The following is a 71,801-nucleotide window of genomic DNA, read 5'->3' as shown; positions in this document are numbered from 1 at the left end:
TTACTACGAAAGCCAGACTCCTTTTTTCCAATTCGCCAATTACTCAAAGGCGAATATCTCAACAACTTCGGCAACTGGGATATCACTCCTGTTTTGTCAGTGAATTTTCTGTTTGTTACGTCTGATAACTTAATTTCTTTGGCCTTACAGGATTATGAGAGGGAATGGACAAGTGGTTGATGGTGATAAAGGGGTTGTGTATACCCACAAGACTCTTCCTCTGCAAGCGTAAATATCTGTGATCTGTGGTAGGTAAAAATCAAATAATTACTGTGACTTCTGGCGTCTAGTATCTTGCACAACTGGGTACTTGACATGGCAGATGTAATCCTTACAGCTCAAAGCTGGCTAGGAAAGCTTTCATTTGATTTCTTTGTAATGTACAAGCAATACAGGCTGATTTTCATGTATGCTTAGAGGAATAACAATGTTGCCGAGAACTAGTTTCAAGTTTTTAGTTTCTGAATAAAATTTTTGTTACATTTTGTTGCAACATTTTTAATAATAACGCGTTATTCTGGACAAAGAAAAACAAAGAGAACCTTCTAAACTCTGGTAACAAAAATCCCTGCATGAGCAAATGCCCAAATTTGCCGGTCCTCCGGCTAACTCAGAAACGGGTTACAGGTACTGGTAAAAATAAGTGCATTCTTCAACTACAGCCATATCAACATTGGATAACTAGGAATAGTGCGACTGTGAAAATGTAATTATTCTGGTACATGCCTGATACAGGCCTAACTGCGAGTCCTTAATGAGAATGAAAAGAAAGCTCACAAACACACTGTTCAAAAATTTCATAAGTTTCCTTCGCCATTGATTCAACAATAAATAGAGATTACATTTGAAAGAAGTCACTGACAATGTAACAACTAACGACATCATGGTTTAGCTTGATGAACCCCTAGAAGATTAAGATCTTTCTTGCTTATGCCGTGAGGGATGTGATCTATGTTGGGTCCATAAAATACAACAGCTTTTAGTGTTCTGTAATTCACCTCGCAGTAATGAGTCGGTAGGTTGATCTTTTTGATACTTCTCTTCCTACTATACTTATAAGGGGATCCAGAGAACTGAGTCGAATTTCTGTACAATTCCGCTAGCCTGCCAAGTGCTTTATTCAAATTAGGACTCCTTGTTCGATTCAAAGTAGGACTTCTTGATCGGACCATACCACCTCGGTTTTTCTCGTTAAATGCTTGCTGCACAGTCCTCTCATCCAAATCCCTTCAACACAGAAGCAATATAAAACAATGTCACAAGACATAGAGAACGCAAAAACATCAATGTTGGTGAAAAACAGGGGACGCAGTACACACCAGAACTATTACAGCAGATATTAGTACATTACTTCTAAAGAATCATTAAGGGACTGGGCGAAAAGGTGAGTGAGGCCAATAAATCCCGTGCCTCAAGGGTATAAAAAAACCGTAGTTGGTGTGTTGGTGATAATTGTATTGCCCTAAAGTAAGTGATTAGAGCCAATCAGCCACAACATTAACAACAAAAGAAAGTTGAAGTCTCAATGGCAACACTAGCACAATATTCATATGTAGACAACCAGGCAACATAATCTAAAGGAAAATAGGACGCAGTTACGGAGCTATTCCACTGAAAATAGAGATAAGATGCACACTGCCATGAGTTTCTGTTCAGAAATGTAGATGACCGACCGACATCATGCTTTTATATGCTACTGCAATATCTGGAGTTGTGCAGTAAAACTGGTATTACATAGAGACAGCCACAAACATTTGCTTGCAAAAGTGTAATTTACTTGATAAGCAACACATCATTCCAAAGTTGAGAATCAAATGTAACTTACTCAATGTCAGGTCTTTCATGAGCACTCTGCTCCAGAGAAGCATTTGGTCCCTCGGCCTACCAAAAAACACACAAAGACATCGCAGATTTTAGCATTTCAATTCTGTTTACCACCAATTTTAATAACATTTTAGTTGAGGACAAAGGTAACCTTCAATCTAATCATAATCAAAATAAACTCATGGCAAGCTAGGGACGATTAAGTGATATAACATTGGCAGTGAGATTTTATCTAACACCGCAAATAGTATATTTAGATATTCTTAGAACTATCCATATGCTACAAATGGCAGTTATGCCAGCAATTTATCGCATAATGTTTTAACGGGACGATGAAGATTAAGTGATATAACACTAGTTGCAGTAAGAAGACATATAAATCGCATTTGCTCAGAGGTTTTGTTTTTGTCTATAAGAAAATAATCTCCTCCATAAAATTCAATTAGTAAGAACGCCCTAATCTCATGTTCTGTATATGTTGTGCCCAAAATGAATAAAAGAATGAATTCTTATTCACCAAATCGAAATTTGGGCATGTAAAATGTGAAACCCTAGAACCTGTGAATTGAGAATCGACAATAACAAAGCATTGAAAGAAAAAGAAAACCCACCTTAAGAGAACCAACCATATTGTGATCACCATCATCAGTACCTTGACCTCCTCCTTCGTTAGAAGACACAGAAGAGAAGAAATGAAGATTTGGAATTAGAACCCTTGGAAACAACACATCACCACCACCATTACTACTGCTGATGTTCTTCAAAGGGGTAGTTGTGAAGACCGCAGAGCTGTAATTTCTTGTTAACGGGGTTATTGGAGGTTGAGCAGCAGCAGCAGCCTTCTTGATGATGATTCTACTCAAAGTCGCCATTTTTGATACAGAACAAAATCTCAGTCTTTTCTTTCCTTCTAGTTTTTTATAATATATAGGGTCCCTTTTCTTTTACTAATAATAACTGGGCTTGTTATTGGACCGGGCCCATATCATATCGGGGAGGTTTACGGAAGTCACACCACCTCCGTTTCAGGAAAAATGATACTTTTCTGATTTCTCATTCAATCATGTGTATTTCCATGAGGTGGAGGGAATATCATAATCAGTCAGATGGTTTTTATGAAAAAATTTGTGCTAACCATTAAAAAAAAGTGAAAGTATCACTTTTTCTGAAACACAGGGAGTAACAATAACAAGTTACCATTCCGATGAAGAAAATACAAAGCTTGAAATCAATTCTACTGACGAGAAATTTTCACGAGCAATATCCTCATCAGATGCATTTGGATTCTTGACTGCCAAATCTTTGATTTTAATTCCTCCATCTGTTAGTTTTCCTTCGTCTGGTACTTCAGCCCTAACCTTGAATTCCAAAGCTGGCTTGAGTTTTTTCGAAACAGTTACAACTCAACTCAACAGTTACGATCTTTGACTGTGACTTTAATCTCCTCGTCCTGATACTTTCTAGTCAATGTTATATATCCCTCCTTTGCATTATCCTCAATCTCGAAAGGAAACTCAGGAATCTCAAGCCCCATGTTTCCCAACTCTACAATCTCTAACGCAGCAACCTATCGAAAAACGCATAAAGACAGTCGTGTTCAATTTATGAAGACAAAGTTAGCTAATCTCGTATGCAAACCACAATTTATAAGTAGACCAATGTCAGAATCATAAACAACCCCATTATAGCTATTCATAAAACAAAGTTGCCAAAACATCAAAATCATGATATTAAGAGAAAACGAAACAAACCTCAACATCATTCATATACATCTCCACCCAATTGATTTCAGACTCAATAACTTTGAGAAGACTGTCATCAGAATCGGGTATCTTCTTAGTTTGAGCAGAGAAGTGATGATGAGTTGGAATCGAAGTTGTCCTAAATACTTTTCCAACTAGATTAGTAGTATTGTTGATACTAGTACTAATGGTGGTAGTGGTCTTCAATGGGGTAGTGAAGATGGAGGAGGTGTAAATTCTACAAGGTGTTTTGTTTGCCAGTGGGATTACTGAACATGCAGCTTTCTTAATCATTCTACTCGCCATGCTTGTTGGAGCTGAAGAAACAAAGGTTTTCTCAGAAATCTTTACTTCCTTGAAGGTTTTTAGGTTCTTAACGTAGCGGAAGCGTGTAAGTTGGATTAAAGATCCGATAAACTTGTGAGAAGTCGATAGATTCGCATAAGCAACAGTAAAACTAGAGAACAATCACTAAGAAAATAACTTTGAAAAATCAAATAAGAGTGTTGGATGTGTTTCTCTACAATACTAGGCCTTCGTATATAGTCTTTAATGATTCCTAAGTCGCATATAGTCTTCAATGAGTCCTAATACTACTAGGACTAGAAAAAAAGGAAATCAACCAGACTAGAAAATAAGCCAAAACTAGGAAGGGAAATCTTAAATTAAGAAACAGATTAGAACAAAAAAAATTGAAAGAAGGGCTTTTTTGATGCATTCTAACCGTGAGCCAGTGGCTCCATCAACCTGCTTTTCCTCCCTACGCTTCAAATTTGCACCATTATTCAATAAAAAATTGACTATCTGAAATTCTAGCTAGGATGATTCGTGTTACACTGCATAGGGAGCCACAGACAACTACAAGAATACGGGCACAGACAATATCGTACAAGTTAACTTTATGTGTTTCATAACTAATGGCATTATTATGCAAATCCATTATAGATATTCATGAAATGAAACAAACTTTCCCAAATATCAAAACCATGAAATTAAATTTTCCCATCCAAAAAAGCACCAGACTTCGAGTGAGAAGAGAACGAACCTCAAGATCATCAAATTCCTCTTCAGCACAACAGATTCTTGACTTAATAACTCCGAGAAGAGTGTCATCGGGATTCAGAATTGGATATCTTCTTACCTAGAGCGGAGAAGTGATGAAACATCAGCTTAATAAGATAGCTCCACCAACCTTATTGAGATCATCAAAATCATCAGCTTTCCCTTCCTATTTGCTGTTGAAGATGCAGATTTATTGATGATTCTACTCAAAATCGCCATTGTTACTCACTACAGAGTACAGAACCAGAACAAGCTTCTCTCCCAAATCTCTCCTCCTCCTTGTTGTTTAGGGCTCTTTACTATCCCCAAAAAGAGATGGGCCCCCAAATCGTTTTACCGGTTAGGGCCCATTCAAAAATTTCAGATAATCGGTCATCTATATCCGACACCTATCCTTCATCTTCAGCTGGTGAGGGGGCATTTAGCTCCTCTCTGCCCTGGACAATCAACGACAGCTTTGTCATAATTTCTCCAAGCCCATGATTTTGCTACATCCCCCGTCGGCCGAGCCGTTCCATGATCGCCAAGTTGTGTTGCAGTTATAAAGTTGTAAAGCTCGCAAGCACATAGCTTCCCCAGTCTAAGGGGTAGTGTTGCAGGTGGATATTTGATGAAGCAGAACTCCTCAGTCTAATAATAAGTCAAAGGATGCCATCATCCGACTCCTTGGACGCACATCCATATCCATTTACATGGAAACCATGGCTTGTGTATAAAATACATCGTAATTTCTGGTTTGTCCCTTCCTAGGCCTCACTAATAAGGCGAAAAGGCAGGGGAAACTACCTTCAACTTTCATTTTCATTTTGACAATTAGTTTTAGTTAAAGAGTTTATTAACAGTTGACAGACAGTCTTTCTTATTTTGCAGTCGAAGAACAATGACAATAACATTGTCTCAACTCACTAAAATGTTGGCTCCAAAGCCAAAAAAAAAAGAAAAAAAATACATCCTGAGCAACATCTAGTTGCTAATGAAATTCTTTAACCACAGTGTGTATTCCATGTGCTCTTTGTTATCCATGTACTTACATAAGAAATCGGTAATGCTGCGTTTAATCCCTCTGTCTTCCAAATATGTCTGGAAATCTTCCTGCACCTCCTCTTCCAGATCCCTTCAACACAAAACGCACAAACTTTTTTTTTTTACAATCTCTACATGCATAACCCAACAACTGATAGCAGCAGTCAGGAAAGTATATAAAATATAAAGCGTGCAACGGATTCGACTTACGAGAAATCAGGTCCTTGATAAGCATCCGAGGCATTTGGATTCTTGAAAGCCAAACTGTTGATTTTAATTCCAGCTGTTGCATCAGCCGTAACATCAAATTCCACCGCTTTTTTTTGTAACACTTACGACCAAATCAACTAACTGCTCAAAACTATAACTAGAGGGATCAACTGCGCGAACTGTGACTTTAATCTGCTCATCCTGACCTGATACTCTCTAGTCAATCTTATACTTCCACGTTCATCTGCATTATCTTCAATCTTGGAAGGAAACTCTCTTGGTGCCTTAGGGACGACCTGTCAAAAAACACATACGGACCCTCAAATTAAAATAACTAATCTCAGTCACAACTGAAGTAACTATTGGCAGAAGTCTGACAAATTAACCCATTATAGCTGTTCATAAAATAAACTTGCCCAATATCAAAATTTAAAAAAAAAAAAAAAAAAAACCCACTAAATGTTAGAGTGAAAAATGAAACAAACCTCATTATTATAAAATTCTCACCCTATAATTTCATTATCAAGTAATGGTTCCTAATCAATAAAAACTCTTTCCCGTTGATACACTATCATCTGATTACTTATGAAAATCATAAGGATGGCTAGTGTTGAATATCCTTGTGTGACTGTCCGATTTCTCATCATTCTCACTTATTTTTGTTGTCATAAACTACTAGTTCTATTATTCGCATCCCTTCACAAACATCATGTATGTTTGTTTCGTTTTATTCTATCTAATTGAAATCACCGGGTTTTCGGATCTATTATGTTTGTTTTGTTGAGTCAGACATGACTCAACTTACTGAAAAATATACGAGTGAGCGACTTGATTTTATGAGTCAGGTTTCCTAACTTAAACGGGTCTGAGTCAAGGATTAGGTTTGAATCAGGTAGCAAGTTATATCTGACTAAAACTAAAAGAAAGAAAAAACGGACTGACATTTGATTCACGTCGAGTCATGATGCATTATCCGATTTTTTCAATATATTATTTGTTTATCAGACAAAGGTCTATAGGATGAGAACTCTCACTCAAAATTAAATAGTTTGATAAAAAATGATTAAATTTGGTGTTATTACGTGTAGTTGATAGGTTAACTTTCACCCAAACTCATTCATACACTCCTTTATGTGAAGGAGTGTGTCATAGTGGAGGCTAAGAGGCTGAAGATTACATGTTTGGAAGAAAAAAAATTTATTGAGAGGTCGATGATAATCGTTCCACGCGTTCATCCAATTTTTTAACAATATTTAGTTACTGCTAATTCGGGACCCAGAAGTTTCTTGGGATTGCTCTCTTCATCAGAACTTGGTTGTGCTTCCGGCACAGGTTGATTGGATTTATTCAGAGGTGGTTTCTATTTCTTTCTCGCATAATATCTTAAAATTGGGACAGTTTATTTGAGAAATTCAGAGAAGTTAAATAAAATTTAGATGAAATTATAGTGGAGAAATATGCAAGGGCATAGTGAGTTTTGCTATGAGTTGAATAGTTAAATGAAGGTGGTAGTTATTGGCGTTAAAATTGTCACCGGGGAATTAGTTTTGTGCATGTAAAATTTCAGAACGATTTCTAAAAGCAAAATCGTCGACTTTTTGTGAAGCAAAATATATGTGCTTCTTCTGTTTATGATATCCAAAAACGGTATAAAACCTATTAGGCCCAAACACAAAATAACTAAAACTTAAAATGACAAATTTTACTACAAAGGTTCACTTCGGTATTTAATACATACACTCACCGATAAACCCCCACACTCCTCTTTGCGTCCCTACATTTTAAATCTCATAGTCGCGACAAAAAATTTTAAGGATTTTTTCTAAGGTTTTTCAATCTCAACTATTTGCGATGGTTTTAGACTGGCGTGGTAGTCGGTATCGAACCACCATTGTGTTAAAACCAACCGTTGGACACACTGCTTAAGGTGTGGGTTGGTCATGCATGTGACAGATATATTTTTTAGAGCTTCTCCAATGGAATGTATGTGGATACACATTTATTTTCACTAAAATTGTTCTCCAACCCCAATTTCTTAATCAATGTGAAGATGATATGGCTTAATTTTTGTTAGACATTGTAAAGGTGAATGTCAAGTTTTAGACATTCACCTTGACAATGTGAGGCTAGCCTAGTAAGCTTTTGCTTACTAAAATTAATTCAAATATATTAAATAACCTTTTTTAGCTCTTACAAAAACTAAAAGTTTCTAAAAATAAAAAATGCAATTAATCCATAAAAAATCACAAACAACACCATTGGAGATGTGTTATTTTTTCCCTCTAAATTTAAGGAGAAAATGGTATGAGGATGTCTTGTTTGTGTTTCCACCAAGGAAACACACACAACCACCATTGGAGAAGCTCTTAACACAAACATTAGTCTTCTCTATTTCACCACCCGTCTACAGATGGTAAGGGTGCTCTGCTTCAATGTACTACCAAGAACAGGAATGCAAAAATTTTCTAACAAAAATCTTGTTCTTATCGCTAATTATAAAACTAAGAAACCTAGGTAGATGTTACGGTCAAGCAAGTGGCGCATAATGATTAGGCGTTACAGAGTTGCAGGCCAAGTCAGTTTGCAGCCAGGATGGCGCGACACTGCGTAGACTGTCAAGTGTTTAGAATGGCACAACCCCGCAGGGCCAATGAAGTGCAAGGGTGGCACTAAATTGTAAATGAATTTGGCTAAGTAATGAAGCTATTGGCCGACAAAATGAAGCTTCATAAGTAGGAGGCAAGACGAAGCCAAAGTTGCAAGATGTAACATGCAACATGCGAGTTGGCATGTTGGCAACTGGCATGTTGGCGTGTCCGTGGAATTCAGTTGGCCCAAACTCAAGGACAATGCAAGCATGTGGAATAGACTAAGTATTAGTCTATCCATTAGTTCAAGGCTGGCCAAAGCTTGAACAATGCAAACAAGTTGGTAATGCAAGAGCTGCATTACTATTGTCAAGCTAATTGGCGAAGTGAAGCATATATGACGCATGAGTAACTAGAGTGAGCTTAAGGATCTGGCCTCGATGTTTGAAGCATAAGGATTGTCCATGCATGATTTTGGAATGATAAACATGCAGGGCCAAGAGAGCTGAACTTTGGTGCAAGACAGAATCCAGTATGGCACAACAAGTGTGCAATACAGTTCAAGTGAAGGTTAGGAGTTGGTTATTGGCTTTGCGAGCATGCCAATGAAGCGAGACAAGATAGAACGGTTATAAAAGAAGTTTATAACCATGTGGAGTGTTCATAACCACCAAGAACATGTATGGCATCTGTTGGCGTGACAACACAAAAGGTGACAATTAGTTGGCGGTTATGGAAACCACTTTTGGGACACATGGATGTTCCATGCAGGTGCAAGCGGTTTCACAGAGTTTTGGACTGATCATTAGCTTGTATAAATAGCTCAGGGATCAATAAGTTTAGTGTTGTTCGTTTGAGAGAAGAACCACTAATGTAGAGAGTGTTTTAGCCATTCACCAAGAGGGTGAATGGCCTGTTTTGGTCCATGAGTTGGACGAGCTTTGTAATCTTCCTTTAGTGCAATAAAATGGGTTTGTTGCAGTAATCTTTGTGTTCATTATGTTGTTTATGTTGTGTGAGAATTGGTTAAGTACATGGAAGAACCTCTTATGCTTATGGGGGCATGAAGAGTTTGAGAGAAAGAAGAAAAGACTTCCGTTGTGCAAGGCATTATGAGTGAAGGCAGATGCGTACTTTGATGCAAGTATGCAAGGCTGAGTGATTGTGGGTGAAGATGATTCACTGAACCACAATCATTGTCGGTCATGTTCCATGAAAATTTTAGGCGATTAAATGGGCATGTGACAGCCGGTATCAGAGATGTGTTAGGGGACACAGCTTGCTGATTTTTCTCTCTTTTACTCAAGTTAATGTCATTTGTTTGTCAAATTCAGTGGTGAATTGTTTGGGTATCGCTAGTATGGAGACTAGAAGAAGTTGGTCTTGTGTGGAAAGATCAATTGGAATGAACTTGAAGCTTGAAGTAGAAGCAGGCCATGAAAGTTTATGACAAAGGTGTCAAAATTCCATCCCAAAGTGTTAGACGAACGTGCAAGAGTCATTGAAAACCGGGTTTTCAAGTGATGGCATGACAAAACTATGGAGTATGCTGACTTCTATGGTGCAAGTCAGGTGTTAAAGTCCATGTTTCTCACAAGTATACGAAGATTATGCATTTGGAATGCATTCTTTTGTAGTGTTATCAGTAGCGAGTACATTACAAGTTGTAATGGGAATTTTGCGAAAATTCCTGAATTCAAAGATGATGTTGGCCTTTGCAGCGGCAAAGTAGATGAAGAACATGTCTATGTGATAGATTGAAGGTGTTTTCATCGTAGCCAGTTGATGGAAGATTATAGTTATCTCTCTCGAATGCATGTACCTTGGTGGTAATGCAAAGTCTGGTTGCGAACCAGCATTTTTGTGGCAATGTGATGTCATAAAGAATAATTGGATGTCCAATTCTTATCTAGCAGAAAGCTTATTGAAAGGCTGAAGAAATAAGCGCAAGCTAGGGGAAAACGGATACACCACGGTCTTGTGTTTGCAAGATTTCTTCGTTGATGCTAGATGATCACAAGGAGTGTGCTTGCACATGGTTTATGAGTGTGATCAGTATGCTTGGACAAGGGTGTCCAAAGACCTGCATTTGATCATAACCACAAGCGGATGTTCTTGTCAACTGCAAATCAACAATTGTTGCTACTGAAGTTGATTTTGGAGAAGGTGAAAGACAAGAGAAACCATTTGTGCATGGAAAGTAAAAATGAGTTTCAAGTTTGAAGAAGAATGCGGCATTCTTGCTTCATGAGACCTAGGCAGTGGCGCCTCATTTGCAAGGGTTGTGCCTTGTTAATATTGTCCAAGATAATTGTCCGCGGAAGTCATTGAGTAATATGACTTTGCTGAGCTCTATGGTGATCCTCAGAATCACCAAGTTAAGTCTGTTCCAGTTGCGCAAAGGCGTACAAGTTTGTGTCAAGATTTGAGTGCTGATTGGCATAACATGTATGCAACAGTAGCATGCGCCAAATGAGATTTGGGCATGGCCAAGATGCATGATGCGGTTGGAGATGCAAGTTAGACGAATCATAGATGCATGCAAAAAGAAGGACAAAGTAGTGGTGATGCATAAGAACGGCATAAGGTCATTATTGAATTGCTAAAGAAATCTTCATGACAGCACGTTGACAGTTGGGAGAGTGCATGTGGCAAAGTGAATTGATACATTGGGGACAGTAGGTGATGTATCGCTTCATTTGTTGCTTAGAAGCGAAGATGAAGTCAGTATTACAAGGCTTGTTAGGTCTTACAAGTTGCAATCAGTTGGCGGGAGTATTTGCTCAAGTTTGAGTTTACTTTCAGTTTGGGTCGAGTGGACCTTGGTGTTGGAATGAAGTCTTTCTATGTAAGGTAGTAGTGAATGAGGGTATTTGAAGTGAAAGATCTTTCCTCTTTTGTTCAAAGTAAAGCTAGTTCACGTGGAAGATGCTACATAGCATATGAAGCCAAAATATGCAATTGATGACGCTGAAAGTGAAAGAAGCAAATAGAGTTGGTGGCATAGTCGAGTTTGCTGTTGAGAGTTATGTGGAAGTGCAATGGCATATGGAAGCGATAGCATGGAGTAATGCAGCAAGAATGAAGATGTAATTCCATCAAGTAAATGAGTTAAGAGTAACTCATTGTTTGGAAGAACATGATGCTGTTTTTCTGCCACATTAAAGCGTAACAGTTTGAAATAGAAATTGATGCTTAAAGTGCTGGTTTCAAAGGCGCGTGAAGAGGATGCCTGATCTTAAAAGACGTCCTGATGTCAGGGGTATCCTAAGTCATGACTATACCAAAGTCATGCATTTCAATCGTGATGTTGCGACAATGCAAGCAAAGAACAGCAAGGTGCAGGTTCTTTGGAATACAAATGATGCAAGTCCAAGAAGGTGAATTTTGCAACATGATTTGGAGGCCAAATCTATTAAAAGTTCTGATGTTAGCAAAGTGCATCAAAGGCTATAGACTGTGGCGCATACCAAGAGTGGTATGAAGTCATAGAGTGTATACCTTAAGGAATGGCATGATTTGGCATAGGTGCATATGATTGAAGAATGAGGCCAAATTTTGTACAAGTCATGTTATGTTGCGTGGTGCAACTAAAGTCAGAGAATGAAGGCATAAGACTATGGAAATGATCATTGTGATCAGTTGGAAGAATCATTGCTTGTGTACACTTAGGCACAAATGATTCATGCGAAGTTCATGCCTAATTCAGGGAATTGGCTAAGGAGAATTTCAGTTTTCACTTGAGTGTTGATATATGATTTGAGATGGAGTTGAAAGCGGTCGCGACGCAACAACAAAGTTCAAGATCAGTAGGATCAATGGAAAGGAAGTATAGCTAAGTGATGGCATAAAGTACTAGGCAAAGAAGTTTTGGAAAGGTTAAAAGCCAAGAAAAGTCTGCTGATTTCTGAGAAGGGCTCAGAAGCGTACAAGGCCAGAGAACAAGTATAAAGAGTACTTTGTTGCGTTCAACGAGGGCGTTGAACTGATTAGGTGGGGGAGGTTTGTTATGGTCATGCGAGTGGCGCATAATGAATACGCGTTACAGAGTTGCAGGCCAAGTCAGTGTGCAACCAGGATGGCGCGACACTGCGTAGACTGTCAAGTGCTTAGAATGGCACAACCCCGCAGGGCCAATGAAATGCAAGGGTGGCACTACATTGTAAATTCATTTGGCTAAGTAATGAAGCTATTGGCCGACACAATGAAGCTTCATTAAGTAGGAGGCAAGACGAAGTCAAAGTTACAAGATGCAACATGCAACATGCGAGTTGGCATGTTGGCATGTCCGTGGAATTGAGTTGGCCCAAACTCAAGGACAATGCAAGCATGTAGAATAGACTAAGGATTAGTTTATGCATTAGTTCAAGGATGTCCAAAGCTTGAACAATGCAAACAAGTTGGTAATGCAAGAGTTGCATTGCTGTTGTCAAGCTAATTGGCGAAGTGAAGCATATATGACGCATGAGTAACTAGAGTGAGCTTAAGGATCTGGCCTCGATGTTTGAAGCATAAGGATTTTCCATGCATGATTTTGGAATGATAAACATGCAGGGCCAAGAGAGCTGAACTTTGGTGCAAGACAGAATCCAGTATGGCACAACAAGTGTGCAATACAGTTCAAGTGACGGTTAGGAGTTGGTTATTGGCTTTGCGAGCATGCCAATGAAGCGAGACAAGATAGAACGGTTATAAAGGAAGTTTATAACCATGTGGAGTGTTCATAACCACCAAGAACAGGTGTGGCATCTGTTGGCGTGACAACACAAAAGGTGACAATTAGTTGGCGGTTATGGAAACCACTTTTGGGACACATGGATGTTCCATGCAGGTGCAAGCGGTTTCACAGAGTTTTGTCCTGATCATTAGCTTGTATAAATAGCTCAGGGATCAATAAGTTTAGTGTTGTTCGTTTGAGAGAAGAACCACTAATGTAGAGAGTGTTTTAGGCATTCACCAAGAGGGTGAATGGCCTGTTTTGGTCCATGAGTTGGACGAGCTTTGTAATCTTCCTTTAGTGCAATAAAATGGGTTTGTTTCAGTAATCTTTGTGTTCATTATGTTGTTCATGTTGTGTGAGAATTGATTAAGTACATGGCAGAACCTCTTATGCTTTTGGGGGCATGAAGAGTTAGAGAGAAAAAAGAAAAGACTTCCGTTGTGGAAGGCCTTATGAGTGAAGGAAGATGCGTACTTTGATTCAAGTATGCAAGACTGAATGATTGTGGGTGAAGATGATTCACTGAACCACAATCATTTCCGGTCATGTCCTAGGAAAATTTTAGGCGATTAAATAGGCATGTGACAGTAGACCATGTAACTCAAAGATATTAGAAAAAATGCTTGTATTTCGCGAGCCTGTCGATTGCAATTAAACATTTTTTCTGTTGATATAGGTAAGGCAACCGTCCTATGAAATCAAAGAGGTTAAAAACATTGTGCTTTTAAGGTGAACCTTTAACCAAAGAGATTAAAAGAACTTATGCTGTCCAACTGCTCAGTTGTTATCAACTACGGTTTCGTGGTGTATTTGGTTATCACGTCAGTCTAACACTCTGAAGGTCTCCAGTTCAAACCTGGGCGAAGCCATAAGATCTCTCTTTTTACGGTTTCGATTATGTACTTGTTGTTACTGGTTTGGTGGTTAATTTAGGGTTTTTTTTCTTCTTTCCTTTTCAATTTTTATGTAAAAATTCTAGGGTTATGCTTACTTTTTGTGTTAGTTTGATTTCAAATTGTTCAGTAAATGGGATTGTTCTGTTTCTGTTACCGTCAGTGACTTGTTTATGATTAGAGGGTGTTAGAGTTTAAGAAGCTTGTATTCTGCTTTCGCTTGGAGTTTTGGTCCAATTTTTTTGATTTTTTTTTTAAAATTTTGTCTGCTTTGGCTTCTTTCCTTGTATTAATCAGTTATTCAATTTAAGCATACGCAGTTTGCTTAATTGGGCTGTTCAGAGGACAAGATTCTTTTGACATGATATGTTTTTCGCTTTCGCATTGTGTTCAAGTATAGCGTAACACAATTATGTTATCTTGGTTCATAAACAGGACCGCGATCGAAGTCTTGGGTAATTGAGAAAGCTATTTGGGAGGGTTGAAATGGTGGGTGTTAATCTGAATTTTTCAATGGAGTGGAACAAGGAAGAGACTGTAAGAGCCAAGGAATTGGCTGAGAAGAGGATGAATAGCAAGGATTATGTGGGAGCACAAACAATGCTCATAAAGGCCCAAAAATTGCACCCAAGTATAGAAAATGTCAGTCAAATGCTAACTGTATGCCAAGTAAACTGTTCCGCTGAGCTCAAAGTTGGATCAGACCTAGACTGGTATGACATCCTTTAGATTGAGCAAACTGCTGACAAAGCATCCATTACTAAACAGTTCAGAAAGCTCGCCCTTCAGCTTCATCCTGATAAAAACAAGTTTCCTGGTGCAGAAGCTTCCTTTAAATTCGTCAACACAGGTTTCTTTCTGACCAGTCAAAACGAGCACAATTTGATATGAAGCATAACACTAAGCAACAGAGGCAGTCTCAAAATCAGCCAAGTATGAATAAGTATCCAAGCAAACCTCCTGTGAGTACCGATCGAGCAGCACTATTCAAGAGCATGAATCCTAACCAGCAAAAACAGCAGCCGAAGACCCAACCGTTGTATGCTGGTGGCAGAGAAACATTTGGGATTAGGTGCCCTTTCTGTAGTATAAGGTACCAATGTTTCATAGAAGTTATGAACAGAGTTATTCGCTGTAAAACCTGCAATGGACCTTTTGTTGCTCATGAGTTTTTGAATAACGAAAGGATGCCTTGTGGAGTTCCCAAAAAGAAAGATGTCCCGAGTCAGGATGGTCAAAAGATTGCCCAAGTAAATGTACAGGGGAATCGTGGCAATGTGGCACCAGCATCACGTCCACCCACAACGTCAGGAAGTGCTTCTTTGGATGGAGCGGCACTGAAACCAAATGCAAAAGAAGACTTCAATGTTAGTGTGGAAGCAGGATTGAAAGAAACATCCATACCTGCAGAACCTAAACCTTCAGGTACCAAGATCGGGAAAAGAGGAAGAAACTCTGACTCAGAAAAGGATACTGGAAGCTTCTGCGACATGGAAGAAGATGGTGATCAAAAAGCTGGACAGAATTCTGGACTCAACAGTGGCAGAAGATCTCGGCAAAAACATGAAGTTGGTTACGAAAAGAACTTGAGTGATGATGAAGATATAGCTAGTGGATCAAGACGAGAGACTACTAATGAGCCAGTGGAGAAAGATAAAAGAAAGGTCCTTGTTGAAGAAAGTACGCCATATGGAATGCCGAAAACTGCAAGACTAATGGAGGCGAAGTAGCCGAAGATGATGGCAACTGTGAAAGACCTGAACCAGTGGTCGTTGAAATTGCCCATCCAGAATTTTATGACTTCGACGTGGATAAGAGTGAAAAATGCTTTGCACCTGACCAGATGTGGGCACTTTTTGACGATTTGGATGGTATGCCCAGATTCTATGCTCGAATCAATAAAGTATATTATTCGCCTTTCAAGGTGGATATCACATGGTTGGAGTTTTGTTGCTGGAGATACGGATCAGACAGCTTGGAAAGGAAGCGGATTGCCCATAGCTTGTGGGAAATTCAAACACGAGATCACTGATACAATTGAAGATAGAGGTACATTCTCCCATAAGATTGTCTGTGAAGGTGTTGGAAACACTTGCAAGATCTATCCCCGAAAAGGGGAAACTTGGGCCCTTTACAAGAAATGGAACACCAGATGGAGCTCTGAACCGAACAACCAGAGAGAGTATGAGTATGAATTTGTTGTGGTCCTGTCGGATTACAACAATGTTTCAGGCATTTTGGTTACCCAATTGGTTAAGCTAAAAGGTTTTGTATGCTTGTTTAACCCAACCGAAACCAATGGCATGTCTTCCTTTCAGATACCGTCGAACGAAATGTTAAAATTCTCTCACCGGGTTCCTTCAGTTAGAACAAATGGTAGAGAAGGAAAAGGTGTCCCTGAAGGTCATTTTGAACTTGATCCTGCTTCCCTGACCAGTAACCTTGAAGGACTTTCTGGTTTGATTGATGCGAAAGCCAAAACTGTTGGTGGTAAAAGGGGTCATTTTGGACTTGATCCTGCTTCCGTGCCCGTAACCTTGAAGAAGTTTCTGATCGGTTTGATGGGAAAGCCGAAACTGTTAGTGGTGAAAGGCACCGTTCCTTAAAATCTATATATGAGGAGAAGCCTCGTGCGTCGAGAATTTAAATGAAGAAACTGCCGAGGAGTCTAAGACCTTCAGTGCTTCAAATGGTGTGACAGAAAAGGCAGAGAGAGTTTCTGAGCAGATTCCTCCGTCACCTTCTTCGTATACAGACCCTTGTGAACTTCCGGAGTCAGTTCTTTATACCTTTGAAGATGACAAAACTGAAGACAAGTTCGTAGTAGGTCAGGTGTGGGCTTTGTATTGTGATTTAGATGGCTTGCCCAAGTACTATGGTCTGATCAAAAAGGTTGAATTAATCCCGGAGTTTAAAGTGAACATACAATGGCTCGAAGCTTGCACCTCATCAAAGGGTATGCTCCATTGGCTTGACAACAAAGTGCCTATATGCTGTGGAGTTTTTTCTGGTGGTAACGAAACAGAGTTTGATGATACTAGTGTTTTCTCTCATCTTTCAAAAGGAGCAGAAGCTTCAAAGGAAAACAAGTATGAGATCTTTCCCAGGAAAGGGGAGGTGTGGGCAGTATACAAGGATTTTTGTTCGGAATGGTCTTCTTCTGACCTCTGGACATGCGAGTACGACATAGGCAAAGTTGTAAAAGTGGACGACAGTACACTGAAGGTGTTGGTTTTGGAGAAGGTGTGCGATTATGAGACAATTTTCAAGGTTAAGAGAAAAGCAGGCCATGAATCAGTAATTGAAATACCACGCCATGAATTGGTTAGATTCTCTCATCAAATTCCTGCAATCCAGTTGACTGATGAAAAATTAAGAATCTTAAAAGTAGGAAGTTTGCGTGGATGTTGGGAGTTGGATCTCAAAGCAGTGCCTGTTTAGTGAAGAGTGTCAGAGCCGTGGTGTAAATTTGATGTACAAGGTCTGTCTTCTTTTTGATCTGCTGTCCAGAATTACTAGTTGATGTGTTGCCGCAGTATGGGGTTCAGCATTTTTATGGTTTCTTATATGGAGTATTCGGAGGACCATCTTTTGTCAGAAGGAGGTATCCATCTGCATCTTCATTTGTTTCACCCACTGAAATTTTATTAGTTTAGTAACATGTAATCATTCTGCATATATAATTGATTAGCTTGAGACCTTCGTTTAACAGTTTGATGACATGACATTAACAGTTGATTGCAGACATTTTATCGCTTCTTATATGAACCGTCATTAACAGTTGATTGCAGACAGTCATTTATATTTTGCAATTATAAATGGGGTAGTGAAATAAGCGGAGGTGTAATTTCCATAAGCTGGAGTTCTTCTGTTAACTAGTGGGATTACTGAAGATGCAGCTTTTTTCATCGTTCTACTCAAAGTCGCCATTTTCGCAGCACAAATAGTTTTCTCAGAAATCTTTCGAGGTTTTGGCGTCAAATGAATCTGACTTTTGGGAAGTAGGGTTTTAGAAGAGAAGATAATGAAAAGTAGTTTTATAGTTTTGGGAATCTAAGTTTTCTTGCTCGACAAGTCTCGGCCCTAATGCCCATATGTACGCATATTGGATATGCCATCCTTGAAAAGTCCGGCCGGATTATTATTCCTTCATACCCATTCACTAATGGTATCATTTATAAGGCAGCTTACTAAAATTTGTTTCAGTTTAAACCACTGCATAACAATACGAAACAATAGGTGTTCTTCCTGCGATGTTTGCAAAATCGACAAATCAAAGAGGTAATAAGTAAATCACTTTTGGACTGCAGTTCGCTTCATAGATAAGTTGTTGCATCAAAGCCCTTAAGTAGTGTTATTGAAAGTAATAGTCTTACAAGTATCATAACCCCGCAGAGAACTGCAAAATTGCTGCAGGGTTTTGGAACTTGCTATAGAGGTTCCACACCAAATGCTCCATCGTTTGTTCTTACACTCTTTAATATTTGGTCATGTCCGAAAGCTTCTTGGGTATATATAACACTGTCATTCTGCAATTCAAATGAATCCTGATAATGTCAAAACTTGTTTTTCCAAGGAAAAAGACCAAGCAAACAAACCAACAAACAAACAAAAAACGTATACCAAGGAAAAAGACCAAGCATCAAATTGATATACGCATCAAGTAACACCTTAATCTTAAGCTCAAGAGACTCGACAATGGAACAATTATCTGGGTGACAAACTGTCATATGTCTGTTATGTATATACAATTATGAAGTCTGCCCTTAGTAATTCTTTGAGATGTACTAGTACTTGTGATAGCTTTGAGTTTAGCCGCTAGGATCATTACACCCGTCGGCTCGCTGTTAGTCGGGTTTAGGTTTGCGGCCAATAAATGTGTAAGAGAGGACACCTGAGGCGGCTAAGTTTTAATGAGTAATAATTTTTAGTCTTCTTCTTCCTTGGGCTGGTTCTTGAACCAGATTTCTTCAATTCTTCGATCCTGTGTGTTAATTTGTTGTGGGAACACAACAATTGGCATCAGAGCCGTTCTAGCCTCACCATGGGTGAAGCTAATCATCCCACCATTAAACAAGTGAATGGGGATCTTCGAAAAATTTTAGAGAAATTTGATAAACAGATCGAAAATCTTTCTTCAAAATACAATGAACTCGCTGCGCAGAATAAAGAAATCAAGGAATCAATGCTATCTAAGGAGAATTTTGTCAAATACATGGAGAGTTTTACATGCAAGAGAGTCGAGGAACAACGATACCCAACAACAGAAGCATCTCATTCAAATTCTTTTCAACAAAACGGTGCTATGTTCAGTTTTCATCAAGGGGGTCGTGATTTAAACAACACTCATCGTATGCCAAAGTTAGATTTCCCAAGGTTTAATGGAGAAAACCCAAAAGGTTGGATCCTAAAGTGCGATCGATACTTCCTACTCAACAACATCAGGGATGAACATCAAAAGGTAACAATGGCATCTATGCACTTGGATGGAAAAGCAGACCGGTGGTTGACCAATCTACATACGACTAGATCGATTACTTCCTGGTTTGAACTATCCGAGCACGCCTGTATTCGATTCGAAAATCCTGCTAATGACAACATCCTTGGCATATTCAGTAAGTTATCTCAGATTACTACAGTTGATGAATACTTTGAGCAATTTGAAAACCTTAAAGCTCTGTTGTTTCGTCAATTTCCTATGCTTAGTGAACATTATTATGTGATGAGTTTTATTGGTGGGTTAAAAGAAGACATTAAACATGTTGTGAGTATGTTCAATCCTACAACATTAATGCAAGCTTTCTCACTTGATAGAATGCAAGAGCAAACTCTCAATGCCCAACAGAAACCTTTGAGAGGAGCAAATAAATTTTTCCAAACCCCAGACCATCCCACCCCTCAACTTTTCCCCCTAAAAATGTAGCCCACCCACCCTTACTACCCTTACCACCAACACCACCACAGTCTTCCCCTGCCACTCCACTTCCTATTGAAGACTCACCCCTGAACAACTGCAAAAAAGAAAATATCAGGGCCTTTGCTGTAATTGTGATGAAGTGTATCACCCAGGACATTTTTGTAAAAAACAACAGTTGTTCCTCATGGTAGCTACTGAAGCTGAAGCTGAATCTCATGAACAAGTTGAGGAGGTCACTGACACTGAAGATACACCAGCAGTGGACAGTGATATGGAGATTTCTCTCAATGCGCTTACAGGTAACAACACTGGAGAAACCATTATAATTCAAGGATTTCTTCATAATCACAAAATCTCTATTCTTATTGACACTGGAAGCACACATAGTTTTCTTGATTCTGATTTGGCCAGAGCTTTGGGTTGTTCCATCCACCCAACTGCTAATTTACTAGTTACAGTAGTTAATGGAGAACAACCAATTAATCCTGGTGTTTTTAAATCCTTACAGTGGAGAATGCAGGATCATCGATTTGTGGGAGATTTAAGGTTACTTGCACTAGCACTAGTCCAGAAAAGGCTATAAATGACGTATGAAATCTGTTATAAAACATAATTTACCACGATTTTCATCTGTTATTAGAACCGTTATTTATTTGGTGTGACTCTTTATAAATGACAAATACAAACCATTATATAAAATCACGGATTTTGTTTGTCAATAAAAATGACAAATAAAATCTGTTATTAAGAATAACAATAATTGTATATTGTTTAAAGTGACGGTACGTTTTTGTCATAAGTCATGTGTTCTAATATTGATTAAATTTACAGCATATTTCTGATTTTTCTAATAAAAATATTTATATTTAATATAAATTGTATTTACCAGAAATTTCTGATTTTTTTTTTTTTTTTTTTTTGGCTGAATTCGAATTTAAAACTGAATCAGCTAAAGCTAAATTTGGAACTTAACGAGCTGAATCTGAAATATATTACATTTAAAATAAGAATTCAGTTCACATTACAACCAAAAAAAAAAAAGAATAAACTCATCCGGCATTTACAACTCAACACACTGAAAAAAACTGAACTGAAACATTCAATCTACTGAAACTGCCACTTAATCTGCATTTTCTTCTGCATTCATACAGAAGTTTTGGCCACCTAAGCATAAGACCTAGTGAAACATCTCCAAAGTATCACGTATACATCACATAACACCCAAATCGGATCCATTATTTCATTAACGAGACAGTTACATTCAGTATTGCTGGTGGCGTAGTAAAATCACCACAAGCACTTGCAACAGCTCCCTTTAGTTCCTCGAAAAGCAGTACGTAAGGGAAGGTCGAGTAATCCAGTATCCTGTGTAAGAAGACGCCAAGTTCGTTTAGAAACACTATCAACAAACATCAAAGCTATAAAATGTTACAGCAGCAAAGGTACATAACCAAAACAGGAGGAAACATTTTTTGGGAGAGACAATGAAGATGTGGAAACAATCTAGGTATGAGCTAGAAAGGGAGACAAACTTATACTCTTCCTTTGTGGGAATAGGCACATAGGAGAATTCAGTTGCTCCAGTAAGAAAAATACTTCCAACTTTTGTGTAATTTGCCTAGTAGAATTATGGCAATTAAAGCCGCTACTTTACGTAACCACTATCTAGTTAATATAATAATTCAAATCAACTGTAATTAGAACTAAACTGAGGCAAGCATATGCAATTGCAAAGCCTTTGCTGAAAATTCAAGCCTTTCCAAATAATACCAAAGAAGAGAAATAATAAAATCATTTTCCGACCTTGAATGGTAGCTTCGTATTCAGTGGATTGGCTCACCAAACTGAAATCAGTATGCATGTAAACCTGGAGAAGGAAAATATTAAACTATATATACCCAAAAAAGCTGAACAAAGCAACAAATAAGTCATACCATACCTCGGAACTTCCTGTAGGTGGATCGGTAGCTAACTGACTATGTTTACATGAAACAATTTCTCCTCCAAAACCAAAAGACACCGCCACTGGGCATTTCTTCATCCAATTTGGAGATTTCCAAGTACTCCAATCACAGTCATTATATAAACATTATCGATCCCTGCTCAAGCATAAAGCATAGACACGGTCAGCAACATAGTAACATTTGCTTTATATTAAAACCTTACACAACAAAAAGCAGTTTATATTAAGACTAAATAAATCGAGGATATGTGCTGGTAAGACAACTCACATTTCCTTCACCAAGTACAAGTCATCCAAGAACTGGAGGATGTGAAGGGCATAAAGACAGCAAAAGATGGGTCTTTGAAGAACTCCAAAAGCCTTGGAAGATTCTTGAAAATGCCTCCACGGTTCATTTCTTTAGTAGGAGTTATAGTGAACCTCTTCTGTAGGTCATTTATAAATTAGTTTCCATCAACGCACTGGCAAGTGATTAGACAAAAGAAAATAAAAATAAGAAATATATATAAGTAATGACAAATTTAAACTTCTTTTCAGCTCCATCACCATCGCATTACCTACAATTAAACATGTGGACAAAATTTAAAATGTTGCACGACTTCAAATGACTTGTCGTGGAACTAGAATACAAACTATCCTGAAATTAGTCGCCAAATGGAAACCAATGGACATCGTCCGCACCATTACCAATAGATTTCGGAAGTGAGATGCAACAAAACAAACCATTGAATGGCTCAAAGTCCAGCTCAAGCATGAGGTTCTTATTGGTCATGCACCACAAAATTACAATTTTAAAGGAAAATTCAGCAAATACAAACATCTGGCAGAACTATTAGTGGTAAAATGTTCTTTGAATTGCAATTACTCAGCAGTCAGCTCTTCTATAGCCAATGCATCCACATTGGTGCGTGTATATACATCCTACAATATAATAAGAATCAAACACTAGAAACTTGATGCCTATATGATCCGTATAATACTAATACACTTACACATGCAACAAATTTCAAATTAAATCAAGGATATACAACAGACTTTATCAGCAATTACCTTGCCAGAAAAGCTCACAATTCGTTACTGTGAGTCGAATCACTAAGGTGTTGCAAAACAGGTTACAGGTTATGCCATGACTTATTAGAAAATTGTCACCAAAACTTCTGTAAACAAATATAACAGACAAACCCACTACCCTTAATTTTTGTTGAAATTAAATTGACCCAGATTGTCAAAATCAAATACAATTGAGATAACAAGTTCTAGAACCTCAATTATAACCTAAATAGAAGACTGATAATTGTTCTTACCATCTCACTATTTCACAAGATCTCCATCTCCATACTTGTAGTCATCATCTTTTGTTGCTGAAAACCCTAAAAAACGAAGCAAAATAGAGATGTTTCAGAATTCTTTTAAGGATTGTAAGAAAAATTGAAATCAGAAAGCAACCCTAAGCAGAAGAATGAAAAACGAGACCTTCATGATTTCTACGTCTTCATCTACTTCTTCTTCTGCTACTTCTTCGGCGTTATTTTTGTTGTTTGATCAGAGAGATTGAGAGATGCGGTGATGGAGGGTTATTGATTTGGTTTACGGGGATTTAGTAGATGACTAGGGTTTGTCTATGCTCTTCTCAGATCGAATGATGTCAAGAAATTTCTGGTGAAGTGAAGGACAAAAAGATAAATTAGTTTTGAAATTGGGAAGAATCCCTTATTCTCCATTCGAATTAGGCCAGATCTTGGTTGGTGGGAAGATCATTCTGCAGTTTGTAGTTTTCTGAGAGAAACGTCTAGGGTGTTCAATGTTTCGGATAAAAGAGAACCTAGAAAAGTGAGAGCCAAATGAAGCGTCGGGTGATAAGGACGAGGCGTGGGATGGGTGGACTCATCTCCAGCCGAGCAGGAAAAAAAGGTGCGAGAATAAGACCATTGTAGGTAGCCACTATGTGAAAGACTTATGGCTAGTTAGCCGGTGACTAACCATTTTCAGACTTATATAAAAGAAAGAGGCTAGCCATTTGTGGGTGCAAGATAGAAAACTAGTATTGGGCGTATAAAAACCTAAAATATTTGTCAGACTTATTATGTGATTTAATAAGTCATCATTAAATCACACACCTAGTAAATTACGACTATTAAGAATAACGTTTTTTATAGTTAAATGGCGGGCCCAATTATTTTCATGTTATATGACAGATATTATTTGTGATATCCTAATCACGTAACTAATGTGTCATTTAAGTGTGATTAATAGTCCTTTCTGGACTAGTGTAGATGGATGTGACATGGTCCTTGGGGATGACTGGCTCAGAGGTCTTGGAGATATTACTTTCAACTTGTCCAAATTGAGTATATCCTTCTTTCACCAGGGAGAACATATTACTTTGATTGGAGCTCACTAGAACTCTTCATTGAAAATGGTGAGCACTAAAGAATTACAAGATTTTTTCAAAACACATTCACATGGCATTGTAGGCCAATTATTCTCTATCTCTGAGGAAAAAACTCCAACTCCAATACCCCCAATAATTGATGAGGTACTCCAAGATTTTCAAGACATTTTTTCTGAACCTACTCAGTTACCACCACATAGGTCTTTGGATCATTCAATTCCACTCCAACCAAATTCCACCCCTGTTAACCAAAGACCCTACAAATGCCCCTATGTTCAAAAATCAGTTATAGAAAACTTGGTGAAAAAAATGTTACAGACTGGAGTTATTCAACCCAGCCATAATCCTTTTGCCTCTTCAATTCTCTTAGTCAAGAAGAAGGACAACAATTGGAGGTTTTGTGTAGACTACAGGAAACTCAACAACATCACCATTAAAGATAAGTTTCTTATACCAATCATTGATGAGCTCCTGGATGAATTACATGGTTCTTGTGTCTTCACAAAAATTGATTTAAATCGAGTTTCCAGGGTTAAATTCCTATAAATAGAGGCTCAAATCGCCACCAAAAGACATCTCCTCAACCCCGTTTTATGCACACAACCTGTTCGACAGAATTTCTGAAAGAGAAAAGAGGTGTTCTACATCACAAGAAGAGAAGAAGCTAGGAGCAAGGAATTAGGGTTTACCCCTTAGGGGGAAACCTTGGTATTTTGTAACGTAATATCTTCTCATATTTCATATATTTTTCATGGGTTTTAGTAAACTCATGTGTAACTAATTTCCAATGATTAAGGGTGATGAATGATTCTAACGAAAGATAGATAAGTATTCTAACTCAGTTATCGCTTGGTAACGGCGAAGGATTCTTTGATCATCTCTTTCCTTTCTTATTTGTTTCTTTTTATTTATTTTATTCCATAATCCAACCCCCATCGTCTTTTACTATATTTTGCTGACTCAAATAACATATCAATTACACAGCTCTCTGTGGGAATGATCCTTACTACCGCTATATTACCAGTTAATTAGTGGGAAATATATTGATTAATTTGTTGTGGTTACGACACGCATCAAATTTTGGCGTCGCTGCCGGGGAGCAGTTGCTAATTGATTTGTTATTTGTTTAGCTTGTTTTTGTTTTTATATTTTCTTTTTTGTTCTTGTGAGTCGTCATGTTTCCTTACGGACGTAACATGTACGGAGCACAAGATCAATCAACATATAATAGTGGTAATCAGTATGGATTTCAGTCTCATTCATATAACAACTATCAACCATACCCTAGGAGCCTTATGGATACTCTCATATATATCAACAACCTTATGACGGGTATGTAAGTGAGCAATCAAAGGGATGGGAGGATAGTTATACTTCTGATCAGTTGTTTTCTAGTGATGTGCAGACAGAGAATTTGGAATATACTCCTCTTCATCGTGTTTTTCCTTCACTTTTTCCAAAAGAGGATATATACAGTCTAGAAACTCTATTAATGGTGGAAAGCGTATTAATGTCAGAAAACTCTATGCACAATACAACCGATTGGAAGAAGCCAGTGCATCACAAAAGACTCTTGATGAAATTGACAGGGTCATAGAAATGGAATTTCAGCGTCGTTGTGATAATGACGATTTTGAAGAGGACTCTAATTTCGATGATGAGATTGTTGAAGAGATAATGATTGAGAAAGAAACCAAATTGATTGAAGTCGTGGAAGACCCAATTGAACTTGTAACCGAATATAATGATGTTGAGATTTCGGTTGAAGCATAAATTAAGAGTTTGATAGAGGACCACGATATACTTGAGGTAAATAATTCAATGAAGTTAATTAAGAAAGATGAAGATCGCAAACAAGGTTTGTCTAATCCTTTGCATAATTTAGTATCTATTGATCCTTTCCATCCGATTGAGTAGATTCCCAAAGAGTTATTAACCCAACTTTTAGGAATATACCTCACTTAGGTTTGGAGTTGTGTGCTTCCAAAGTTTTAACGGATTATTCTCCTAGCTATCTCTTTAGCTGATGAGTTGAGAACAAAGTGGCGAACGGGTGCGTAACGCGTGGGAATCTGCCAAAGAGTTCGGGCTAAATCCTGAATCAAGCTAGAAAGCGCTCTTTGATGAGCCCGCGTAGTATTAGGTAGTTGGTCGAGTAAAGGCTGACCAAGCCGCGAAGCAGCCATACTGCGAGTAATTTTGCTTGATCGAGAGCATTCAGTTGATTCACAGGCGGCTAAGAAATGAAAGGATCTGATTGAAGATTTGAAGAAAATCCAGAGAAACGTGTGGTTTCTGAACCCATTGAGATGACCCAAGAATTTCGCTATTTCGATTCTGCGAGTCCTTGGGAAGAGCGTAGCGACGTCTAATTAAGAATAGATTAGATCCAAGTACCGTGGTCGTCCGTCTCCGGGTTGCCGGCCGATAAGATTTATGAGATGGACCAGACAGCTGGCTATTCCTTTCTAAGGAGTCAGCTGTCTGGGCGAGTCACCTTATTCTAGGTTCCGAGTTACCTTCTTCTAGGTATCCCATTTAGGGACTGAAAGAGGTTTTATAATTACACGCCAGAGCCTAGAAATCTCAATAATCGGTAGGATCCATTTGCTTCTAAGTATCCACCACTTGATGTGTTTGATTTTAACAATTTGCAGGTTCACCAAGATGAGGAACCTTTTGAAGTTCCTGAATTCTATGTTCTCTATCCACTTCCGAGTGTAGAAAGGACTAAGTGTGGGGGAAAACTTCAATAAAGTGATAGCTTCAATATTTATATCTTGTGCTAATGTTTTCATGAAGCTGTTACTAGAATTTGAAATTTTTTTCTGGAAGGACTACCACATTTTCAGATTGTTGGTGTATGGACAATAACCAGCGGGTCAGACTGAGGACGTTAAACTAAGCGCTGCATGGGAGGCAACCCATAGGTTTTGTATTTTCTATCCTTTTGTTTTTAGTTTTCTTCTTTTGCATATCATATTATGATTTCCCACCTTTTCTTTACTTAGGACGAGTCAATTACATTGAGGACAATGTAAAGTTTAAGTGTGGGGGAGTGTTTGGATATTTTTCATATATATTTTTTCAAAATTTTGCATAAAAAACCTCCAACTTGTAGAGATTTTAGAGTCACTAGCATACTTCTAGGTATGTTTACATAGAGATTCTGACCGACATAACTGAACTTGGAAGTGTTGGGGAACTACGTTGGATTTCTTGCTTGTTAGAGTGTTAAATAATGGATTTAATCATGCCGGTGATGCAAATGAGGAGCAGGGAGAAATGCATTATTAGAGTTGCTAATCAATCATTAGTGGAGACTACCTATTTTCAAATCAAAGAGGCACCAGACCAAATTTTCTTTGTAGCTGACTAAAGAGCTTTCTTTTGAGTGTGTGTCACCGTACGTTAATTTCGAGTAGAATGGTGAGCTACCCAACCTCCCACCAATAGAAGCACTACTCTTTGATATCTTGAGTGCTAATTTTGTCAATCATGAGGGTGACGTCTATAGATGAAAACCACCTTATTGTAGTTTGATTTGCAGTTAGCACCATTCTCTCTCTCGCCAACAACAGGTCCATAGAAACAACATCATCATCAACAAGGGAGCGAGATCAAAATCTACAAGGAAAGTTGAAGACGTTTAAGGTTTACAAGCAACAGGAAGAGCAAATTTCATATCTAAGTAAAACAACATAGTTTGAGCAGATTTTATATATATATATATATATGTTGAAGACTTACAAATAAGGAGCGTAATTCTATATCTAAGTATGAAGACTTATTACCAGAGTGAAGAAAATTAAAATATGAGAGTTATTGAAGTTTATGATACAAAGACAATACAAGTTGTGAAGAACAAAGTGGTAAAGTACTTCTTTCATGACCATGTTATTTTAATTTCATTATTATTTTTGTAGTTGCAATCTTTTTATCAAAAAGAAAAAAAAGGACAAACGGAAAAAACATAGAAAAAGAAAATTGAAAAAAAAAAAAAAAAAAAAAAAGAGAAAATACCAAAAGATTTGCATTTAGGTTGTTATTTGTTTAATAAGGCCATGTGGAAGAAAAATATATAAAGAAGTTTCAAGCAACGAGGAAATAGAGAAAAAGAGTTACAAATTGTCGAAGTTCTACGAAATTCAAGAGTTTATCATCAACAGTTGAAGACCGAAGACAGACCAAGAAGATGAAGAAGACGAGCTGAAGACTACGTTTCTATTGGATGGTGTGAGAGTGGTGTTATCATCATTGCAATCGGATGTGAAGGTGGTAAGTACTCTCATCCTCTATTTTTAATAATAATGGTTGATTTCCTTTCTTAGAGATCATCAGAAAATATTTTTATTTCCCACTATCTTGTGGGGTCTCCAGAAATAATCCAGAAGGTCTTCTTCCCACCATTCAATGTGTGTAGGATTTCTCTCTTCATTCCTATCTGCACACATGTGAGACCCATAAAAAAGCCGTCTTATTGAGCGCAATTATCATAAAACCATATAAGTGAGGCAGAAGTCGAGGCGAAATGCATATTGATCGCTCTCAAGCACGCGTTCTATCATTATGGTGTGGTTATTTCTCACTCAACATTTAAGAATGAGAATATGTTCTTTGGTATTTCTAACTTCTTATTACTAGCATGCAGAAAATCTATGTCCTCATAGATATTCCGATGCTTGGGACGCTGGAACGCTTTGAAGATGGAGTAGGTTTTGTGGGTATACCTCTCGTAAGCCCTCACGAGACTATAACTCGTCCACTAGGGACACCTAGGGGTTTAAATGCCTGTTGCACATGCTAAGTGCAACCGTAACCTCAACGGCAGGGAGTTGTTGTATTTGTTTAGGGTAGTTTGCTCGAGGACTAGCAAAAGCCAAGTGTGGGGGAATTTGATAAGTGCTTAATTTACATGTTTAGAGTGTCAATTCCATACTTGTTTTAGCTATATTTCTTGCATATTATCTTGTATTATGTTACTTTTCTACTTATTGTCTTTTATTAGGTGAATCATCCGAAAAGAAGTGGAAATAGATACAAAAGTGCAGTTTACAAGTGAAGAAGGGCCAAAGACCAAGTGGAACTCGTTCAAGTACAAGATTTCTACTTTTCATCTTGAAGAGGACGAAAATATGAAGCCAACAGCGAAAGAATGAATTTATTCCGAGATCGTATGAAGAAGGTATGAGCAAAACAAAAACTCGGAAGATACAAGGGTAAAATGGTCATTTTAAAGGTCAAGTGCCATTGGCACCCCCCTGTACGTTAAGGGACATTCATTCTGTTAAGGGGTGGACTGTTCCAAGGGAACTGCTAAAGGCAGTCATGTCAGTTAATGGGGGGAAGCTGGATTTGAATACTGTTAAGGCACCTGGCCTATTTACTCAAGACCACCGTCTTCTAACATTTGTACTCGACAGAACAGAGGTCGAGTTTCACGAAGTTCCGGCCATTCTCGTGCTGCTGCATTACAACTAATTTCAATGCAAACGACTTTCGAGTATGAGATTGTCAATGTTTTGGAGGATGTTTGAGCACGTCAAAACCAAGGGATAAAGTGATTGCTGCCGTTAGTGATGATCGGTGATGTTGATCATGATGATCACGATAGTGAATGGAGTTGGATAGAGAAGTCGGAGAAAAAGATAGTACCGATGATCACAACACCGTAATGGAAGAACAGGAAATGATGGTCAGCGATGGAGAAAGATCGCTCGAGCAGGTTTAGAGAGCTGCCAATGATGATGGTGATGGAAGATAATGGAGTTTGGTGTTACTGCCATTGATGGTCGTGGTGAGGAGCTCGTGATGCTGGAAGTTGTTCAGGGAAGATGAAACTCATTTGGCAGCAGTGGATTTTGATGGATTCATCCATGAAGTGACAAAGAAGACTGCACGCATGATCGGGACCAATGGCAGAGTTGTTCGATAGTTTAATGAAGACAATGGTGATGTTGATCGTTATTGGCGTTGGTTTGATGGCAGACGTGAAGCTGTGATGGATTGAGGCAAATCAGAAGCTGGGATAAGGTTTCGCTGTATAGGGATCGACGGTGGTGCTATCGAGTTCAGTTAGAATGAACCGAGAAAGGGTTTCGAAGTCGAACAAGACACGAAACTGAGAAAACATGACCGAGAAACCAGCCATGAGGAAGGAGTGTTGCTTCCGTGGGTATTGTGATTGCTTGCAAAGAATGGATTTTAGGATGGCTAGGGAACTTGGGTCGGTACCCTAGTTAATAACTTGGGAGAGAATTCAGTCGGAAGAGAAGATTTTGATAAGTTTCAAAAGCTAGAAAACATCTACCAAGAGATGCTATTGCCGTCAATTTTTGGAGATGAACGGTGAAGATAAAACCGTGTTTAAGTGTTTTTGGAGGTTTAGGATTGTTCAATGGTTATCTCAATCGAGTTTCCAGGGTTAAATTCCTATAAATAGAGGCTCAAATCGCCACCAGAAGACATCTCCTCAACCCCGTTTTATGCACAAACCTGTTCGACAGAATTCCTGAAAGAGAAAAGAGGTGTTCTATATCACAAGAAGAGAAGAAGCTAGGAGCAAGGAATTAGGGTTTACCCCTTAGGGGGAAACCTTGGTATTTTGTAATGTAATATCTTCTCATATTTCATATATTTTTCATGGGTTTTAGTAAACTCATGTGTAACTAATTTCCAGAGATTAAGGGTGATGAATGATTCTAAAGAAAGATAAGTATTCTAACTCAGTTATCGCTTGGTAACGGCGAAGGATTCTTTGATCATCTCTTTTCTTTCTTATTTATTTCTTTTTATTTATTTTATTCCATAATCCAACCCCCCATCGTCTTTTACTTTATTTTGTTGATTCAAATAACATATCAATTACACAGCTCTCTGTGGGAACGATCCTTACTACCACTATATTACCAGTTAATTAGTGGGAAATATATTGATTAATTTTTTGTGGTTACGACACGCATCACTGCCACTTTTCTTTTAACTAACATATCGTCCACATAAACCTCGATGGTGTTGTGTATTTTGTCCTCGAACATGTCCTCCACCAACCTTTGATAAGTGGCGCCGGCGTTCCTCAACCCGAATGGCATTTTGGTGTAGCAATATAGCCCTCTGAGTGTGAAGAAAGACTATGTTCTTGATCCTCGGGAGATAAGGGAATTTGATTATATCCCAAATATCCATCCATCAGTGTTATCGCCTTGTACCCAACTATGGACTCTACCAGTTGATCGATGCCGGGGAGGGGAAAGTTGTCCTTTGGGCAGGCCTTATTCAAGTCGCTGAAGTCGATGCATATTCTGAGCCCTCCATTCCTTTTAGGGACTATCACCATATTAGATATCCACTGGGGATATTGAGTCTTTCGGATAATCCCAGCTATTTGTAATTTCCTTAACTCGGCCTCTATCGTTGCTTGCAACTCGGGTGCAATTCTCCGCATTTTATGTCGGATTGGTTTGAATGTAGGATCTATCTTTAGGTGACGTGAGCATACCTCCGGATCGATTCCCTCCATATCATGAATTTTCCAGGCGAACACATCCAGGTGTTCCTTTAACAAGGTTATTAGTTGTTATGTTTGTTCGTCTGATAGTAAGGTTCCCATTTTTACTATCTTAGGTTCCTCCTCGGTCCCTAAGTTGATTTGTAGGGTGGTCTCTAAGGACGAGAAGTTGGGCTTTGATTCTTCGACCGACGTCGCCTCCTTTGATTGCTACAAAATTTCTTGCTCGCCTGTTTCGTTGGCCGCAATGGCTTGTGAGAGTACCTTCTCTAACTCTTCTGCTGCTTTAGCCTCCTTAGCTTTGTTCTTTTCTCAGTGCTGTCTTGACCGTCTTTCCTCATTTTGTTGAATATCCGGCTACATACATTGTCTTGCAGCCTGTGGATCGCCTATTACTTCCACAACCCCTCAGTAAGATGGGAACCTTAGTTTCTGATGGTATGCTGATGCCACCCCTTTGATACCCGTGATCCAAGGTCTGCAGAGAATAGCCTCATGGGGCGATACGACATCCACTACAAATAAGGTGGTAAGTGTGTCCAAGTATCCTTGTCCGTCCGAGACTCTAGCTAAGAGTGACCTCCCCCTTTGGCACGCTTACTATACCGTTGAAGCCGTAGATCCGATAAGTTAAAGGGATCAACATGTCATCAGATAACTTCATCCTCTTGAATGTGTCGTAAAATAGGACCTCGACTGAGCTTCCACTGTCCATCAGTATGCTTTTCACCCCCCCCCCCCCCCACTCCTCGATGAGTAAGGTGACTATTAAGGGATCTCCATGTGCTTGGCCATTCGATGGGACGTCTTTGGTTGAAAAGGTGATCGATTGCATCATCAAGGGTTCCATAGGCAAGGTTTTAGCTACACTAAGGATCTCTTTTCCCGCCCGATCTCTCTTGCAGATTCTAGAAGTGATACTGCCCCCTAAGTCGAATCCTTGGGTTGCCGAGTGCGAGATGGTGTTGCAGGTGAACTGAGTTCCTCGGTCGATCCTCACTTGACGCACTGGAGCATCGGGCTGGGTCTATGTCGGCGTTGTCTTAACAAAGTGTAGTAAGTAGCCATCTCGGATCAAATGCTGGACAATATCTTTTACCTCTCGACAGTTGTTAGTCGAGTGGCCTCGATACTGGTGGTAATGACAAAACTCGGGATGGTTTCTTGTCTCGTCAAATTGGATTCCCCTAGTCTTTGGGTATCCGTGTTTCGCTTTTCTACTTCCTTGAATATTTCCTCTAATGGTGCAATCAGAGGCATGTACGTTCTTGGTTCATGACGAGGTTTCTTTCCTTTCTCGACCCATTCTTTGTTTCCCGAGCCATGTTGTGGTGCCATCGACCTTTTTCTGATCGTTTTGGGTCTTCGCGAGGAACAGGTTCCACCGACGCGCTGACTTCTTGTACTCCTCTATCCTGCGCCTCCTCTTGTATCTCCTCTAATGCGATGTAATGCTCTTGCATCTTCCTCATCTCCCTTAATGTCCGTGGTTTCTCAGAATACATTTCTATCCAAATAGGGTCAGACTTTCCTAATGAATTTTCGAACCCGAAAATCTGTTGGTCGACTGGTACCTTTTCGATATTAGTGCACAGATTCTTCCATCTGTCCGTTAGAGATCTTAAGGGTTCTCTGAACCTTCGTTCCAGTGTGAAAAGTTTATTCTCCCTTGGGCGAGAAATGTTGTTATGCATGTATGTTTCAAGAAATGTTTCCACTAGGACGCCTTAATTTCCAATGGACTCATCGGAAAAGTATAGAACCAATTCTTCGCCTCGCCTTCTAGACTGGATGGGAAAGACTTGCACATAACCACGTCATAGTTCTTCCATTGTAATAGGGACATGCTATACATCTTGATGTGCTCTCCTGCGTCACCGGTGCCGTCAAACCTGGATGAGAAGGTTGGAAGTGTATACTTTGGAGGGAACGGTGCTCGTTCAAGTTCCTTGGTGAAAGGAGTTTTATATTCTTCGCTAATCACCTCTGCCAACTTGTCGTCCTCGCCGTCTCCATCCAATTTCTTAACCATCTCCTCAAATTGCTTGAGCTTAGCCTTAGTCGCCGCCTCAGGTCTCCCATTATGCACTTCTGCATCGGTCGAAGAATTCTCGGGAGGACCATACCCGCTTATTGTTCGGTTAGGTTCGGGTATACGTCCTCGGATTAGGGCCGAGTTCGAGTTCGTCATGATAGGGTGTGACTGATGGAAGCTCCTCGGTTCGATGACCCTTGTGACCCAGACCTCTGATTCCGAAGTTGATAGTTTTCATGCTCTAGTTCCAGGTTCCTTCTCTGTAATTCCCTCATCATGTCTTCCTGTCTCCTCTGATTGGCCAGAATTGCTAGCAGTGTCGGGTCGGTGCTCTCGTGACTGGAATGACCATTTCCTTGGTTCCCTACCATATTGGGTGGTGGGACTGGTGGTGCCACAGGAGGAGATATGGGGGGAGAGGTTGCGCTTGGTGGAATGTCTCGGGTGGTGTTACCCATTTCTAGATGCACTCGCCTAAGCCTTTCGCCTTTCTTTTCCAAAGCCATCCGATATTCCGCCCATTGCCTAACTCGTCTACGGTCCTCTCGCATCATTTGTGCTTTTTCGTCTTCCTCTGTGTCAGATGTAGTCATTCCGTCTATCATCTTCTCTCGTCTCATTTGGCTCGGGTCGATCCTTAGATCTCTTGAGGTGAGATCATCGTCTTGGACTAAGTCGACTTCCTCATTAACAGTTAACATACCTCCACCCGGTGCCCGGGACTCTTCTTGTTGATGTTGTCGACTGTTCTGTTGTCAAGATTCCGTTACTCCTTCCTGCGCGCTAGTTCCTGTTACATTTCGATTCCTCAGGATCCTACCCGACCCGGAAGTACTTCACATCGGATCGGGTATGATTGATACTCTTCGGCTCGCCCTTCCCTATCTACGTCATAAAAATAGACAGCGTCTCACTTTGGACTGTTTTTGAAAAAGTTAAGGACGAAGTACAACAGTTCTGAATTTCAGAATAATAAAGGTTCACCCAAGTACGATTCCTTTTTACTTCAACTTGCTGAACTCAACAAAAAAGGTTGTTTTGACTAATAAGACAATCTTTTGAAATATTGTTTTGTTACATCTCTTTCGGTACTTTTGATATGCATTAATCATTATTTGTCCTAACATTCTTTGTGCCAGAAATCATTAGTCATCCGTACGTTTGGTCGGAAAATTTATTTCTTCCCTAAGGTTTGTGGTGATGACCTCTGTCAATCGTTCTGTCGGTGTCTTAACAGCACAAGTTATCCAAACAAGTTTTCTCTTCCTTCTGGCTTTGTGATGATAGTGTAGGGTTCTTGTGGTAGGATTACGATGATACTATCGTCAAAGTGCTCATCGTACCCTTTCTAGCCATAGCTTTGGAAAACCCTAACTCAATGATTTCGAGTTGATTTTACCGCTGCTACTGTTGTGATTAAGTAACCCACGACGTAACATGACCAGCGAGATGTAGTTTTTTCTAGCTTCTACCAAGCATCGAAGATGATTCTTTTGGGAGCTTCGAATCTTTCTAGCCACTCGTTTTAGTCATAAAAGAAAACACAATCGACCATAACTCAAATCTGAAATCTTAATCAAAACTGTTTCAAGGGTTCCGACGTAAAGAAAATGTTTTCAAAAACATAAATCACAAGCTTCTTTGACTCGAGATCATAAGATAGGAAGAATTTTGATTAACAGGCGACGAGAACCTTGTTTCACAAGAGCAAAACAGCTCTGACTGTTGACAGGATTTTGCGACTCTAAATCAGGACTTTACAAGCTCGACGAAAATTATATGAAAAAAAAAATAGCAGATCCGAATTTTGAAGAAAGGAAAAAAAAAAAAAGCTTTTAAAGACTCATCTATCAATTCATATTCCTCAACCATAAGAGTCTTTCATTTAGTGTCAACTAACATCAAAAGATGTTTTTAGGAGCTTTTGAATCTCTCTTTAATGGCTTTGATGCAAGGTATCAAAATATGTTACACGGTCCCCTTAGTCGGTGCCAGAATGTAGATGTGGAAAATCCTACAACTACATCCGAAGATATACATACACACTCCTAATGAAATAAACAAATAAGAGAAGCACCAGAACAAAAGATATACGTGGTTCGGTATGATTACCTACGTCCACTGGGGTAAAGAGATGATCTTATTACTTGATTCAAGGTTACAAAGGATGTAGCTTCTCACAAACTCACAATTCTCACTCTTAATCTCTTGGTGTTCTCTCTTCCCTCACTGATTACTTGCCCTTTAACTTTCTACATAACCCTCTATTTATAGCCATAAGTAGGGCTGAACATGGTTTCAGTTTTCCGCTGGAACCGGACCAAACCAGACCAATTAGAAAGAAACCAAACCGAACCATTTCCTAATGGATTGGTTACGGTGTAGAAAGTGGAAAACCGATAGTGTTGGTTTTGGTTTGGTTTGGCCTCTAAAACCGAACCAAAAACCATTGGAAAACCGATTAATTTTTAAACTTAATTTCTACCGTTAATTTACAAGTATTAGATTCTACCCATTGATTTAGAGGATAAATAGAAACCCTAAATCTAATATTTCATTATGATACTCTCCCTCTTTCTCTTTCTCCTTCTCTCAGTCGTCTCCCTTCTCCACCCCCAACTACAGCCGCTGCTACTCGACTTTTTTCTTCCCGTCTTCCTTCTTTTTTATTTGTCAATAACTAAATTAAGATATATTATATATCTTCTTTTGATATCTAAAATTGGAGTAAGCTTTAACTATTCTTGATATTTTTTTTTTGTCTGTAAATTTGTGTAAACTAGTACTATCGGCAACTATGATTTTTGTATCTGTAAATTTGTGTTTTTTTTTTTGGTTTTACATAATTATTGGTTAACCAAAAACCACTGGGAAAAACCGAAACCAACTGGAACCATTTGGAAACCGAACCAATGGTTAATGGATTGGTTTGGTTTAGATTTTTAGAAACCAATAGTATTGGTTTCGGTTTTGGTTTGGCTAGAAACCGAACCAAAACCGACCATGAACAGCCCTAGCCATAAGTGATGACATCCAATTTACAGTGTAAGTTGTGGTACATATTTCTTGATGTCCTTCTAGGGTTAGGAATAAAGTTTAGTCCGATATTCTGGGCCTATCCTAGCAATGCCTTCTCATGATGTCCCCTTGTCCGATGTCGTATGCTTAATGAATGTTATCGATGTCGCTCCAAGAATTCAATCTTGCACTGAGGATCTTTTCTTGAAGAATCCTTGTGGTCCCAACGAGATCATTGTTGCAGTCGGCCAACTCGATGCTGGCCTTCGTATTCCTCTGTACCGTCCGCTAGATCCTTTTCAGTACGAGGTATTGTGCAAGCTTGAACCTCAGCGAGCCATATATCAGTCCAATGGTAATTTTTACCGTAACGCCCGAGAGTGTGCTCGCCGAAGCCAAGGTAAGGTTACCGAGCACGAGTTGAATCAGTTCGTTCCTTCTCAGAAGGAGTTGTACAACTATGATACTTTTGTAGAGAACTATTGGTGTCAACAGTCTGATACCTTTGACGGCTTTGGAGTTGGGATTTCTAGGTCTCGGAAAGCAATTCGAGCCCCCCCCCCCCCTTATGACTGATTTAAATCCTCCTGTTTCTACTCAACGTTCGCTTCGTAAGACTCACGATCCCAAGTAGCTTGTTGCTCCTATTCGGATTGTGGGACCTTATATTTTTGGGTGGGATGAATTTGGTAATGTTCTCCCCGGCCTTCCTGAGATGCACGCCCATCTTCGCCCCTACAGGCCTTGGGAGCTTAAATGGGTCATTTCTCGTACGCGTTCTTCTCAGTCTGCTCGAGCTATTGAGGGTGCTAAGGTAGAAAATATTGTTTTATTATTTTAAGGTATATATATATATACCTTGCCCCTGCTTTATGCCTTAGCAGCTGATGATTTTGTGTTTTTGGCAGAGGAGAATGATTGATGATGGTTCTGGACCATCTAATGCTCCAACCAATGTGGTAGAGCCTGTCATGGAAGTGGATGTTGATGCGCTATTTGGCGAGAATGAAGTGTTGGAACTTACTGATGGGTTCTTTGATGATCTTGACCAAGCTTTGTTGGATGATCCTGGTAATGTCGATAGTGGTGCATTCGGATCGGAGGTGAGATTGCCCCAGGCGAGTGATTTCGCTGACAAGGGTGCTCTTCTCGATATGAATGTTCAGATTGGTAGTGGTATTATTGTTAGTGGGGTCCCTCCAGTGGCTCCGAGTGTGAGTACTCCCGGTGTGCCAAGTAATTTTGCTAGTGGCTTTCCTTCTGCTCCAGCTGGTCCGTATAATTCGTCTTCCACCGTGTTTGGAGGGTCCGAGGCGATGAAGATGTTGTGCTCGGATCAGTATGATCGGCTGAGCGAGGACGAGCAGCCTCGTATCTTGACTTCTTTACCTAAGTCTGCTCAGCAGCAGCTCGTGCACGCGGTACGTATTGAACGCCTTTTCTGTATTTGTCTTAAGTTTCTTAGTGCCCCAGTTCTGACTGGTATTGTTGTAAGATATACTAGAGCAACAATTTGAGGAATGGTATGCTGTCCGAGACTCGTGTTGCTAGGTGTCGAGCCAATGCTTTGGAGCAAGAGGTGCAGAATCTTCGTTCTGTCGTGACGATGGCTAAGAAGAAGGCCTTATCTGCTCGCCAGAATAAGAAAGAACTGGAAGGTATTTATTTATTCCTTCATCTAAGTTTTTGTGTCATCATAGTAGGTTTCAGACTTGTGAACTAGCCCCTTTATTGGTAGCCATGGTCAAACAGTTGGAGGAGCAGATAGATAATGCTAGTCATAGGCATGCTAGAGAATGTAGCAGTCTTAAACTCGATGTGAGTGCACGTCAGTGAAAGATTGACTCCTTGGAGCAAGATAATGCAAAACTTCAGGAGGAGGTAAATGTACATCGGGATCACATTGTGGAGATTCGTGGGTTTTTTGATAAGGCTAAGAAGGTGTATTTGGAGCGCTCGGATGACATCAAGCTCCTTCGAATTCAGAAAGATGAACTTATTGAATGGCAGTCCAATCATTTGCCTTTGTTGGCACGGGACGAGGATGATAGGGAAGCATTGAGACAACTCAAGCGGAAGTTTATCGCACTTGAGAAGGAGCGTGATAATGTTATCATGCCCTTCTGGTGACGCGGCCATAACTCCTTCTGAAGTAAGGATTAGTGTAGACACAGAAAAAATCCAATTAGAACCGAATTTAGCCGTCGTTTTATTTGAGAATGAAGGTTTCTCAAATGGCAATATTGATTTCTTTTTCATATCTATTTTGTATGATATGCTTGTCAGGCTAATTTTCTTCGTTTGTTTTGCTTGCAGCGGCTCGTAAGCGAAGTGCAGAATTGGATAAGCAATTTGAGGCAGAGAGAGCTGCCAGGTACAGCCTTGATGAGGAACTGAATGAGTTGGTAAATCAGCATGAAGAGGAGTTAGAAGCTGAGCGTGCTGATAAGAATGAGAAGTTGAGAAAGCTTCACGCGGAGTACAAGGCTTTGGTGACAAAGGCCTGTGAAGCCGCCGTGCTTCGTGAGCATCAACAGGTTGCTGCGGATGCTGCTGCCAATATTGTGATCCCTCCCCTAGTCGTCTAGCATGAGCCCGAGCCTGAGCAAGAGCGAGAAGCTCCTGATACCGAGGACCAAATGGACACTGATCAAGGCGCTCCTGGTGATGGACAGGCTTGAGTTTGCCTGATTTTTTGTACATGTAGGTGTTGCCTTTTAAAGGCTTTAGATTTTCGTCTTTTGACCTCTGGGCTTTGCCCGAGGGTATAGTAGTAAACACTGCCTGATGGGTTCTCGTGCTCCTTGCGAGACAAAAACATATCTTTGGAAAGTCCTCAATTGTGGGAGGCATTATTTTGACTTGTTTAGAATTACGGCTAGTGACTTCTCTTTTTGTTTTTGTTACATTATGATCTCGGATTGCTTGTTTTTAAAAGATTTTGGTGTATATTCTTGGTCCAACCATGGGTGACATAGACAGGGAGTGATCAATTCCTTAACTGGATAAGTCATCTCTTACAGTGTTAGGCTTCAGATATAGAAGACCTTCCTTTATTCTTCGTGCCCTTGTGAGCGTTTTAATAATGTCCAGTTTAGGTTAAACTTTCCCTATAATTGAGTGATCAGATTTTTGAGTCACCGACTGTGTGTTTGACACAGGTTTTTGGAGGGCGATATCTCGGTCAAGTGATTCTTGCCTTGGCCAAAGTTAAGTACCTTGATTCTGCATATCTCCTGTTATGTTAGGACATCATCCGATGTTATGATCATGATGGCATTACCTTAGGGCTTATATCCATGCAAGGTAGCTTAGGTTTTTTACCTGCATCATTCATTGTAGAATGGGAGGTGTGGCTAGCACCATGCCATAGTCTTGATGGGCTTTTGTTATAATGCGAGGATGATGGGATTAATCTATATGCACATATGAAGTAAGAAAAGAAAGCCAAAAGACAAAATAAAAAATAAAATCAACTAAAAATACGCAAAAGGAGTAATTTTATTATCTTCAAAAGAGGGCTTGGGAAAACCCTTAGTACATTTTAGTAAGGTCTGATGACTTGTTTTTAAGTAGGGATTAGGCCCTATTCTCATATGTTGACCTTCTGAGCGTCAGCCTTCATGGGCTCTGTATTGCTCTGGGTACTTAGCGTGTTATGGGTGTGTTATTGCTTCCCCATTAAGTTTGGGCAGCTTGTATGCTTCATCGTTGGCCTCGGCAATCGGGCTTCTCCTTGGGTGGGGGTTGGTTCCTCCGACTTGTGGTGGCATGGTGGGATCTCATGCATAGTTTTGTTGTTAAGGTCATATCGCGTCTGGTGGACATGCTTGTTGTGTCCACGGGTATACCTCCAGTGGCGGTTGTTAGTCTTTTGAGGGACCAGATCTTTGTTCTCCTTAGTATTAGTTGGCTTAGGGAGTGCCATCTCCTAAGCGAGTTTCTTTCCTCGCATTGAGGCTTCATTTGTTTGTACTATTGTCTCAAATGTTGTGATTGCTTCTGCAGCTGTGGTGAGAACGATTTGGGTTATTCCATCCATTGATCTATGGATGATCGGACTGGCCCATCGTGTATGGTGTATCTGATTACGCCTACCGGCTCTCTGTGCATCTGTGTTCATCTGAGCCATACGGGTGATTTCTTCGTTAGTGACTCTTTGAATGTGGTTTCTTCGGGCTGTATTTTCAACCCATTTTGCAAAGTGGTCTTGTACAATGATCTGATGTTCTGTGCCGGTTCGAAGGGGCTCGACGATGTTGAATCCCCTCTTGGTTAATGGTCAGGGGCGAAGTATGAATCTTGGGAATTCCGAGGGAGTACGCCTTTGTCTGCCAACATCGTGTTGCTCTAGGTTCAACATTGTTGCTTGTCCTAAGCCTTTTTCTTGGTAAAGCCAAAGATGTTCGTGAATTCTAGCCTTGCTAGTTGGGGGGTCATAGCCTGAGGATTTATCCATTAGGGATAGCAATTCATTCGTGACCGGAATATTTGTGAGTTGGTTGAGTATTTGTGGGATGTTTCGTGAACAAGTCCTCACAAGTTTGTTGGTGTCAATGCTGATTCGTCTGCCTTTATTTGTCTCTGACATCCTAGTTATACCAAATGTCGTTGGATGTGGCATGGTTATCCATAGGTGTGCTTGGCCCGGTTCCTCAGAGGCCCCATGTTGGTGCATTAGTGTCACTTTCTGCTCTGGATCAGTTCTCAGTTGGTTTTGGAGTTTTCCAATGTTTCTTCAACGGTGCCTTTTTTGTGTTTTTTAGAATAAGGGCGGTTCTGAGCTATGATTGCAGGTTAGGTTCGCATGCTCCCTCATCAGGGAGTTTCTGTGATTGCTATAACGGCCTTATAAGTGACCCATAGGTTACTGTTTCGCACGAGGTTGGGACGTCACCCGAGCGTTTTGGCTCAGTAGCTATTGCTATGTAGTCATGGGCTTCAGCTAGATTATTGGCATTTCTGGCCCTCCTTGCCTGCGCCTTTGGGGAGTTTACCTTGTTTTCACCGTTCTGGACGTCCATCTTGTAGAAGTATTTTGCTTCTCCAGAGTCCCCAATAATTTCTGCGAGTCCAGCTGGCGTGGGGAATCTTATCCTTTGATGGTAGGTCGAGGCTACTCCTTTGATCCGATGGACCCAGGTGGTAGGCTTCTAAAAGGGTGTATAAAAATGAACGCAATAAAATGGGGCCTACAGTAATACCGCAAGTGCACGGTCGTCGGTTGTAGCTCGTGCAAGTACGGGTCGATCCACAGAGATCGGGTGTGTTTTGGAAGTGTTTTAGCTAATTGGGTTCCTAAATTGCTATTGGGCTATGAAACCTTTTGGCTTAAATTGGGCTTTGAGTGCTAATGGGTTTGAATGCAATAAAATGAACTGAGCTTGGGCTCAGTTATTCTTTGAAGTGTAAATGGGCTTTGGCCTTAAACTTAGGCTTTTGATTAAGCCTGAATTGGATTGGGCCTTGATGAATTTGGGCTTTGGATTCAGTCAAGGTTCTGGGCCTTTGGGCCTTTGAGGAACTGAGCTTGAGCTTTGAAAGCTGGGCTTTGTTTCAGTGAACTGATTTGAGCTTTGGGCTCAACAGTTCAACTGTGAATTGGGCTTAGGACCTTGGGCTCAGGAGTGAAGTGAGCTTTGGAGCAGCAGTAGCAGGGCAGCTGCAAGGGAAGTGGAGTGGCAGCAGGAACTGTAGAAAGGCAGCAGCAGCAGCTAGAGCTGCACAGCAAGGCCAACAGCAACAGCAGCTGCAGCAGAAAGAGGGGGCAGCAACAGGGTTGCAGCAGCAGCTGCACAAGCAGTGCACAGCAGCACAAGGAGTGGTAAACAGTGGCTCTAGGCCAAATTGGAAGCAAACCAGAGAAGCAACAGAGTTGCAGGGCAGGGAAGAAACAGGGCAAAACAAGGCAATAAAGCAAATGAAAACTAAACAGCAACAATCAGTGAACAAAAGCAAAACAAAGCAAAAGCAACAGAAAATAACACAAGAATGAACCAAGGCCTAAGGCCAAGGGCAGGGGTGATAAAGAAACTGAAATGAAGCAAGGCTAGGCTAAGGCATTCAGGAGGTATACTAAAAGAATGGGAAGAGAACTAGCTTGCTATAAGCACTAGTTTCTCCCAATGCACAATCAACACTACAACCTAAGCATACAACAAGAATGGCAAGAAAATCAGCTTGCTTTAAGCACTGATTTCTTCCATTACACAATCAGCACAAAGCTTCTAAGAAATCTAGCCTAGCATTCCTTCAAATGACAGTAAAACAAACATGACAGGAACATTGATACTAACAGTGAGCAACAACACAAGTTAACAGGACTAATGTAACAGGAATGAATTGGAAATCAAACATGAAATTAAACAAGCACATGACATTAACAGAACATAACATAAGCACATTTAACAGGAGACAAACAATTTTAACATATGCAGTGAAATTGAGCAGACCACATTAAAGAGAAAAGCATTAACATTAACAGGACATTGAAATTGAAACATAACAGGGAATTAAAATTAAAACCCTAAATTGAAATCTAATTGAAATTTTGAAACCCTAAAATTAAACAGTTGAAATTGAAATTAAAATTAAACCTAAACTAACCCAAATTGGGTGGTTACTTGGCTAGTCCAAGAACACCTTCAAATTGCTCTACACACTCTCTATTTATAGCATACAATTACCCAAATTTTTCAAACCCTAAAATTAGAAATTAGGTATTTTTTTCAATTCCGAAATTGCTCACCAAATTCGCTGAATTGGTGGTGACCCATGCCTCTTTTCTTCCCTCTCGGTCCTTCTCTGCCTCCAATTGCGTCAATTTCTCCCTAATTCGAGGTGTTTTATCAACCCTCACCTAGGTCAGTTGGTGAGAGGAGTTAAAGCAACTCGGCTAGGGGGATGGTGTGGTGTCGGGTGATGATGGTGAAGACGTGATGGCGCTGCAGAGGTGAGGTGGTAGAGATGGTGGTGACAGAGGTGGAGAAGGTGGTGGTGTACGGTGGTTTCTGCAGAGGAGGGTGATGGAGGAGAGTATGGGTTCGATGGAGAAAGGGGAAGGGTGCGTTTGTTTGAGGTCTAGGGTGTTCGGCACTTGGGTGTGAGGCGAGTTCATCGATTTTTGATGTTCAGCGAGACTAAGCCGTGTGATGTGGAGTTGGTAAGTAGATCGGACGGTGATGCGGAGGAAAGCGGGGAGCGACCGTCGGATGAAGGGATACAACGAAACGAACGGTGCTAGATTAGGTTAGGTGCTGTAGTGTAAGGCGGGGATATCAAACTTTGATGAACAGCAAGGGAGCAACCGTTGGATTCAACTACCATCTAATCTGAAGGCTTGGAATTTCAGCGCTGTGGTGCTTGGCAGAGACTTCGGATTTTGATGCTCTATGAAGGAGCGACCGTCGGATGCTTCTGAGAACTGATCTGATGGCTGAGAACGGAGGCGCTTTTGTGTGTAGAAAATGATGTTGTGCGCACCATTCTTCGCGGCTTCCTTGCGTAATTTCTCCCGGCTTTTCACTACTTTTCTGCTCTTTTCGCTCCGCGACTCATCCGAACTTTATTTATTACCTAAAAATGCAAAATTAATTAATAAAAATATTTATTCTTGAAAACACTGAAAATACAGAATATGGGATAAAATGTAGAATTAATGCATAAAAGATGAGTTAAAATGCCAACAAAAAGGGATAAATATATACAATATTTGGCACTCATCAAATACCCCCAAACCTGAATTTTACTTGTCCTCAAGTAAAACAAAACTAAGGAAATCCTAACTATACCAATGTCGCTGGTCTCTCGAATGCATTTAGCGTATGCACTAAGCCTTTTAAACCACTAAGTGTCCCTAGTGGACGAGTTGAAGTCTCGTGAAGGTTTACCAGAGGTGTGCCTACAAAACCTAAGGACAAAATATAAGCTCATATTCCATCAAATGTGACATGTGCAAAACAGTTTAAGCTCACAGCAAATGGAGATGTCAATCTAGCTATCAAAGGCACAATCCTAGCACTGATAACAAAAAAAGACATGTGATAAGAGTGTAAAGTGTATCTACACATGTGTCTAGAATGACCTGAAGTTATGACTACTAACCACCAAGAGATAGTTTTTAGGCTAAGAACCGAATTCTAAGCCGAGCTAGCTGTCCGGCTTTACGAGAATTGTGAATGTTCACCCAATGAGTTGGTGATATTTCAGTTTACCCGCGTTATACATCGATGGCTGCACCCTCCTTGCTTATTACAAGACTATTTACAACAAAAAGATAACTCTTTACATGACTCTTATTTACATTGATTACTCACTTTTATTTTTGGAACAAGAGAGAACTATTGTCTTTAACATGACAAAACATGGATAAATAAATACTTGATTTCTTTTTTTTCTTTTTTTTTCTTTTTTTTTTTTTTTGCTATAATTTTTTTTTTTTTTTTTTTTTTTTTGAGAAACAACTTTGATCTTTACAACATAGTGACACTTTTGATACATGAACAAAAAGAAAAACATAATTACATGACTCTTAGCAAGAGGTGGCCCTTATCGAATGCATCCGGTCAAATTCTATGGTTGCTTTTCTTAACGTATTCTCCAACTTCTATCCCAGCCAACCAAAGAACAAGCTAGTCAAGTCTCATTCAGTATTCTAAAGTGATTGGCAATCTAACTTCCTATCAAACACCTTGAAGATCGAGGCCATACATGTATTGGTAGATCGTGCGCGTGCAAATTTCTTATCACTATGTGAATTGTGCTAGAATCAGGGTGCCTAAATATCTAGACTAAGACTCCTAATAATTACATATTTGCACAAGAGTCAACATTTCAAGGTAAATGAGCTCCATTTTTTATGATTTTTCATTTTTTAATTTTTTTGGAATTTTATTTTTCAATTTTTTTTGGAATTTTTCAATTTTTTCAAAAAGAAGAAGGAGTTCGTTTTCAATTATAGCATATTATCATGGTATCTACTCTATACCCCCAAACCTAAACTAAACATTGTCCTCAATGTTTCAAAATATGGAAAGAATTAAAATGCAACATATGGAAAGGGACATGCTGAGTAGAGTAAAAGGAGAGAGAATACCCGATTTCGGCGAAAGCAGAATTAAAACTCCGTTAATCAAGGCAAAAATCCAACATATTTCAGCCGAGGTCATATTGGATTAGCAAAATATATACAAAAGGAAATTTAACTAACATATTATCTACAAGAAAATTTGGTTTTTTTAATGGGATTGGACTTTTTGGAAAAAATTTGGTTTTGTTGGGAAAAAGACAAATTTTGGTTTTGATGGGAAAACGAAAAAGAAATTTTGGTTTAAAAATGGGAGCAAAGTAGAATTTTTTTTTTTTTTTTTTTTTTTTTTTTTTTTAGAAAGAAAATAAAATGAAGAAAAACTTTTTTTTTTTTTTTTTTTTTTTTTTTGAAAAAGAAAATGAAATTTGGTTTTTGAATTGGGAGCACGCGCACTGTTGGTCCTCTAATGGAATGGGAGGCTGCGACCCAAGAAACACTAAGTTTTAATTTTGAAAGTTTAATTTGGCCCAGTTGGTTAAGGCCCGACGTTTGTTTTAAAACTTTGGTTTCGAGGTCCACTCTTGAGTGGAAACAAGCCCACAATCGGTTACAAGCTCAGCTGGGTTTAAACCCAGAATACAAAATACAAGTCCAATGGAAGAATTTAAACAAGCCCACACAAAATAAATACAAGCCCACAAATTAAACAAACAAGCCCACAAATAAATTATTACAAACCCAAAATAGAAAAATAAAAAGCCCAAAAAATTGGGTTAATTATTACAAGCCCACAATTAAAAATTTGGAAGCCCACAGGTTGGGTTCTCTCAATTGAATGGGTTTAGGCTTACCGTTTTAGCACAGCCCAGCTGCTCTGATATTGTTGCAAAAACCCAGTTGGGCTTTGGTTCTTTTCCTTGGTGGCGTCCCAGCAGAGGAAAAACAGGTTCAGAACAGCAGGTCCAACAGCAAATGAAGTGAAGCAGATGCAAATGCAAATGCTATGAAATGAAATGCAAAAATAGCTAAGAAAAACACAGATAAAACACAGCACCAATCCCCGGCAGCGGCGCCAAAAACTTGGTAGGCTTCTAAAAGGGTGTATAAAAATGAGCGCAATAAAACGGGGCCTACAGTAATACCGCAAGTGCACGGTCGTCGGTTGTAGCTCGTGCAAGTACGGGTCGATCCACAGAGATCGGGTGTGTTTTGGAAGTGTTTTAGCTAATTGGGTTCCTAAATTGCTATTGGGCTATGAAACCTTTTGGCTTAAATTGGGCTTTGAGTGCTAATGGGTTTGAATGCAATAAAATGAACTGAGCTTGGGCTCAGTTATTCTTTGAAGTGTAAATGGGCTTTGGCCTTAAACTTAGGCTTTTGATTAAGCCTGAATTGGATTGGGCCTTGATGAATTTGGGCTTTGGATTCAGTCAAGGTTCTGGGCCTTTGGGCCTTTGAGGAACTGAGCTTGAGCTTTGAAAGCTGGGCTTTGTTTCAGTGAACTGATTTGAGCTTTGGGCTCAACAGTTCAACTGTGAATTGGGCTTAGGACCTTGGGCTCAGGAGTGAAGTGAGCTTTGGAGCAGCAGTAGCAGGGCAGCTGCAAGGGAAGTGGAGTGGCAGCAGGAACTGTAGAAAGGCAGCAGCAGCAGCTAGAGCTGCACAGCAAGGCCAACAGCAACAGCAGCTGCAGCAGAAAGAGGGGGCAGCAACAGGGTTGCAGCAGCAGCTGCACAAGCAGTGCACAGCAGCACAAGGAGTGGTAAACAGTGGCTCTAGGCCAAATTGGAAGCAAACCAGAGAAGCAACAGAGTTGCAGGGCAGGGAAGAAACAACAAGGCAAAAGCAATGGAAGAACTAAACAGCAAAAACAAAACAATGCACAAAAGCAAAACAAAATAAGATGAACCAAGGCCTAAGGCCAAGGGCAGGGGTGATAGTGAAACTAAAAGAGCAAGGCTAAGGCAAGAATACAGGCAATCAAAAAGAATGGGAAGAGAATTAGCTTGCTCATTGTCACTAGTGAGCACTAATTTCTCCCAATGCTCAATCAACAGTGCAACCTAAGCATACAACAAGAATGGCAAGATAATCAGCTTGCTATAAGCACTGATTTCTTCCATTGCACAATTAGTTCAATGCTTCAAAAGTATCTAGCCTAGCATTCCTTCAAATGACAGTGAATTAAACATGACATTACACAAACATTACATGGCAGTGAACAACAACACATGTTAACAGGACTAATGTAACAGGAATGAATTGGAAATCAAACATGAAATTAAACAAGCACATGACATTAACAGAACATAACATAAGCACATTTAACAGGAGACAAACAATTTTAACATATGCAGTGAAATTGAGCAGACCACATTAAAGAGAAAAGCATTAACATTAACAGGACATTGAAATTGAAACATAACAGGGAATTAAAATTAAAACCCTAAATTGAAATCTAATTGAAATTTTGAAACCCTAAAATTAAACAGTTGAAATTGAAATTAAAATTAAACCTAAACTAACCCAAATTGGGTGGTTACTTGGCTAGTCCAAGAACACCTTCAAATTGCTCTACACACTCTCTATTTATAGCATACAATTACCCAAATTTTTCAAACCCTAAAATTAGAAATTAGGTATTTTTTTCAATTCCGAAATTGCTCACCAAATTCGCTGAATTGGTGGTGACCCATGCCTCTTTTCTTCCCTCTCGGTCCTTCTCTGCCTCCAATTGCGTCAATTTCTCCCTAATTCGAGGTGTTTTATCAACCCTCACCTAGGTCAGTTGGTGAGAGGAGTTAAAGCAACTCGGCTAGGGGGATGGTGTGGTGTCGGGTGATGATGGTGAAGACGTGATGGCGCTGCAGAGGTGAGGTGGTAGAGATGGTGGTGACAGAGGTGGAGAAGGTGGTGGTGTACGGTGGTTTCTGTAGAGGAGGGTGATGGAGGAGAGTATGGGTTCGATGGAGAAAGGGGAAGGGTGCGTTTGTTTGAGGTCTAGGGTGTTCGGCACTTGGGTGTGAGGCGAGTTCATCGATTTTTGATGTTCAGCGAGACTAAGCCGTGTGATGTGGAGTTGGTAAGTAGATCGGACTATGATGCGGAGGAAAGCGGGGAGCGACCGTCGGATGAAGGGATACAACGAAACGAACGGTGCTAGATTAGGTTAGGTGCTGTAGTGTAAGGCGGGGATATCAAACTTTGATGAACAGCAAGGGAGCAACCGTTGGATTCAACTACCATCTAATCTGAAGGCTTGGAATTTCAGCGCTGTGGTGCTTGGCAGAGACTTCGGATTTTGATGCTCTATGAAGGAGCGACCGTCGGATGCTTCTGAGAACTGATCTGATGGCTGAGAACGGAGGCGCTTTTGTGTGTAGAAAATGATGTTGTGCGCACCATTCTTCGCGGCTTCCTTGCGTAATTTCTCCCGGCTTTTCACTACTGTTCTGCTCTTTTCGCTCCGCGACTCATCCGAACTTTATTTATTACCTAAAAATGCAAAATTAATTAATAAAAATATTTATTCTTGAAAACACTGAAAATAAAGAATATGGGATAAAATGTAGAATTAATGCATAAAAGATGAGTTAAAATGCCAACAAAAAGGGATAAATATATACAATATTTGGCACTCATCACCAGGATCGCCCGACAATAGCTGTGTAGGGTGATAGGACATCCACTACACAGAAAGTAGTTAAGGTGAGGATTTTTCCTACCCGTATTTCTAATGTTACCTCGCCTCTTGGGCAAGTCGAGGAGCCGTTGAAGCCAAATATGTTGTAGGTAGAGGGTATTAGACAATCATCACTAAGACCCATCTGTTTGAACGTTTCATAAAACATGATCTCAACAGAACTACCTCCGTCAATTAATATTTTGGGCATTGGCCTGGTCTCTCTTCTTCGACTTCATGCTCGGGAAGTGCTATGGCCATCGTGACCACTAGTGGGTCGTTGTGGCTTCGTCCTCCATCAGGTGCCTATGAGGCCGAAAAGATGATAGGTAATCTCATTCACTCCTCGATCGGGGGTTCTCTAGCTACGCTGAAAACTTCATCACCTTTGAAGTTTCTCTTGTGAATTCTTCCTGTAATATTTCTTCCAGGTGTGGGGGCTACGATTGCCGAGTGCGATATTGTATTGCACCCTAGGTATTGCGCCTCACGAGGGATTTCCACCCGATGTATGGGTGCCGCGGCTGCGAGTGGCACCACTGGTTGCGCGATGTACTCTTGAAGTTTGCCTTCGTCGATCATATCTTGTACCATCAAACTGAGTCTATGAGCATGAGGTGGACTGTTTGATGGACAAGAATGGAGTATGGGATATGGTGGATCTGTCAGAAGGTGCAACAACAGTTGGATATAAATGGATTTTCAAAATTAAACGTAATGCTGATGGTAGTATCGAAAGATTCAAAGCGAGACTTGTTGCGAAGGGGTTTACTCAAGAACCAGGTGTTGATTATGAAGAAACCTTTTCTCCTGTTTCCAAGAAAGATTTGTTTAGAGTTATTATGGCAATGGTAGCTCATTTCGACCTAGAATTGTTTCAAATGGATGTGAAAACGGCTTTCTTGAATGGTGATCCAGAAAAGAAGATTTATATGGTACCACTGAAAGGTTTGACATCTAAAGATCAAGAGGGAAAAGTCTGTTGGTTGAAGAAATATCTATATGGGCTAAAACAAGATTCTTGGCAATGGTATATGAAGTTCGATCAAGTAGTGTCATCTTACGGTTTCGTTGAAAATGAAGTTGATAGATGCATATATCTGAAAACTAGTGGGAGCAAATTTATCATCCTAGTTTTGTATGTTGATGATATTCTAGTTTCTAGCAACAACATTCATATGTTGCATGACACTAGAAATTTTCTCTCAACCAATTTCGAGATGAAAGATTTGGGAGAAGCTTCGTATGTTCTTGGTATTCAAATACATCGGGACAGAAACAGAGGTTTATTGGGTTTGTCTCAAGAAGCCTACATCAATAAGATACTCCAAAGATTTGAGATGCAGAATTGTGCACCGGGTGAAGAACCTATTGTGAAGGGTGATATTATCAACCGCATGCAGTGTCCTAAATCTGACTTAGAAAGGAGTCGAATAGACTCTAAAAGGTATGCATCAGTTGTTGGCAGCTTGATGTATGCCATGATTTGCACCCATCCAGACATTAGTTTTGTCGTTGGTGTTTTGGGACGCTAGCAGAAAAATCCAGGTGAACTACACTGGAAAGCAGTGAAGAAAGTACTTCGCTATTTGCAAAGAACAAAACATTTCCAGCTTGTATACAAAAGCTCCAATGAATTTGAAGTGGAATGTTTCTCAGATTCTGACTTTATGGGTAGGCCTGTCAATGGATACCGATTTTTCGTTATCCGATACTGATAATCCGTTAGCCGTTACTGCTACCATCCGACATAGCGGTAAACGGATATCCGATACCGATAAGCTAACGGATAATCCCTTCTTAACGTAACGGTAGTGGAACCGTGTATTTCCGTTAGGTTTAGTTCCGTTATCCGCTAACGTGCGTACTGCACGTGTAAATTTTTATACCTTATGTTTGGTTTATCTCATCTCATTCAGTCATTCTTCTGTTCTTCACTTCGACACAACAGAGAAGTTCTCAGAGAGAAAAAGAGAGAAACTAGGGATGCTGAATCAAGCATCGTCTTCTCTGCCTTAGAAATCATCATCTTCACAGGAGTTCATTAGCTCCAGATCTTGTTGAAGCTTTGCTTTGTTTGGGTGATTGGCTGCCAGATCTCACTCTCAGTGACAGTGATAGTTGTGTTACAGGTACATCTTAATATTTCTTTTTTTTTTGCAATTTATTGGCTTATTGCACTGACAATGACATTGCCAGCTTAAAATGTCTAACACTTTTGATTTTTCTTTCAAAATACAGAAGTTCGGGACTAAGGAGTAAGGTAAATGCATTTGCAGATGCAGTTGGCACTTGGGACTTGGCAGAGGAGAATTTGGAGATGGAGGAGGAATGCATTTGCAGTTGTTGACTCAAATGGAAATGGAGATGTCTTTTTTTTGCAAAAAAAACATGAAGATTATGAACTTGTTTTCTTGTGTGGCAATGGCATGAACATCTGTATGTCTTTTTTTGGTGTGGCATGGATTTATGCATATTTTCTTTGTACTGCATAACTAGTTATACACATTGTTCTGTACTGCATAATGTCTTATGCATCTGCATAACTGGTTATGCACATTTTTTTGTGCCACATAACAAGTTATGCACATTTTCTTTGTACGGCATAACTAGTTATGCACATTTTTTTTTGTACTGCATAACTTGTAATGCATCTGCATAACTGGTTATGCACATTTTTTTTGTACTGCATAACTGGTTATGCACATTTTCTTTGTACGGCATAACTGGTTATGCACATTTTTTTTTGTACTGCATAACTTGTAATGCATCTGCATAACTGGTTATGCACATTTTTTTTTGTACTGCATAACTGGTTATGCACATTTTCTTTGTACTGCATAACTAGTTATGCACATTTTTTTTGTACTGCATAACTTGTAATGCATCTGCTTAACTGGTTATGCACATTTTTTTTGTACAACATAACTTGTTATGCATCTGCATAACTGGTTATGCACATTTTCTTTGTACTACATAACTAGTTATGCAAAAAAAAAATTTACCGCATAACTTGTTATCCACATTTATTTTTCGTTAACTGAAAGTGAAAGTATCAAAGGAAAAAAAGAATTCTGGGCATGCGCCTAAGTTCCCCATTTTAAAGCTGTTATGTGTACTTGTTCTGTGATTTACTGATTTTAGCCTGTTTTGTGGCTGTCCTGTGACATACCGGATATCCGTTATCCGGTATGTATTTATGTTTATCCGTTATCCGGTAAGTCCAAGGTAACGGTAACGTTTTTGAATTTCTTATTTCCGCCGGAAATGAACGGTAACGGATATCCGCTAAATTTTAATGGAAACGGCAGCGACAGAGCCTATTTCCGTTACGTTAGCATCCATTGACAGGCCTATTTATGGGTTCGGATAAGTTGAAATCTACATCTGGTTATGTATTTATGTTTGCTAAAGGTGTTATTTCGTGGAGAATTGTAAAGCAATCTGTTGAAGCTCAATCCACAATGGAGGCAGAATACATTGCTTGCTACGAAGCAACAACTCGTGTAGTTTGGCTGAGAAATTTTATGAAAGGTCTTTTGGTTATAGATTCTATATCTAGACCTATGAAATTTTACTGTGACAATTAATCTGCAATTAGCTTTGCGAAAGACAATCAAGGGACATGAAGAGTGCGACATATAGATGTTAAATACTTCTTGGTAAAGCGCAAAATCAAGAATCGGGAAATTGATATTTCTTATGTTTCGACTGATAAGGTTTGAACTCATAAATGTATGACTTTGATTGTAAATAATCAAATATCTCAGTTTGCATATCAACATATTTTGTTACGATTGCTCTTGGTATTTTGCGTTTGCTATAATGTCTTAATTGATGCATTCTAAAGTTTGTAGATATCTTTTTGAGGTTAAAATGGAATGCGGTAGTCTTTTAAAAGACGTTGGCAGATCTCTTTTGAGGTCATAAGAATGTTGTAGTCTCTTGAAAGAGGTATTAGCAAATCCTTTTAAGATCACAAGGAAGTCTTTTTTAAGGCACAAAGGGATCTTTGTGAGGATTAAAAGGTTATTGTCCTTTATGTAAGTATGCCTAAATATTAACTCAAGAACAATAGTCTGCCTAGATTTCTGATATGGAAACAGCCTTTGCATCTTTTAAATGGTGTTTGGGTCTTCATAGTCGAATTCTAGCTTATTGTTGATCTTGAGGATAAGATTATACATGAATGGTTGGAAAAAAAAAAAGGGTTGGCCGCCTACAGTTTTCTACCTCACTAATCCAAGTCTATTTTTTTGTAAAGCTTTCTTAAACTTAAAAGGTTTTGTTGCTGCCCAAAGTGAGAGATGTTAGTCAATATGTTGGTTTAGCAACAAAACATGTTTTGTATTTCTTTAAATTGGATTAGTACTAATCCTAATCAATGAGGTTAAGGTTAGTTCATGTTAATTATGCAAGTTCAAGGGTATATAAGGATAAGTATCTCTTAGACTATTTAGAATGGCATACTAGTTATAATAATGCTATGTGAGGCTGTTTTTCAAAGCATGAGGTGGACTCCATTCTAGGTCTTGTTTAAAAGAAGTTTTTCCATCATCAAAGGACAAGAGAGGATAGTAGTGGAGGTGTCTACCTAGATAGAAAACAACTGAAATTTCTAAGTTTTTCCTTCAACTATTGTGAGCTAATCTAAGGTATGTACTTATACTTCTTCTCCACTTTCATCTTAATGTTACACAAATGCAGAATATATGATCCAGATGCATGAATTGTCCTCCTAATCACTGTCAATCCGGGGATTAGATGTGCAAACTGCGACTTTAATCCCTCACCCTGATACTCTCTAGTATATGTTATGATTTTCTCCCCTGCATTATCCCCACTTTTGAAAGAAAACTCTCCAGGTGCCTCAGCAACCTATCAAAAAACACAAACAGACGGCAGTAATGTTCAATTGATGATGAAGACAAGGGTATTTATCAATCTCCTATGCAATCACAGTTATAATAATCAATCGAGTTATAGTCACAGCACTGTCTCTCCCCAAAGATAGATTCAATCACGCTTGCAAACGTCTTTCGCGGATTGTTGGTTTTTGCTAATAAGTTATTACATTTTTTCCTTTTAATTTTATTATAAATAGAGATTTATGTATTTAGACGTAGAAAAAGATTATGATTATCTTGAACATGTCTGGCTTTAATGTTTCTTTTTTGTCAAACTTTTAATTTGTTTTTCCTTGATTCATTCTTTATTTCGATGTAGTTTCGCTTGCTTTAATAGTGTTTTTGAACTACTTTTTTGTGGTCATAGGTTTGCCTCTCAAAAATATGATTGGTTCTCCTTTTAGACTGATCAGAAAAACAACTTTGTATCCCTAACTGAAAGGGCAGCTGTTTAGTATTTTCTCAAATTAAAAGCACATATCCTGATCAGATCTGGATGCAGTATTAGCTGGTTGTGTGGCAAATGCCCATATATCACACCGAGGTGACAAGAATAGAGCCACACAACAAGCTAATATTGCATCCAAACCAAATCAAGATGGGTGCTTTTAACTTGAGAAAATATTAAACAGCATAATCCCCTTTTATTTAGGGATACAAAAATTATTTTTCTCTAATCAGTTTAATAAAAGGGAACCAATTAAATTGTTGAGAGGCAAACACATAAGCACAAAAAACTAGCTCAAAACATTGAAAGCAAGCGAAACTACAGATAAATAAAGAACTAATCAAGGAAAAACAAATAAAAAATTTGACGAAAGAGAAAAGTTCAAGCCAGACATGTTCATGATAACCATAATGGAGATATTTAGGAAGTGAATACTTTTAACAGAACTAAAATGTTGGTAGCTGGCAGTTGACTGAATCAGTACAATGCTCTTATTTGGCAACAAAAAACAATCCAAATTTCCTGCGAGCAAGAAGAGCATTGGTTTCGTTTGGTTAAACTTCCAACAACAAACTATCATGTTTTGTTAAAAGATATTCACTCCCAAAATCTCCCCATTAAGCCCAAATCCTGAAAGAGAGAATGGTAACCGTAACTTGAAATCCTGGATCTGAGAAACATATAAAAGAAATATCATCCTACAAAGCTTTAAGCTGCCAGAAAAAATATTAAAGACGTAATATCTCTTCTCAATCTTCGAGAAATCGGAAGCATAAGAGGAACGAGAAGCAGCATCGAGCATTCTAGGTGACGAGTGAAAAAAAAAATTGATGCAAGGGTGTTTCTAAAACTTGGTAATCCACGATCTCCAACCACTAGTTTTATCAAATCTTACCTTAACCTTACAATCAAGAAAAAAAACCATAAACTCTTGCTTACATGATATGAAGAGGGTAGCTCTAGTTCAATGACTATCAGCTCTTTAGGTTATGAAACACTACCATCAATGTTGGCTATAATTCATATAGTAGTTGAAAACGCTGTTGAATATGACTATCCATCTAGTAGGTCATGATACTTTCATGTTGAGTTGTTGCAATGGTTTGGTTTATTTTCCTAACCCTGTAAAGAGTAAGTACATACCTTCAAAAACTCTTGAACTTGCGCAAAAATTTAGTTGGCAATGAAATTCTTCATGTGGGGAAAGCTTTTTGCAGGTCCTCATCCAAGTTCCTTCAAAATAAGACACAACAAAAAACCAACGTTACAATCCAAATTCCTTCGAATACGTTACAATCCGGAAAGTATAGTACCGAAAAGTAGCAACCAAATTCACCTTAGAGAAACCAGCAATATCCTCATCAGAAGCATTTGGATTCTTGACAGCCAATTTGTTGATTGTAAATCCATCTGCCTCAGACATAACATCCAATTCCAAAGTTGGTCCGCTGTTATTCGCAGCACTCAAAACCAAATCAACATATTGCGAACCATTATTTCTTCATTTTCCTCGTCTTCGTCTGCTTCTTACTATCCTTGGTCTTCCTCCTCTTCAGCATAATCACTAGAGAGATTAGGCGTGTGAACTATGACTTTGATCTCACCCTGCTACTCCCTAGTCAATGCTATAAAATCCATCCTCCCCTGCATTATCCTCGATTTTGAAAGGAACCTCTCTTGGTCCCAGACATTGTATGTCTCCTGCAATAAAAAGGAGGATAGCAACAAAATCTCATCTACCGTCTGTGTATGCACAAATAACTAGCAACTGAGCAATTTTACAAAAAAAAAAAAAAGAACTCGATAAATGAAGGATTTACTAGAAACAAGGAGCGGAAACAAAGGAGGACCGAAGCAGCAAAACCTATAGGAACAAACAGGACAAACACGAGAAAAGAAAGACCCCTCCCAGGCTAACACAAAAGCCAAGACCCCATAAAAAGGAGTGAGAACACAGCCAACTAAGGAGGGTCAAAGAACAGTTCTTTCCACCTCACGATTACATGAGATCATCCAACTTTCTCTCCTTGTTACTGAAGGTCCTAGCAGTGCACTCAATCCACAAGGCCCAAAAATAGCAGCAGCTAAATGGCTCCACACTTCCTTACCACTAGCCGAAAAACAAGAGTTTGACAAGTTCTTGGTAAGCTCCATAGCACTGAGCGTAAGGTTGATTTTCATCTAGGCCTCCGAGTAGAGATGGGCTTACGGAAGCATCAAACACTGAGAATTTGGTTAGCACTGGCAGTTACTAAAGCTGAATTCCTACGCTGCAGATTAGCCAGCGTTGGGAGTTTATCTAAAACATACTGCCACAAGAATAAAACAACCTTATGGGGACAAATCAGTTGACGAAATCTTCTTAGAGGAAAGTTTGCAGCGAGGGCACCATGAGTGATCTGGTAATGGTAATACATTGACTTCTAAGCTCTAACAAAGAACACATCAGATTTATCAAAGAACACACCAGATTTATCACTGATTGAAACCAAAGAACCATCCTCCTCTGGATAGAATACTATCGAGTCTAACTAGGAGAACATAAATAGCCAACTGCCAACTCACTAATTTCTACTTCAGAAAATCTTCTATGATTAAGGCCCGTATTCCAACTGAAACCCGTAGAATCAGCTCTATAAGCTTCATTCAAGGAGATTCTTTCTACTTCAGAATATCATCATCTATGTATTCTATGTGTGATCATTTCTCTATGAACTAGCAACCAACAACGTTGAAACTATGTCAAAAGATCTAACTGGCTCTGAACAAAAACAAAACAAAAAAAATATCGAATTGATCAAACTTCTGTAATCTTACGCCAATGATCTGCTCATTCACATATATTACTAATTTAAGATGCAATGAACAATCAAGATGATTCACATCCTCAACAATTATGACACAAGATTTTAAGCTATGACAACCATCTGAATCGCTGCACTCTTTTCAAATAAAGACGACAAGCTTCTTCTGCTCTATATCTCGGAAACAGGAAGATCACCTTTCACCAAATGCTAATTTAATAATCATCTCATCTTTATAACATTTATGCTAACTTGTACATTGTACAAGGATAAACAGTTCCTAGACACGAAAAACCTATTACTCTATCTCACTAGAAACCCATGCTTGATCTGTATTTGTAACCCTCATAATCCCTAACAAAGACTTCTATGCAGCAAACCTTAAAGGTTACGAGGATTGAGAGATATCGAAAGATTACCTCATGATCAAGCAATAAATTATCTGGCTTGACATCTCGATAACTGATATGCTTCTCATGGCAGTACGACAATTCTTTTGCAGGGGTTGCAACAAAATTCTCACGTCCTATATCATTCCTAGCCAATGCCGATGATAGTATAACGTAATTGATAATCATTGGACTAGTCCAGAACAATTCTCGTCATATCCTATAAGCAAAGTTTATAAAAAAAAAATTATCGAGATTTGATAGAACTATAGGGCTGGATATTGTGGAATACCAAGTTTTTACAAACACACTTACAGCAAAAAAAAAAAGAAGACTTTCACCGGAAACCTTAAGAATATCGGCTATGCCTTGGCATCCTCTTAAGGTCACCAGTGAAATCCCTTATTTTGCTGTAAGTGTGTTTGCAAAACTGGTACTCCGCGATCTCTAACCCTAGTTCTATCAAATCTCAATCCAAAAAAAAAACCTATAAACTCTTGCTTACAGGATACGAAGTGTGTAGTTCCAGTCCAATGATTATCAGCTCTACAGGTTATGATACATCGGTATTTTCCAGGAATGATATCATAGTTAAAATAACTGTTGAATATGGTTTGGTTTGTTCTCCTAACCCAGCAAAGAGTATATAACCTTCAAAAGCCAAATAACATCGAAGGTGAATACACCATCTGTTTCCCTAACCCTGTAAAGAGTAAGTAAATATACCTTCAAAAGCTCTTAAACTTGCACAAAAATTTAGTCGGCAATGAAATTCTTCAGCTCTTCAACCACATAATGTATTCCTTATCCTCTTTGTAACCCCTCAGACCTCCAAATATGAGGGGAAATCATTTTGCAAGTCCTCATCAAAATAAAACACAACAAAAAACCAACATTACAATTTACAGATAACGCAAATACAGTCGAATACTGACCAGCAAGAAGTCCGGAAAGTATAATATCCAAAAGTAGCAATCAAAACCACTTACGAGAAACCAGGTCATTCGTAAGCAATATCCTCATCAGAAGCATTTGTATTCTTGACAGCCAAATCAATCAAATTCCAAAGTTGGTATGTCTTTCGCAACACTCACAACCAAAACATACTGTGAACAACTATTTTCTTCCTTGTCCTCGTCTGGGTCGTCTTGATCTTCCTCCTCCTCAGCATAATCACTAGAGAGATTAGGCGTGTGAACAGTGACTTTGATATCCTCACCCTGATACTCTCTAGTCAATGTTATAAAATCTTCCCCTGCATTATTATCCTCGATTTTGAAAGGAACCTCTCTTGGTCCCAGACATTGTAGGCTCCTATCTTTTGTCTGCACAGAAGTCGGCAAGTTTCAGTTGACCCTGCAATAAAAAGGAGGAAAGAAACAAAATGTCATGTACCATCTATGTATGCACAAATAACTGGCAACTGAGCAATGTTAGCAGGAAAAAAAAATCTCAATAAATAAAGGATTTATAAGAAAAAAGGAGCGCAAACAAAAGAGGAGCAAAGCAGCAAAACCTCCAAACACAAAGAACAAACACGAGAAAATACAGACCCCGCCCAGGCTAATAAAATCCAAGACCCAGCAAAACGAATAAGAAGACAGCCAACTAAGGAGGGTCAAAGAACAGTTCTTTCCACCTCACAATTACATCACAGATTGAGATATCAGACATACACGATGAATGTCTTGCCTATTGAAAAACTTTCAATTCAACCTCAGAGATGAGATCATCCGCCTTTCTCTCCTTGTTATTGAAGGTCCTAGCAGTACACTCGATCCACAGGACCCACAAAATAGCAGCAGCTAAACAGCTCCACACTTCCTTACCACTAGCCGAAAAACAAGAGGTTGACGAATATCAATTATGTACAAGCAGTCAATGAACAATCAAGATGATTCGCATCCTCAACAATTATAACACAAGATTTTCAAATATGACAACCATCTGAATCACTGCATTCTTTTCACATAGAGACAACAAGTTTCTTCTGCTCTTTATCTCGGAATCAGAAAAATGACCTTTCACCAAATGCTAATTTAATAATCATCTCATTTTTATGTCATTTATGCTAACTTGTACAAGGATAAACAGTTCCTAGACACGAAAAACCTATTACTCTATCTCACTAGAAACCCATGCTTGATCTGTAGTTGTAACCCTCATAATCCTAACAAAGACTTCAATGCAGCAACTGTATAGGTTAAAAGGATTTAGAGATATCGAAAGATTACCTCATGATCAAGCAATAAATTATCTGGCTTGACATCTCTATGAATGATATGCTTCTCATGCAGCACGACAATTCTTCTGCATCGATAAAAACGAAACAGAACCCAGGGAACATAATCAGTAGAGTAACATAAACAACCCCAAGAAAAACAACAAGAAAATACTGAAATGAAAATTCATGGGTCTTTACTTACAGTAGCAGCTTGTTTCTCAAAAAAAATGACCAGATTTACGAAGTAAACAATAAAGTTCAACATCAGCAGCATATTTAAGAATCAAGAAAATCCTTCCAAGTAGAGAGATAAAGACACCCAGAGCTAAAGAGGACATCCGAAGAAGAAGAAGAAGAAGAAAATTAACAAGAAAAGAAGACGCAGAATCTTGTTCGCCAAAAGAAAATAGAAGTAAAGATGGCATCAGTAAACGCAACAAAGTTACCAAGCTAAACCACACATTGCCAAGAAAGACATGCAGAATATTGTTTCCAAAATTTCAAATTCTAAAATTGATCACTTGTTTACTCAGTAAAACTTACTGGTTAACTACATTCATAAAATGGGAAATCAAATATTTGGAGCTAGCTACAAAGGCATAAAACATTCATTTGCGAACACACCATCTGTTCAAACATTCATTTGAACTCGAGCAACATCTAGTTGGCAATGAAAGTCTTCAAGTTCTTCAACCACGCAGTGTATTCCTTATGCTCTTTTTTAACCATGTAGTCATGTAAGAAATTGGCAACGCTTGGTTTAATCCCTCTGACTTCCAAATATGTGTGGAAAGCTTCCTGCAGGTCCGCATCCAAACTCCTTCAAAACAAAACGCAACAAAAGGCCAACATTATAATGGATACATAACCCCAAAACCAACAGCAAGATGCATAATAACCAAAGTTCAAAATGAATTCAACTTACGAGAACTCAGGTCCTTCGTAAGCAATATCCTCATCCAAAACATTTGGATTCTTAACAGCCAAATTGTTGATTGTAATTTCATCTGCCTCAACCATAACATCGAATTCCAAAGTTGGACCGGTTTTTTTCGTAACAGTTACAACCATATCAACAGGATGAGAACCACCTTCTTCTTCCTCCTCCTCACCACCTTGATTTGCTTCTTGGTCGTCTTGGTCTTCCTCCTCACCCTCTTCATAATCACCAGAGAGATCAGGTTTGAACACAGTGATTTTGATCTCCTCACCTTGATAGTTCCTAGTCAGTGTAATAGTTTCAGCTCCATCATTATCCACAATCTTGAATGGAAACTCACTTGGTGCCTCACCAACCTATTGAGAACACACATACAGACAGTCATCTTGTTCAATTGATGAAGACAAGGGCAACCAAATTAATCTCCTATTATGAAATCATAACTAATGGCAAAATTAACACAAACCCATTACAGTAATTCATTAAAAAAAAAAAAAACCCTTCCCTAACATCAAAATCATGAAATTAATTTGTAAATTTAAAAAAAAAAAAATTGAATCAAAACCTCAAAATCACCAGCCTCCTCCTCGGCATCATCGATCTCAGAATCAATAACTCTGAGAAGAGTGTCATCGGAATCTGGTTTCTTCTTAGCTAGAGCAGAGAAGTGACGATTAGTTGGAACTGAAGTTGTTCTAAATAAATGACTACTGCTGGGGACAGTTTTAATGGCGGTGCTGGTCTTCAATGGGGTAGTGAAGATTGCAGAGGCGTAGTTTCTACAAGGAGTTCTGTTTGCTAGTGGGATTACTGAAGATGCGGCTTTCTTCATCATTCTGCTCAAAGTCGCCATTTTTGCAGAGGTTTTTTCAGAAATCTAGATTTTTAGGGTTTTAGAAGGAAGAGAAGTAGTTCTATTGAATTGGGATTTTGAGTTTTCTTGCTTGACACCTCTAGGCCCAGAAGCCCATGTGTATATTGGATCCGTATCCGCGGGGCCTGTATGCGTGTAAGATAAGAATAGTTTTTTGGGACCATGGATTTTTTTTTGGGTCCATGGTTTTATTTTGGGTAAAGGCATTAGAAGTAATTCTAGGTCACTCCATATCTAGTTATTTATTTAGTACCTAATTTACCCTCTTAATTAATTTTAGGTTATGATTAGTGAATGATTTAGTTAAAAATAATTAGTCAGATTAAATTAAAAGATGGGTTTATTATTAGTTGAGTAGAATTATTGAGAGATTAGAGTTAGAGAAGATGAAGAAGAAAAACATGGAAAATAAACTTTTTTTTCCAATTCACTAAGTTTGAGTATTCAAATGATGAAAACTCATCTGATTCTTCATCTCCATCCTCTCCTAGAATATTTGTTAATCTTCGAAATGATCCGGATTTGAACTGGATTTTGAACAGTTCGGTTACTTTATATGAAGAACAAGTAACTGAACTCATCTGAAGCTGTAGTTCGGTTGCCCCATGAGATGAACAAGTAACTGAACTCATCTGAAAGTGTAGTTCGGTTACTTGTTCCAAACACGCAGGTTACCGAACTCTCTAGTAATTTCTATGAGTTACAGCGTTATGTTTGGTTGGTTCTCAACTAACCGAACTTTGGTGTACAAAGTTCGGTTGGTTCGCAAACTGCATGCACTTTTGATCTAACCGAACTTTACGTAATATAAGAGTATATAAGTTTACAAAGTTCGGTTCTTTCGCAAACTTGAACCTAACAGCTAACCAACCGAACTCTGAGTTCGGTTTCTGCGATAAAATTGTGAAGTTACCGAACTTAACAAACAAAAAAAATGTGAAGTTCCAGCGTCTATTGGCTAAGTTCGGTTACTTTGTAGTTTTAAATTTTTTTGCAAACAAACCAAACTCTATTGGCTAAGTTCGGTTATTTTGGAACTCAACATAGTGGCCACAACAACACAGTTCGGTTAGACTGGATTATTTTTTTTTCGATTCTAAAGGTGGAGTTCGGTTACTTTGTAATTTTAAATTTTTTTGCGAAACAACCGAACAGAGAGTTCGGTGACTTAGTTTTAAATCCAATAGAACCGAACTGTTCTTCGTGTTCTTCATTTTCAAGAAGTTCGGTTAGTAAACTAGGGTTTTTTGGAAAATCGACCTAACCGAATATGGCTCTGTAACTCCTATTAAAACCTTATTTTGATGATTTCTATTCGATTGAAGCAATCAAAATCAAATAAAAGCGAAGGGTTTGTTGGAAAATACCTCCGGAGTGGTCCCATGGCAGAATCAGGTTGGGGTTGGCGTCTTTTATACTCAATAAAATGATTATGTAACCGAACTTAATTTGATTGCATTGATGTTGTTACATTTCTTAAATAGGCGGTGGTGGTGGTGGTGTGAGGAGGTGATGGTGGTAATCGGTGGTTGGTGGTGGTGATAATCGGAGGTGGTGGTGGTGGTAATCGGTGGTTGGTGGTGGTGATAATCGAAAGTAGTGGTTGTGGCAATCGGCGATGGTGGGCGGTGGTGGTGGGAGGAGGTGGTGGTTATATATATTGGTGGTTATTAGGTTGGTTTTAAATTAAATTAGGTTAAGGATAGGTTAGTCATTTCAACGTTTTAGGACACTCCTTATCACTATAGGGAAGGTGGCCTAATAAAACCATGGTCCCCTCAAAAAAATCATGGTCCCTAAAAAATCATTCTAAGATAATGACGACTCTTGAATGCAAAGAGTAAAAGGTCCTCTCTTGAATACAAGAGGTAAAGGTCCTGTTAGGGGTGTCAACGGGTCCGGGTCCTCCGGGTATCACTAGACCCGCATCCGGACCCTACTTATAAAGGTCGGGTCCGGATCCTAACGGTTTCGGGTCCGGTTCCTAAATTTGTGGACCCAGAACCGGACCCGTTTAAATATCCGGGTACCCGTCGGTTCCGGGTACCCATTGGGTCTTAAGAAAATTATTAAAAAAACCTCAAAAACTTAATATTTTTCTCTTTTTGGCTTTGATTTAAATAACTTTTATAAAAATTTATTATTATTTCTTATTAATGTACTAAATAAAGATTAAATGTAAGAGAAAAATTAAAACGAGTAAAATATCAAAGCTAAAACTAGCAAAAACATGAATAAAAGTATGAATAAACGGGTACCCGATACCCGCGGGTACCCAACGGGTATTAATCGTTGGACCCGTTTAGATTCGGGTCCAATCGGGTAATTACCCGTAGGGTCCTAAGTTGCTAATGGGTCCAACTTTAGGAACCGGAACCGGACCCAAGTCTACCGGATCCGGTTCCGGTTCCGGATAATGGGTACCCATTGACAACCCTAGTCCTATATGATACCTAGAATTTCAGATATTTTCCCCTAAAATTTTATTCTTGATAATCCAAGGATTGAGGTTAACTACGCAAACGAGAAAGTTTAAACTAGATTTTTCCATAACCTTAGGTCTTAAGTGCACACCAGTACGCCACTTGTTTTTGTCTCCAAGAGCATCCCAAATGCAAGGTGTCAAAGTCATCCTATATTTGGAGGTCTTATTTCCACTTGTTTATATGTGGGTTATTAGTTATTACTAAATGACAAAAAAATGACGAAGATAAAACTGTTTAGCTAAAGTTCAATTCCCAATATTCTATATAATATTTTTTGTTTAAATTTAAGAGAGATGCTAGACACACCGAAGTTTTACACTTAGTTGTGTCCCGAAGGGGATTGAACGACCAATACTTTGCGTGCTTAGCAGCGGGATTGGGAAGGGCAAATGTGGGCCCCATCATCCCTCTCACACGCTGCATTTTTGGGTATTTTTTTTCCGGTATGTTAATCATTTTCGTAAATTTAGAGACAAAAAAATGTTGTGGACTTAACACCCCAAAGTCATCAAGAAAGTCTGATCTACAAATTCTCATTTACCCCCACTTAATTGTGCCATCTTATTTTGATGACCTTCACCTTTGCATTGGGGATGCAAATTTGGTGGATAAGGTCTTAAATCTTATGTGTAATGCAATTTTAAAACGTTTACCCCTTACATCGGAGATGCTCTAAATTCAATAAAAAGTGTTAATCTCTGGACTAAAATAAAAAATATGTTAGGTAGGATCTTGGGATTGAATATGAATGCGCGTAAAAATTCGACGTTCTTTTTTGTCATTTAGCAATAATTTAAAAAAAAAAAGGTGCTAATACGAACTCCACCTAGGACTACCTTGTAGGTTGGCTGAGCTTCCCAAACTAAATATCCTCCTTCCCTTAGAGTTTTGTTGACCTAAAGAAGCAAATTTAATAAATGAAAATAAAAAATTTGTACAATACTGCGATTTTTTTATAAATAACGTAAGAAAGTTACAGAAAAAGAGGAGAAGAGAATAGAGAAAATGAAAGACTGGAGCAACTTGATGCAATCGACATCAACAATAGTTAACCCATACGTAGAAAGAACCTAATCCAAACAAAACTGACTAAAAAAAATAATACTCTCTTTTCCGCTCTCCAAAACCGTTTTTCCGGAAGAAAAAAAAGTCCTAAATTTTCTCTCTTAATTTTCCTCTCTAATCCAGATTTACTCGCATTTAGGTCTGAGATTTCAGATGTACCGAGAAAATCTAGGATATATTAGTCTGTTTTTATCTTTTCTCTCTCAATAAAAATATTGCATTTATGCAATATTAGGTTTAGGTTTTTTATTTCTTTTCTTGTTTGATTTGAATGGCTATTACATGTCGTGTGTTATTTCATTACGCTTATATAACAGTTTATCATAGCCTTTGGGGCTTTTTAATGAGATTTTTTCATATAATCAAAATATGGAATTGTTACAGTAGTTGTTTTCTTCAGAACTTGTCTCAAGAACTTCAATTGTCCATATCAACGAAGAATAGAGATGTGAGAGTAAAATATCAACTCGACACGTGGCGCAAGATCTAGACGGGAGCACCATATAATACTACACAATGGATGGAGTTTCAAGTCCCATGAGGACCTCCATTCATGGATCTTTGTGTATCACCACTAATAATAGTGAAAACAAAGTGGATGTAGGTCTTTCAATGGCCGAACCACTATAAAATCCTTGTTTTAATCTTACTTTTATGCACTTTACCTTTTTTGTATGATTTTCAACGATTTATATTCATTAGATCTAGTTGGATGTAGTAATCAGATTTTATGCAGCAACATTTTGGCGCTAGAAACAGGAAGGTATGAAGATATAATCTACCTCCCTAAAACAACTCTATATTGTTTTCATGATTTCTAAAAGAAAAGTGGTTTTCCATACCACTGTGTAGATTTCTATGAAATTGACGAGTAGATCTCGGACACAACACGATCTCCATGATCAATGAAGTCTTGAAGAGCCTCAGAAACATGAGATCTGCACTTTTTCATCACCTCTGGTGATAAATTTGAACTCCTTAGAGGAGATTCAGTGGATTTTATTGCTAAAATGGCAATTTCGTAATTATTTACTCTCTTCTTAGAGAATTCTGAGACATCACGATGTCAAATTTCTAGATCTACAAGTTTCTAGCTTTAGACAATCTCGGGCAGACATGATCCTGTAAGTTACAAAAATAACCCCATCTCATGATGTAAAAACTCCAACGGTGAAAGAGATCATCCGATCTCGTGGAGGAATGAACCAAAGGGCGAAAGAGATCATCCGATCTCGTAAAGGCATGAACCTAATGGAGAAAGAGATCATCCGATCTCGTGAAAGTAAAATACCAAAGATGGCCAAAGAGTTCATCTGTTATATTTTCTGATGACGAAACGAGTCATCCAATCTCGTGAAGGAAAAATTCCAATGGAGTAATAGCTAGTCCGACCTCGTGAAGGCATTATTTTGGTGGACAGAGATCGTCCGATCTCGTGAAGGAAAAGCTGCAAAGACGATAACCTGATGACAAAAGAGATAAACATATGAGTTAATTAATATTTGGGTCGTGAATTTTGGTACCCTTCCGATTTTGAGTCCTAAGTTTGTCCGTTATAGTGTTTGGATCGTTGACCCAATTAGTCAATTAAGTCAATTACCGTGTTTGGTCTAAGTGTTAGTTATAGTTAAATCCCTGTTTATCATCACCGTGGCTCTTCGAAAACCAAAAATTCAAAGAATCCGTATGCAGTTAACTTTTAGCTCTGTTCTTTATCAAGAAAACAGGGAAATGATTTGATAATCGCTCAAAGGATTTCCACTATATAGATGCCGTACCATGAGGTAACCGATGGAGCATAGCAGAGGTCGCGTCAGGGCTTAAGTTTTCTACTTGATCCGAACATTGCTCAGACCAGATTGGTGCGGAAGTCCTCACAGTTCGTTGTTTTATGTGCACAGTCTTCCCTAGAATGTAAGTGAGTCTGCTAGGACGATGTTCTACAAAGAGGGCCACGAATTCAGTGGAGAGGTAATTATGGAAGCTTTCGTTAATTATTTGTTGTTGATATATCGCCGCCTTTTATTGCTTAATTCATCCCTGCAAATTCGACTCCATACATGACTGATTAATCCAAATCAAAATAGGACTCCAGAGACTTCAACATCTCAGGCAATCATCCATGAAATCATTATTCACAACATCTATCACAGGTTCAAAACCCCATCTTGATCTCCTGTGTTTTTCATCAAAAATCAATGATAAGTCACCTCACTTCTTCGTATAGATTAAGAAAGAATGATAAAAGAAAGAAGAAATTCCCTTTGTAAAGTTCAAGTTTAACTGAACCTACGAAGAAGAATTTCTTGATATCTTTTTAATTTATATACTAACAGAAGTTAATGGATGGTAACAGTTTAACCATTTGACCGTGTAGACTAACGGGGTCAACGACCCAAACACTATAACGGACAGACGTAAGACCCAAACACTAAAAGATACCAAAATCCACAATCCAAATACTAATTAACTCTAAACCTATCTCGTCAAGAAAAAATTCTAACGGAGAGAGAGATCAACTGATCTCGTAAAGGCATAATCCTGGAGGCAAAAGAAGTCATCTGATCTCGTGAAAGTAACCTCCAAAGGCGATATACGTGATCACTCTATCACGAGAAAACAATACCCTAAGGGGAAAAAAGAGGTTATTCGATCTCTTGAAGTAAAAACTTTGACGGACCAATCCGATCTCGTGAAGACGGGAGTCCCTAATGGTGCCAAGATGGGTTCAGCTCGTGCTGCCAATAATGATAATAATAATGGTGCTAAGAGAAGCAACAATGTTTTCTTAGATGAAAACGAGTTATCCCATAATGGAAAGACTCAAACGGAGAAAGAGGTCATCCGATCTCATGGAGGCACGAACCTAATGGTGAAAGGGATCATTCGATCTCGTGAAGGAATACTCCTAAAGGACAAAAAGATCATCCGATCTCTCATAAAAACAACAGACTGATGGAAAATAAGTTATTCTATCTCGTGGAGGAAAAATCTTGACAGATGATTCCATCCGATCTCGTGAAAACGAACTCCAAAACGATGCAAAGACGAGTTCAGCTCGTGCTGCCAATAAGGCAATAATATATAACCAAGTAACCATCCAATGTAACAGTTGATTGGAATTCATCACCAATCACTGTTTTTGCAAACCAATACTTGTCACTCATACATGGAGGTTAAACAACTCTGTGGACAATGGAACAAAGCTTCCTGATGGACTCTCGAAAAAATGATCACCGTTACTGCCATCCCGATGTGATGAACAGGGAAATACAATCCCAGAACAATGAGGCGTTAATAATGCATGATTGCCAATGGTGAAAAAAATGAGTCACCCAATGAGATAGTTATTGCTGACATAAAAAGGAAATATTATATCCTTTGTAAACAAAATCTCCCATATAACAGACGAACTTTATTTTAATTACTAACCCAGAAGGACAAGCTTTCCAGTGGTTGAGATACATGACGATTAATGGTGAAAATAGAATTCACCCCCATGAACACGATACCATCGCTTCCACGACGAGCTATATGATTGGCATGATACAACCTCATCGGAGGAGCACCAGCTCGTACTGTCAATGGAGGAGCCAGAGGCACTCTAGATGCACATTGTGCATGCACTTACGAGGTGACCACGGCAATGAATAACGGAGTAGAGGGCTCACTGCCATGTTATAGATTGGAATTAATCACCATTCTCTATCATTATGATTCAAAGACGAACTGCCGCTGCATGCTTTTTATATGAAGAAGCCGTGTCAAGTATTCCAAATTCTAGATGATGTACTCGGACGAACCGATCCTAGGCGGATAGATTGACTTGCTCGGACTCGATCCATTGGCTCAGCCGAGTAAACTCGAAAAGGAAAATTCCTAAAAATATCACCCAGACGATTAGCTCGGACGAGGCAATCATGAAAGACAATCCAATGTCATATACCACAACGGTGCTCCAAGTGATGAAGTGGTCGGAAGTACCTCGCAACAAAGGCGAACAATGATGACAATCCCACGATGATAAAACTGGAGAAACGACTCCACATGATGGAGACTCCTGATCAAAAATACTATGATACATTTTCATACATATAAAGACGAAAGGGGATACTGGTGGTCATGAAACTAGGTGAATCCCAGAGGCGCAAAGTCGAAAAAGTTAAAAGGCCACGAGGCAGAGTCCAATACTGTCCACATAAAAGTCGACACATCTCGACAAAGCAAGACTTTGTTCACATAATGACAGTCTTGTATCAATAAGCTCTTTTCATTGTTTTTAACAAGCAAGGATCCAACATGGCGCAGAAAAAGAGAAACAGTTGATTGGAGTTCATTACCAGTCAATACTATAATAACATGTGAAGTAGAAAGAGTCTAATCCCGGTCACATGAGCTTTGAATGGTGAAATACAAGGATTGTCTAGTAACACCAGACCGATCCCTTAAGCAGACCAATGGAGTCACCCCATATAGCTAAGGAGGTACAAAGGACTTTGACATCGTGACACAAATGAATGTCAGGAGAACAATAACAAATAGCTTACATAAAATGAAGGAGTCGAGCCATGATGCAAGAACCACTTTTAAGCTAATACTCAGTAAGCTCACAGTAAGACGTAAGAGCCAAAGTTCACAAGGTTGAACTAAGAAGTTAAGCCAAAGATGCGATACCCAGAAGTGGGAAGAAGAGCCAGCCAGCCAGGCTAATAAAAACAATGGCGGAATAGAGTCCGTTACAGCCATGAAGGAATGGTTGATTGGATTTGATCACCAATCTCCACCATAGCAGAGAGACGAACTCTCATATTAAGTGCAGGCATACAAATGCGCACCAAATTAGCCAGCAAAGAATGGCTTCTACCCCACTAAAGATGACGACAAAACATCAAGGATTATCGAATCCAAGGGGTAAATAAATAGCAGAGGGATAACGACTACGGTTTATCCTACGACGATAATAAAGCCATCATAAAAACAAATTGCATGGTAGAACTGAAGTGATAAGTCACTGGGCGATAGCTCGATGAACCATGACGATTCTAAACTCCCAGCATTGACGAACAATGGTGAGCACTCCAGGAGCGGAGCAACCTTGAAGTATAAGGCGATACCAAAAACTGGCTAATACGCAGAACTATAGAAGAGAAAAGTTAATACTAAGGCATACTCTCTATAACAAGTTGCCTCCTTGACAGCAAGACGGCAAATGTAAAATTCGTAGGCAAGCAGTCCACAATCTGCCTCATATCAATTAAAATCTCAACTATCTAGAGCATGAAGCTAAACAGCTACAACCATAACAATCCTTGAAGGACTATAAACACTCTGGCACAACCATATATGACTCACACTAATACGAAGTCAGGAGCTCATGAACGACGCCAGTTCCCCTCCGATGACGAAATCAAAAGAACCATTACTCATATATGGTAAATGGTGACCGCAGTCTACACTGCTCGCTGCACTAACAACAGTTCACCGATGGGGCATCAAAGAAATGCTACCCTCAAAAATGTAACACCAAAACTCGAAGTGAAAATTCCATATCAATAGATAACACTCGCAGAACCGCTATGAGCAAAGAGGGTCGTCACCCTATAATGGTGGATGGAGCTCAAATTTCTCATCTCACTTTCGTCGTATTCACGACAAAATGATAAATCAATACGGTGTCGAGCGAACCACCATTTATGCACAAATAATTAGATGCATACTTTGACTCCCATAATGAAGAACCCTGTACACTGATTAATTTAACAAGACGAAGTGATCGTTAATAAAATGATTTAGCTCCACGATGAACTTTGACTCCCATGATGCACAATACTGATGCCAGAGGCGAAGTCCATGCTTGAAATTACAACCACATTAACCATAGCCCATTCTTATCAATAAATTAAGGTGAGACTCACCCATGAAATCATGCCTAGAGCTACATCGCTCAGTAATCCAAGGCGTCCCCACGAGAAGGCCTAACCATGAAGTAACTGCCACCATCCGCAAAAAAGCTGATATTGACGACCATTAGTCAGAATACAAAGACGCAAAAGAGAATTT

General features: G+C 39.1%; 3 protein-coding genes, 2 long non-coding RNA genes, 1 other non-coding gene and 1 pseudogene across 11 annotated transcripts in view; 3 read left to right on the top strand and 4 right to left on the bottom strand.

Moving 5' to 3' along the window:
* The window catches only part of LOC113309744 (delta-1-pyrroline-5-carboxylate synthase-like), a 5,755-nt gene extending 5,262 nt beyond the window's left edge, over positions 1-493 (top strand). The window contains exon 20 of the mRNA XM_026558257.1: positions 151-493. Coding sequence (XP_026414042.1) covers positions 151-232 — 82 coding nt within the window. The 3' untranslated portion in view covers positions 233-493. The remainder of the gene's footprint in view (positions 1-150) is intronic.
* A 135-nt stretch (positions 494-628) lies between these two features.
* On the bottom strand, positions 629-2,720 carry LOC113309745. Its single transcript, XM_026558258.1, has 3 exons — positions 2,436-2,720; positions 1,826-1,881; positions 629-1,227 (listed from the first exon to the last, which is right to left on the bottom strand). Exons 1-3 carry the CDS (start codon positions 2,694-2,696, stop codon positions 882-884), a joined length of 663 nt encoding a protein of 220 aa, XP_026414043.1. The 5' UTR covers positions 2,697-2,720; the 3' UTR covers positions 629-881.
* An 11,244-nt stretch (positions 2,721-13,964) lies between these two features.
* On the top strand, positions 13,965-14,038 carry TRNAV-AAC. The gene has a single exon. It is a non-coding gene; the product is annotated as a tRNA-Val (tRNA).
* Positions 14,039-14,548: 510 nt separating this feature from the next.
* On the top strand, positions 14,549-17,503 carry LOC113311282 (annotated as a pseudogene).
* A 3,459-nt stretch (positions 17,504-20,962) lies between these two features.
* On the bottom strand, positions 20,963-23,775 carry LOC113308823. Of its 6 annotated transcripts, none has more exons than XR_003340103.1 (7): positions 23,416-23,775; positions 23,247-23,312; positions 22,993-23,099; positions 22,211-22,499; positions 21,919-22,078; positions 21,783-21,846; positions 20,963-21,344 (listed from the first exon to the last, which is right to left on the bottom strand). It is a non-coding gene; the product is annotated as an uncharacterized LOC113308823 (long non-coding RNA). The 6 variants fall into 6 exon arrangements; XR_003340108.1 differs by having other exon boundaries at positions 22,211-22,403; XR_003340106.1 differs by having other exon boundaries at positions 22,211-22,367.
* Positions 23,776-54,196: 30,421 nt separating this feature from the next.
* On the bottom strand, positions 54,197-58,408 carry LOC113308353. The gene is made up of 4 exons (XR_003339686.1): positions 58,183-58,408; positions 56,296-56,660; positions 56,103-56,192; positions 54,197-54,482 (listed from the first exon to the last, which is right to left on the bottom strand). It is a non-coding gene; the product is annotated as an uncharacterized LOC113308353 (long non-coding RNA).
* Positions 58,409-60,853: 2,445 nt separating this feature from the next.
* On the bottom strand, positions 60,854-62,222 carry LOC113308789 (uncharacterized protein At2g39795, mitochondrial-like). The gene is made up of 3 exons (XM_026557243.1): positions 61,882-62,222; positions 61,302-61,672; positions 60,854-61,196 (listed from the first exon to the last, which is right to left on the bottom strand). The coding sequence occupies exons 1-3, from the start codon at positions 62,167-62,169 to the stop codon at positions 61,037-61,039; spliced, it is 819 nt and encodes a 272-aa protein (XP_026413028.1). The 5' UTR covers positions 62,170-62,222; the 3' UTR covers positions 60,854-61,036.
* Positions 62,223-71,801: the final 9,579 nt, after the last annotated feature.

Source organism: Papaver somniferum, chromosome 9, assembly GCF_003573695.1.
Source record: "Papaver somniferum cultivar HN1 chromosome 9, ASM357369v1, whole genome shotgun sequence".
NCBI classification, from domain to species: domain Eukaryota; kingdom Viridiplantae; phylum Streptophyta; class Magnoliopsida; order Ranunculales; family Papaveraceae; genus Papaver; species Papaver somniferum.
This window is presented reverse-complemented; position numbering and strand designations above follow the sequence as displayed.

What these genes read in the sequence shown, in the direction of transcription:
- LOC113309745 (XM_026558258.1), bottom strand. Translation starts at nt 2,696, where the DNA reads ATGGCGACTTTGAGTAGAATCATCATCAAGAAGGCTGCTGCTGCTGCT. An exon ending in ATATGGTTGGTTCTCTTAAG is followed by an intron (nt 1,882 to 2,435) that starts GTGGGTTTTCTT and finishes GTTTTTTGGTAG; the next exon opens with GCCGAGGGACCAAATGCTTC. An exon ending in CATGAAAGACCTGACATTGA is followed by an intron (nt 1,228 to 1,825) that starts GTAAGTTACATT and finishes TCTGTGTTGAAG; the next exon opens with GGATTTGGATGAGAGGACTG.
- LOC113308789 (XM_026557243.1), bottom strand. Translation starts at nt 62,169, where the DNA reads ATGGCGACTTTGAGCAGAATGATGAAGAAAGCCGCATCTTCAGTAATC. An exon ending in AGGAGGCTGGTGATTTTGAG is followed by an intron (nt 61,673 to 61,881) that starts GTTTTGATTCAA and finishes TGTTCTCAATAG; the next exon opens with GTTGGTGAGGCACCAAGTGA. An exon ending in TACGAAGGACCTGAGTTCTC is followed by an intron (nt 61,197 to 61,301) that starts GTAAGTTGAATT and finishes TTTGTTTTGAAG; the next exon opens with GAGTTTGGATGCGGACCTGC.